This window comes from Sylvia atricapilla, chromosome 6 (assembly GCF_009819655.1).
Source record: "Sylvia atricapilla isolate bSylAtr1 chromosome 6, bSylAtr1.pri, whole genome shotgun sequence".
Taxonomy (NCBI): Eukaryota; Metazoa; Chordata; class Aves; order Passeriformes; family Sylviidae; genus Sylvia; species Sylvia atricapilla.
In genome coordinates this window covers 38,711,484-38,783,572 of record NC_089145.1, presented here as the reverse complement: position 1 = coordinate 38,783,572, position 72,089 = coordinate 38,711,484, and positions in this window count along the sequence as shown.

The following is a 72,089-nucleotide window of genomic DNA, read 5'->3' as shown; positions in this document are numbered from 1 at the left end:
AGAAGAACTTCTCATTTAGGGGTGTTGTGCCTTCCCTCAGAAAGGGTTTTCTCACCAAATAGGAGGTGGCATACAAAATTGGGTAATGGTGCACTTTTCTTTTTCTGGCACTGGATGTAAGTGAGCAGGAGGCCTGCCCTGAGCCTTCCCTAGCACACAGGCCCACGCTGATTGCAGTCAGGGCAATGAGGGACCCAGGCTGTAATGAGCATCTTCCAGTGAGATAAGGTGAATTAATGCCACAGTCCTCTAGCTGAATAGCTGTCTATACAATCAGGGCTGGATTTCAGCCAAGGCCATGTTCAGCTGACAATTTACAATTAGGTTGGAAGCATGGTTTTGTTTTAAACTGTGAGACTGCCTCCCCAGGGCTGCAGGGGATTTTCCATCAGTGGTATTATTTAAACCATTGGATGTCATACAAGACGAGAGAAGTGACATGGGATTAGTCAATCTCTTTTTTGCTTCAGTACCCCTTTAGTACAAACCACTACCTGAGATACCAAAGGCTCATGCAAAGGACTCTCACGGGATAAGAACAGAACCTTGTTTTCTGAGAGTACCTTTCTCATCCATATAAATAAACACCACAAGAGCCTAGACAGCAAATGGGGTAAGAGACTTAGCAATCCCCTGGCTTGACAAGAGATTTTGGCTGTGGCACAGCCACATCTCAGCACAGTCTTAACACTGCCATAGTGGCTTTGGCCTCACCTGGGTTTTTGACCCCAGCCTGATGGCTTTCTGCAAGCCATAGTGCAGAAGAAGAGGGCTTTGCACACCCAGAGCAACAGATCCAGGCTGCTCCAGTGGCCTTTCCTTGAGGGATTTTATTCTAATGTCAGGAGGAGAAAGGAGCTCCCACTGCTGTGAGTGAGGGATGGGGCAGCACTACCAATAGGTCACAGGGATGGAGTAGACGCTGTGTCCCAGAGCTCCAGATTAGCGTTTATATCAAGGGCAGAAGAGGCAGGAGCAGGGTAACCCACCAAGACCTGCTAGATCCAAAGCTTTTGTGTTTACCTCCACTGTGTTATTCATTTTGGCTTGCAAACACAAGTGAGTCTAATAAAAAAAAATAAATAAAAAGAGCAAAGAAATAATGGCCTGTTTGCTTCTGCAAATCCTACAGCCCCCTCTGGAAACACACACACAAGTGGTTACCCTGGCCACCAACATCTGCTTTAACCACTGATCCCCTCAGCCTTGCAATGTCCCAGCACTGCTTCACTCCAGAGCCTTGTCCCAGCCAGCAGCCCCTCCATCACCACCACTGGCATTTCAAACTGGGACCAAGGTACACCAGGGAAGGTGTCCTGGAGGCTGAGCACATTCTCATCTCTCCTTCCTCAGGGATCAATAAGGACCAAAGCCAGCAGTGCTGGAAGAGGCAGAGGCCCCAGCTTGGCCCTGGTCCCAGCTGAAGACATGAGGTAGTGAGCACATATCTATCTAAAAGAGGTCAGTCAAGTGCCTCCCACTTAATATTTAGAAGCTGTTTCTCTTTTCAACCCAGGGTCTCTGGGGTGCTCATGGCTCACAGCACAGCAGACCACATTCACATTTTTTAGATGTGTATAAATGTTAAAAATAACCTGCCAGGTTTCTCTCAAACAGGGATGAGATAAGGCTTCTGAATAGCCCATTGCAACTACATATCTACTTGCTGTGATCCTCAGGGAAGAAGGGAAGGGTAGGGGAAAGATGGAAAGGTATTTATAATGGAAAAAGTGATGAAATCAGCCATTTCCCTCCTAACCACTTGCTGTATTACTGCAAGATCTCACAAGCTGAAGAGCTAAGCAACAGGAACAAGTCCATAAAAGACTCAAGGAAATTCCCAACACTGCTGAGCAAGGGAGGCTGCTCAGAAGAGGCAGAGCATTACCAGGATTTATATCTCAAGAGGTGGGACCTGACTGATAAAAGGAGGGGGAAAGAAGATGTTCCTGTTGCTTGAAGAGATGCCAGGAAAGGGTGTTACAATTGCCTGTCCACCACTGCTGCCCATGCCAGAACTTTGGAAAGATAAGAAGGTGGATCAGACAGAGACAAAACTGTAATGGCAGTCAGAGAAAGATGCAGTGGCCTTGAGAAGGTGGTGCCCAGGCTCCCCACTCTGGGTCTGGGTGGCTGCTGGGGCCCTTGGCTTTGCACACACCTGGGGGGCAGAGCTACATGCCAGCCACTCTGCCAGACCCACCTGCAAGGTTACTGAACCCGCATTTTTAGGAGTCACATTCTGATGTATTCTCTGGGTAACTGAGGAAGGGAATAGCTGTTGCCCCTCTTGTTACAGAGGGATTTCTGGAAGTTGAAGGGGGCCCAGGAAATAGGTTTTCTGGTTAGACTGGAAATTGCTTTTTAGAGGAGTTCAGCTTCCACCATTTCCATACCATTTGTCCAACCAATCTCATTGCCAGCTGCATCAGGCTTTACAGTACCAGGCAAAATCCTGGTGCATTTCTGCGTTGGAAGCCTGACTCTAGAGTGATGTGATAACAGGGAGAAAGTTCAGGGCAATGCCAGAAAGACTCATAGAAGAAACAGGAAGAGTGAAGAGGGTGCATTTCTGGGTATTGCCTCACACTTCTATCAGCACAGCCTGCTCCAGCCCCTCTTCCTGACCTCACACTCTTCGCTCCCTCGTGTAAGTCCCATCAGCACATGGCTGGTGGCCCAGGAGCACATCCAGGGGCAGGGTGCTCCCAGCAGCAGCAGCAGCAGCTGCCTGTCAGCATGATGGATCCAGCAAGGCAGCAGCTTCAACCGCAGCCAAGTTCAGGCATGTGACAGAAATTCTCAGAGCAGGGGCCAGTGTGAGACTGTCCAAGCATTTCAGGAGGTGGCCTTGGAGAAATAACCCCACGGACCCGGGCTGCAGAGCCATCCAGTGCTTGTTTGTTTAATTGGGATGTATCCCTCTGCTCGCCAAGAGAAAGTTTAGAGAGTGTTTTCTTTGTATTGGCTGGGAAGATGAGAATTTGTGGAGGATTTAAAAAAGAGAAAGGAAGTTTTGTGGTTTGGTTTTCTTAGGGCTTTTTTCCTCCCCTTAGAATTTATTTTTCTTGGATTTTGGTGAGATAAATCTCCCCTCATCCCCCCCCCACCCCACCCCAGACAGATGGAGAGGGAGCAAAGGACAACAGACATGGGGGAAAAGAAACTCATCTAGTGACAGGGGCAGGTCAGGCCCAGGCTTCTCAGGAAAATAAAAATGCTCACTGGTCCTCTAGACTAGATAGAAACAATCCTCTTCTTCCCACTGCTATCTCCCTGCTCAGCAAACCCTGCCCCAAAATGTGACAGCTTGGAGAGAGGCCAGTCATTGCCTGCTCAGAATTCAGCAGCATCACCACGGCATGTGGGGCATGCAGGCAGTGAACAGGGAGGAGGAACCACACAGCTCTGCCTTACACCTCCCCTCTGCAGCCCCTGCCCATCCCCTCCGTGGCCTGGTCAAGCTACTGGCACAAGACACAGACCACAGATAGCCCAAAGGGGCACTGGGGACATGGGTGAGACGTAGTGCTGAGTTCGCACGCCAGCTTCTGCCAGCTGCAGCATTTGGGGCTTGGAAAAGGAAGAGGATGGATGCAGAGGAGATCTGAACTGTATGATTCCTCCCCATGGCTCTGAGTCCAACAGCTAAAACCCCAGAGCTGGGGGTTTCCCAGAGCTTCCCTTCCCAGAGCTGACTCAGTGTCTGCTCCTCTTCCTCACTTCTGCACTGGGTGGGAAACCAGAGCAAGCAGGAGAGAGAAGAGGAAAGATTGCTTTCTGCCAAAAATATTTGCACACTGACAAGCAAAACTGTAACAGGGACACACACAGACACACAGCTGCAGGATATGGGCAGTTTTAGGCCAGGGGACTCCTCGTGGTAGGTCCTGCTGATGGAGCCAAGCACTTTTTGCTCTGCTGTCCCTTGAGCAGTGGAGGGAATGCCCAGGACTTTTCTGTCCCCTCTTCGTTGGCACAGGTGTGAAAGTGGGAATAGAGCTGTAGCTGATTTCCATGTGGCAGAAACAGGGACAGCTAGAGCCAGTCACAGCATCATCTCTCACTGACATCTCCAAAGGTGTGCCATCCTCTTTGTCCTCTGGTCTATCAGTGGCAAAAGGGACAGAGGGGACCTTGCAACTCAACACGTTTCTATGGGCTGGTGGTGACCCACAGGGCCCTGCACACCTGCAGCACCCAGTTTTCCAAGCATCCTCCTCCCTGTGCTAGGGACTGTGACTTCAGCGTCAGAGAAGGTCAAATGCATCAAGGCCTATGTAACTGGTCAAAATTTCTCCCCATCTTGGTCTCTCCCACGCCTGATGCCTGGATTTCTGACACTGCCTCTGTACTCACTTCTGTCTCAGGATGGACCAGACTCTATGGGTGTCAGGTTCTTCATCTCCTTCCCTTTGTCCTGCATCTCTTCTTGCCTCTTCAGCTATCATCTCTATCTCATCTCTCATGTTATTCAGTCACAGTTACTGCCAGAGTCCCTGTTCTCCAGCTTCCACTCTAGATTTGTTCCAGTCCAGCTCCCAGAGAAGTTTCCCAGCAGCATCCTCCCCACCACTTTGGAACAGCTGGTTGTGCTCTTCATTTTCAAGCTTTTCCTCCTTTGGCCTTATGACTTGTATATCTCTTTATTTTTTTTTTCTCCCCTCCACTTCTCAGTCCTTCCCTGGGCTCCCCAGGACTGTGCTGTGAGCAGTGCTAGCTCCCTTCTGAGACTGCCCCTCACCAAGATGCCCACAAAAAAGGCATGAATAAGGCTAGTCATGTGCTAAGGCCTCATTATTTCACTGCACTCCTCACTCTGTCACCATCTGAGGGCTCTTGTCTTGAGCTGTGATGGGGCTGCTTTCTGGCACACAAACATCCTTTCATTTGGAGCAGCCCGTGACGGGGCCTCTTCAGCATGAGGAGAATTGTGTATAAATAGTTCACAATGCACCTCACCCTGTGATCACTGCAGGGACACAATTAATGAACAAGCCCGTGGTACATAAAGGTGCATTCAGACTGTGAATATCACAAGCATGAAAAAAAAAAAAAAAAAAAAAAAAAAGTTATTCTGTGTTATCTCAGCACCAGAGATTGGTGGGATTTGCTTTCCCAGGCTCTTTCCAACAGTGCTGTTCATGGCCTTCCAAATATCCATTGGCCTGGTATGAAGCCCTAGGTTGCTGTTACAAAGGAAAATTTGGATTCAGTAATTTTTATGGGTGTAGGGCAATGAAAGTTGGTTGAAAAACTCAGATATAGAGAAAAAGATCAAGATACATTAACTGTTCCTCTTCCATAGCCCATTTGATTTCCCTGCCCTGTGGCCTTCCACAAGAGGAGGCAGAATAGACCCTCTTGGCTAAAACAGCTGTCTGAACCACTATGCACAAGGCTTATCAGAGTCATGATCAGTGCAAGCCCAAATTATTGCACACTGAAGAATATTTAACATTTTATTGTAGGGAGAGGGGTCGCCCTCCCATTGCTTGATGAATCCTCAAGTACATCCTGCCAGCAGCTGCAGAACTAATTACGGCCCCACGCCTACCCCACGGGACCTCATTCCTTTTCCCAGAAACGGGGAGAGGTCCCTGCTCATACCAGTCTAGGAATTGGGCTTGGTTTGTTTTTATGTTCTACATATAAAGAAAGAGCTAAGACCTGAGATTCCATCTGAAAGAAATAAATTTGAAATAGTTAATGTGCATCAACTCCAGTAAAATTTCAGTAAAAATTTTCTCTGCCTCTTTGTTAGCCTCTTTCCAGCTCTGTTTTTAATGGATTTTCTCCCAGTTTTAAAATCACATTCTCTAGGACAAAATGAAGGAGAAGGGAGCCCCAGTTACACAAGTTTAAGTGCTGTCTCACAAGCATGTTACTTATCAGGTGCTGGAGACATGTGCAAGTGGAAGAAACGCTGGATAAAAAAGTTTTGAGGCTTGGGGAGGAATCTGTGAACCCCTTCTGTGGCATCTGAAACAGATAGCTTTGGAAACCAGCAAGTGATGTGGGTAAGGTTCCTTCAGAGGTCCTCACCGTGACAGAGATGTGGCAGGTTTCCACAGAATGATAATTGCTGCCCTTTCCAGCCTCCAGGGAGCTCCCAAAGTGCTGTCTCCTGGCTCTATGCCATGCCATAAGCACACATATCTCAGTTCACGTGCTCTCCATTGCAAAGTTTCCACGACTCTGCCATGCAAACACCTAAAGAGCAGGCTACATGTGCAGGGACCTGCTGGGTCAACATGACAGATGAAAGAAAATGCAGTGCCCAGATGTGCAAGTACCCCAATTCCTGTGCTAGGTCTCCCTGACTCTGCTCCAGGGCCTCAGCTCAAGGGGCTGATCCTGCTGCCCTAAAGGGCAAGGAGGGGCACTAATGGGGACTGCAGGATGACAGACAAATATAGCCTCAGTCAAAAATTAAGAACTGTCCTTTCTGAGAATGAGCCAAGGACTGCTCCCCTTCTTAGGAACCTCGTTTGTGGATGGCAATCAGAGACCATGTTTCCTCCCTCTGGGACCAAGTCCCAGGCAAGGTGGTGCTCCAGGGAGGATTCTCCCCTGCACACCAGTGAGTTCAACACCGTCATTGCTTCCTCATCAGCACTGCCAAAGAGCTCACCATGCAACATGAAGGGCAAAAGAAGTCCTTCAGAGCAGAGGGGATCTTCTCTGAGCCCTACAGTGCATCCATGTCTGATGGAGAGCAGGAACCAGTGATCTCAGCACCCAGTAGGGCCCCAGCACAAAGATTAGAGCTCCTAATGGGATTCCAGGTAGGGATTGATGTCTTAAGCTTTAGCTTTCATGTTTTCAGACTCTGTGCTGCCCAGGGGTGCAGTTCTGAGCCTCATATTAAGTGTTAGTAACCTCTCTTCACAGAGTAGGGAGACAAAACAAATCCTTTTCCTGCTGAAAACCAAGGACAACTTTCAGACATAAAGCACAAACAAGGGTGGGCTGAAGGGAGGAACAAGAAGGATGAGACCTCACAACCCCAAACTGTAATTGGACAATTAAACCCCAATATGCAAATGGACCAAAACTTAGAAGAGTGTGAGACCTTGTGACTGGCCAGCCATTTTGTGACCATTTTGGGTCCACCTTGGGTGTAGCCCTGGGTCAGGCCCTGTCCTGCCCAAGGTGTATCCTGGAGGCCTTTCAATAAATACCTACTTTATTCTTCAGCTCTGTCCAGTCTCTGTTCCAGGTCAGCCTTCCCAAGGCAACAGGATCAGCTAGGTGCTGTTGGATATAACCACTCTTCAATACCATCTCCCTGAAAAACACGGGCACACTGCCTCAGCACACAGGATTTCATTTGTATGAGGTATCTGACTCTGAGCCCACCACACAGCAGGAGTTTTTAATGTTATTGTTCTGCCTCAGAAGCGTGAGATTAAATTTCTGCACCTCTGTTTCTCTAAATGTCCCTCATGCTCAGAGAGCCTTTTCCCTTATGCATTTTGCAGCCTGCAGGGGCTGTGAGCAGAGCTTTGCCAAGACTGTGCTCTAGGAACTGGAAATTGTTTACCACTAGCCATAATGGTTATTTCACACCCACACCAGCAGCTCAGATAGAAGCTATTGATAAAATATTCTTTATGCACTACAGAGAGCTTTCTTTGATGGCTCAGCTGTGAGAACACTTGCAGATGTCATATATCATATGCCTATTAGAAATGAGTGCATTTACTGAATTTTCAAAGAGGTGGCTTAACTAAGTGAATGTCACAAGGAGAAATGCCACAATTACTGCACTGTTTTTTTAGGATTTTGAGCACATCAAGTTTAAAGCACAGACACTCTTCATCCAAGCATATTAAGGTGATGAAATCTTGTTCACATCACCCAATCCAAGAGCCTGAGGCCAGGACGCCTTTGGATCACCTGGCAGCCTCTGACCCTTGCATTTTCTCCTCCTCTCACTGTGAGCCCAGTCCCGTGTGCTTGCCAGGCTTCAAGGCAAAAATAATCAACCATTTCCTTCTTTAGTTGTTCCAGTGGCTGATCACACTAACTGTGATAAATGTGCAGCTTAATTCCAGCATGTGTCTGTCTGCTGTCAGCTACAGGTCCTTGTCCTGTCCTTCCTGTGAGGTACTCAGAGATTTCTCTCCAGGGAGATGCTGTAGGGATAATAAGGTCACCTCACCATTTTCTTTCTGTGAAGGAAACAGAGCTCTCTGAGTTTCATGATTCAAAGCATCTTCTCTTAAGAAATTTTTAAACCACTCCCGTGACTTCTTTCTCCGGGGACCAACGGCCCAAGCTTACTCTGCAGGGCAGTGAAAAAGGAACTGTGGTTTTTACCCTACAGCCAAGTCCAGCCCTTCTGTGCTGCAGGGAGGTGTCTGTCATCATCCCCATGTCCCCAAGCAAGACCACAGCATCTCCAGGAGGTGATGACCCATTTGGCAGGAGTGACCTCTGCTTCTCTCTGCATCTGGGATGAGGTGCTCCAGTGTTCCCTGTGTGAGCAGGCCTGATTTGACAAGCAACCCAGGGCGCTGTTATTATCTTAACTACTTCTTGTCTAGTCCTGCATTCCTTTCTCAAGCTAAAAACGTTGCTTTGAATGTCACAAACCAGATGGATTGAGGCACTGGGGTTACAGCTTTAAAATCATGTCCAGAAGAGATTCCCATGCCATTCGGTCCCCCCCTTGCCACTGCCATTCACCAGCTCTCTTTTCCTCACAGACTCAAATGTTTCCTGCAAGAAGAGAATAAAAGAGAAAATAGGGAGGGCTGGATGAGAAGTCAGTGGGGTACGCATCATCCACCCACGTGGTAGATCTCCTGATCCCCAGCTATTGCTGCTACTGTCGGACATAAAGTTTTAAAATAAAAGTTGTCTCAGAGCCCCTAATTCCTTTGGATCCCTGTAGCAAGACAGGAGGTAGGTGATGGCTGGTGTCTTGGTTTGGAAAGACAGGTATCTGCCAGGGAAAGACAGAGCTCCCCTTGGAATAGAGAATGCAACCCCCTACCCCCCTCCAAATAATTGTAATTTTGCAATTAGGAGCTTTCAAGCAAAGATATGGGAATTGTAATAACAGGTTTTTTACTAGGGATATTAAAAAAATACAAATGTAGTAGTACAAAAAAAAAAAAAAAAAAAAAAAAAGCCAAAACAAAACAAAACAAAAAAAAACAAAAAACAAAAACAAACAAACAAACAAACAAAACTAAGCAAGCAAGCAAACAAAAATCCTAGAAAACCCTGAGAAAGTTAGAGATAAGACCTGACATCTTCTTGGTCAGGGTGCTGAAAGCAGTCCAAATAAACCCTCCTGGAGTAACAGATATGGTTCTGTTGGAGTACAGATGATCCTGTAGAAAGGGTCCAGTGGGAGTAAGATGGTTCCAGTCCTCCTCTGGGAAATCCAGTGGAAAACAGGTTGCCCTGGTGTTTCTGAGTCTCAGATTTTATTCAGGTGGGAATAGTTGGCTCCTCCCCCTGGGTGGAGCATCTCCCAGTGGGATGATGTAATTTATCAGCCATGCAGTGAGCCTGGATGGCCCATGAACAGCAGATATCCCCTGGAGGGAGGACGGGTCCTGGAAAAGATAAGAACACTGCCCTCCTGGTTTGAACAGCTGCCCATTAACAGAAGACACCCTCCCCCCTGGAATTATGAGGAATGGGTTATACAAGAGATAAAGAAAACATCTCCCCAACCCGTTTCAACAGATGGAAAAATAGAATAAACTTTTTTTTTGCTTACATAACTGAAGGCAGCTGGTCAATCAAGCCTTTGGAATCAGCTCTTGTGGGTGCCCATCCCTCCATGATGGGTGTCCTCCTCTCATCCATCCACCTGAGATGCCCATTCCTCCATCCATGACAAGTGCCCATGATGGAGGAGGACATGTAGACACAGCAGTAGCACAGAAAGACCTGGGACACCAGGTGGCCACACTCAGTTCCAGGGGCTGGTGGGCTGATGTGACCACGGCCACCTCTTCCTGCACCTCCTCTCATGCCATACTCCTCCGTGCTCACAGGCACGCTCTGTTGGGGATGGAGAGAGAGTGTCCTTTCAGCCCTTGGGCTTCAAAGTAGAGGGATGTTTTTCTGCAAGTCTGCCACAGGGATTTTTAAACAGGCTTCCCATTCATAGAGAGGTCAATTAACTCAGGCACCTTTGGTGGTATTTCAGAAACCCCCAGGTACTGGAGGGCTTTGAAACGCTGCCTGCAATCACAGAGCTGGGCTCTGTGATCACCTGGACCCACACAGCAGCTCTGAACACCAACCAGCCCCAGGTTTTGACAAACACTCATTTACCTCTACTCTGCATACACCACCACCCTGCAAGAAAGAAGGGTTGGTACAATGAAGGTCACCTAATCTGGTAATTTCTGTGTTATCTATGCCCAGAAGCTCCAGGCTGTTTTCTTCTCACAGTCATGGTGAAGAAAGAGCAACTCTGTGCATGAGGGCATTGAAGTCTGCAGGATACAAGGAGACACTGTGATGTTAAACCTATTTTTTTCCTCGTGGCCCAGCCCTATTCCTCTGTCCTTGGAAACATCCTTGCTCTGAGTGCCAAAGAGATAGCATCAAAAAAACAACTGTCGCTGGAATCTCACAAAAAAGGCCAAACCTCCCATGCCCTCTGTACAGTTTACATAGGGGTGAGGGGAGAAGAAACCCAAAACATCACTTAACTTGGCAGGTCTGTTCCTGGGAACCCTGAAGGATGTTTGACCTTCTCCAGACAATGTACTTCCAGAGAAAGCTTCCACACTTCTGGGAAATTCAGGGAGGGATTCAGAGCAGGCACTGAGCTCTCTCAACCAGGAAGCAGGAGGACTGTCTGCAAACCAGTTCACTCCAGAGAAGCCTGGAAGAGGAGAGAAAGAAACAAAGCACTTTTTCCACACTAAGATTAAACCTAGCTATGAGTGTGCTGCACAGTAACTTATTTTGGCTTTGCCCTTGCTTGGGTTTTGTCAAGAAAAGAAGGAAGAGGACCAGAAACATTAACACTTCTTTCTCTAAGAAACTGAACAGAGAGTCCTCAGCACAAACAAGAGCTGCATTTCCTCTTGCAGTGGTCCCCATGTGGATTTGGTACCAGGCATCAGGATGCTGAATGAAAGGGAAATTCAGAGAGCGCTCAGATGGGACAAATGATGCTGATGATAAATCTATCCCCTGACTCTGGACAGACAGGGGTGTCCACAGCTAAAATAAACAAATGGTCCAGGCAAGCTGACAGGCTTGTTTAGATTCTGCATGGGATAAATGGCAGTGCCCTTTGATCCTGTGATGGTTTTGGCGCCTGTGTTGCTGTCTAGCAGCAGGGTATATTTTTCTACCCTGAGGAGCAAGTGGATGCAGCTGCCTATAGCTGATTTATAGTAGGAAGTGATTAACAGGAAATCAAAGCTTCTCACACAGTAAAAATTGCTTGTCTTTTCACCTCCACCATCAGTGCAATGATTAGAGCTCTGGGGACTTTGGTTGGGAAGATCAGCAAAGTGTTTTGTGCTTAGCATAAATGACTTTTTGCTGTGACTCACAAAGGATGCTCACAGCAGGGCACACCTGCCTGTACATCCTGGGCACGGGCAGCATTTGCATTCAGTCCCATCCCAGGGATTTGAAAATCACATTCCTGCGCTCTCTGAAGCAATGTAGGCTGAGTTCTGGATTTGGATTTGCACTATTTAATCTTGTCATTGTTTGGGATTTGGGTGTCCTGCGCAACTTGTAGCTCAGAATAGGTGTGAGTGCTGTGGGGGGATTGCCCCTGGCCAAAACCCCCATGAGTTATGTCAGGCAAGTGTCATCTTTTATCAAATGCCTGAAGCATGTAGCAAAATGAGGGCTACATTCAAGAATTCTAGACCCTACCAAAGTATGCTTATCACCAATAATGGTTCTGGATTACCAGACATGATTTAGGAGCTGGTTACTGCTTGCAGTTCCTGATAACTGCTCCCATCAGTCTCAGAAGCCAACAAAGCACTTGTTTATTACTGCAAAAAACTTGAGATCTTGTGGGACACCCAGCAAATATCTCTGTGCTTCTAAGAGAAGAATTGGCTCTGGCTGCATCCACTGTGATGTGCAAGGCTGAGTCAAAGGAGGAGGATTTGCCATCAGCATAATCAGAAACGTGGTGAAAGGGAAGGATGGGATTAAGACTCAGCTGCTGGCAAGCATATGTCACTTCAATTAACTGTGCAGAAATTTCTATGCTCAAGACAGTGATAAAAATCAAATGAAGTGTGAAAACTCAGCTCTGGAGCTCTGGCTAGTTAAGCATAGAGGTGTGTGTACACAAACACACAAATGCATGCTGATTTTTTTTTTTTTTTTAGTGTTTAATAATGCAAATAAAAGTCTTAGTCTTACCAAGTGGATGTCAGGGCCTGAACTCAAAATACACAAAAAAAAAAAAAAAAAAAAAAAAAAAAGCCAGCTACAGCTCCCCAGCTCCCCCTCACCTCCCCAAATCAAGCTCCCAGGGTGAGTTTTCAGCCAGGATGACATCTCCACAGGCAGAACTTCTCCCTGTTAACCTGTGACCTCACAGAGCTGACATCTGCACAGCATCCCCTCTGCACAGCAGCAGGGCAGCAGAGCTACTTCTCTCAAACCTTCCTGGGTTTTCCCTTCTGTTTTTGTTCCCAAGGCACACCTTAAGATGCTGCCTACACCTGAGGAGGTGTTTTTGGGTGATAAAGTGTCATCTAGGTACAGTACTGAAGCCTGGCCTGGTTTGTGTCCACAGAAGACATGGAACAAGGTTTTGAAGGAGCTGGCAGGAGGCAATACTGTCTTACTAAGAAGAGAATGGCAAGGTAGAGGACAACTTGTGTCACACCAGCAAAGCACCCCTGCAGGGATGGGACCCTACACAGGATCCTCAGGGTAAGGGATGTTTATAACAACACTCCTGGCAAGGCCTTGACACACTGAGATGTAGGAACTTCTCCAATATGTGAGGCTGGACCACTGATTACATTTTGCAGACCAAGCTTCAGGCAAACTGGAGACAACAGGAGCTGGAGCAACACCACAGGAGGGACAGTGACACCAGTTGCATGGGCAGACAGGGACAGGAATTGGATATAGAGTCATGGAATGGTTTGGGTTGGAAGAAAGCTTAAAGACCAGCTGGTTCCTACCCCCTGCCATGGGCAGGGACTTTTCACTAGGCCAGGTTACCCCAGTGCCCATCTGGAACATTTCCAGGGATAAGGCATCCACAACTACTCTGAGCTACAAATGATCCACTGCTGTAGACCCCAAAGGGTATTCTGTAGGTTTGGGGGGACCCCTACAGTAAAAGCATGGGGAAACAGAGGTGTTTTGTTTGGATAGAAGGCAGGATCTGTCCCAACCTGAAGGAAACAGGAGCTGTGGGAAGCACAAAGTACAATGAGATCCATCTTTAAGCATCTCATGGTTTGCTGTAAGCAAGGTCACTCTCTCCTTTATATTTTACGAACCACTTTCTTTGTAGTGGATATCTGGTCTGGGAAAGTTTTTTGTAATCACGGCAATAAGTAACTTTTATTGGCAGCAGTAGGAAAGATTCAAAACTCAGCAAAACAGGATAATTTCTCCAACACAATAATGACAGGGATTTGAAGAATCTTGCCCTTGTGCTTTATCTTTCATCAACATGAGACCAGAGGTCTTTCAGCCTGGGATAATTCCAGAAGTGAAAATTGCAGCAGAAATCCTTTTTCATGTCTTGCAAGAATTGCCCAGGAAGAGGTTTTTCCTCTAGAAAGACTGTTTGGTCTTTCTTCCCTGATCTGTCCCCCTCCCACTGACAACATTGTTTTTCAAAACATACAAGTGTTTATTTGATCTTCCTTTATTTTAACTGGGGGTTTGATTTCTTTCCTGATTGGGTGGGATGCATTTAATTAGAAAAAAAAAAAAAAGGAAAGAAAGAAAACACAGCTTCACCAACATCATTCAATCTCATGATTTTGTAAACAATGCTGTAGTGGTAGGTAGATGCAGGCATCTGGTTTTTTCCCTCTCTGTGTCTGTTCTTTGAGGCCAAAGAAGCAGGAGGATAATCATGTCTTTAGGGCAGGAAAAATATATGGATTTGTTTTATAGACCAACACATATTTCTCCTCTGAAATATATGGCAACGTTGCCAGCATGAGGCTGGGATGGGGATAGGAAATGAACAAACAGCTGCTCTTCCAAGAGTCTTCTGTCCTTCTGGGGAAGGGAAGGGAAGGGAAGGGAAGGGAAGGGAAGGGAAGGGAAGGGAAGGGAAGGGAAGGGAAGGGAAGGGAAGGGAAGGGAAGGGAAGGGAAGGGAACTGCAAATCATAGCCCTGAGACTCTGTCCAGTTCTCACAGACACAAGCAAGTGTGTGTATTTACTGAGCTGCAATTCATTTTAATTGTATTTTATAACTCTTTCCCATGCCAGTCCTGAAGCAGACAGGCACACAGTGCTTATTAACTTAGCCTAGGAAGCCCTCTCTAAAACCTTCTGAAGACATGACAGGTAGGATGTCATCTGAGATTAAGCGAATCTGAATTTTGGTGTCTAAAATCTTGTTATAGTATCTTAAATATTAAAATTAATGGGTTTTTTTAATAGGATGAAATGTATTAAAAGGTAACATAACTAAATTGAGGCAAAGATGAGGACAGCAAATCAGCAATCAGGGTCTCCAAATGGTGGAAGAGCATTGAGACAGACACCAAGAACTGTGTCGCTGCCACGGCAAGGGGGTTGAAACTGGAGGGTCTTAGAGGTCTCCTCCAACCCAAACCATTTTATGATTGCATAATCAAAACCAACTGAAGAGAGGACAGCTAAGAGCAAGTGAAGACTGTTAAGCCAAAAAGATTTTGTCCATTCCTTTGAGAGCTTTTAATTCACATTGAAAAACAAAACCTCCAACATTTGGAAGATTGTGAGACCTTGTATTCCAGCCATAAATTCTTCTGCTGTACCTAAGAGACACGACTCTTGAAGAGGTTAAGTTCTTGGTAAGTAAAGTTCTTAGCAAGCAATCTTTTCCCACTGAGTTGGCCTCTTCAAGTTTCTATTTGTGCTGCTAATGAGGTTCCCACAATCTCCAGGAAGCTGGTCTGAGTTCTAATTAAACAAGACTTGAGGAACTCTTCTGCCAAAGTAAGCTCTGGATCTGCCCACCCCATTGACAGAGGAGTCCTGCAGGCTGGATACATGGAGCCTGGAAATGTAAATCACATATTGACACGGGGAGTTAAACTCTCCGGTGAGGGTGCTCTCTACAGCTGCAGCATTTATTAAACATTTGCCATCATCCAAAAACAACACTCACAACTTCAACAGTCCCCAAGGCCAGAGAGCCTTCCAGGATCCTTCTGGCCATGTCCTGATCAGGAGATCTGGGCTCTTCTGACCTCTGGAACATGGTCCCAGGCTGTAAGAAACAGGATCTTGGACAATACGGCTCTGGGATTCCATCCAGTCCTTTACATAAATTATGCAGGAATATACATTTACTGGTATTGGAGTATGCTCATGGAGCTGCAGTGTTCCAGAAACAACCATGGCATAGACATCAGGACTAAAAATGCCAGCTTAAGTGGAGCAACACGTCTCCATGGGCTCCTCAATACTTTTTCTTTCTTTTTTTTAACTTTTTTTTTTTTTTTTAATTTACTATATGTATTTTCTTATTGTCTGAACCATTTTAATTGGTGAGTTCCAAAATGTTTTCATTCACTCCAAATGGAAATGCCAAGCCATCAATTCAATGGAAATCACAACTGTGTCCTCTTCATGAGTATTGCTATAAGAAAAGGGGCTGATTGAAAAACACTAAACTGGCTTCAGTTCCACTCCCATAAGAAAGGGTTTTCATGGTGTTTTATGCCAGGTCCTGTGATGAGGGCCAGCAAAGACAGAGTGGGATAACTCTCCAAGGAGACATGTAGCAGAGACAAGATTAGTGTCTGTTCATCCCAGGCCAATACAAACCATCCAGTCTGGGAACACTCAGGCATGTGACAGTGTCTGCAGGCTCTGAGCAGACAATGAAGGTTTTCCAGCCAGTGCTGTCATAAAATCCCATAGTCCCCAACCTCTCCATGCAGACTGAGGGGATGCAATCCTCACACAGCCTGTGTGTCACAAAGAAAACAGCCTGTGCATCTGTATTAAAGGGACAGGTTATTTATTACTCAGGCCATTAAGACCTGTGATGGAGGAAAATGTGTCCAATTTCCCTTTGTGGAGGCAACCACTTGGCCGTGCCCATATTATGTGGCTGGAAGCTCCTTCACCCCAGCTAGGGCTGACACGGGTGAACAAAGGAGAAAAGTTCATGGTACCTCTTCTTTCCTACACTAAACTCAGGAAATCTGTGCCAGGACCAGGCCTCTAGTGAAGGTAAATCCTCTGAGCTGGTGACCTCCACCATGCTTGTGGTTCCAAATACCACACTGTAGAGATCTGGTCGGAGGGAAGAGGTCATGCAGCTTCTCTGGTTTGCAAACCTGGGCATCAGGACACGGGAGGAAGAAGTGTCTGGTGCACACACTGACGTCCATTTCCAACACAGAAGGAAAGTTTTATAAACATCTAAGATCAAAGACTCCCTGCCAGGCATGAACAGGGAGGTTGAGCTTCACAGTCAGTACTGACTTCACCTTCAAACTGAGTTTTTTATGGATGTAAATCTGGCTTAGTTTTCCTAGGCCAGTGTGTGCAATAATGTGGAACAATACTTCTCAAAGAAGGGGGTCCCAGATGGCCTGTGCTTGTGTAGGGCTGTGAGAGCTGATTGCAGAGCAGGTCCTACAGGATCAAACCATTAAGGGCCATATATGCCGCAATAAAACTGTGGAAAGGTTCCTGTTGCCAGGAAAATGTTTAAGGGCTTTTTGTGGATAAAGCAGTGTTATCATGGGAGCTGAATGCCTTAGAGGAAATATTAACAGTATGTGTGGTCAGATAAGCAGGAATGAGTGAGTAGGAGCTGCTGCACTGTTTGCCCCAGCTGCACATCAAAGAACCTACATGGAGAGGGACCAGGCAGAGAAATCTAAGGACTTGGTGGCAAATGTTAAAAGGCTCAGCTCTGGAAAACTCCTGCCTGATAACTGGGGAGCCAAGAGACAGAGCAATGGGTGTGGAGAAAGGCAGACTGTTCAACCCTGTTGCTCCACAGGCTCCATCATCCCAATCCAGGACCCTCTGGCATCAGTGAATGGACTCCCATCGATTTGGCCAGGGCTTGAATTGGGCCCTTTGGGAACCAGGACAAAAGACAAAGTGTCCGACTTTAATTGATGGCTCATCCATCACCCCTGCCCAAACTCCTCTTGACAAGTGGAGGGAAAAACCCACAAATTAAGTGACCATCGCCTGCCTTCTCTTTTCTTGCCGATTGTAAAGGAGAACTTTTGACCTTTCTGCCTCACACATCACAGCTTGGCAGGAGCTGGTCGCTCACCCCGGCTGAACTGTGCCATGCATGTAGCCCCACACAAGAGGTGCCTTTCACGTGCTAAATGATCCTTCCCCTGCTCCTCCTTTGCTCTACTACAACAATATAGAGAGGGACAATGGCACAGCTCCATGGCAGGAGGAGGAGGCTCTCATTAGGAGCCTCTCGTTAGGGATGAAAGACTGGCTGGATGGTCCCGCTGTCTTTTTCTGCTTCGGAATGATTTCCGGAAGAGTTTGGTGGGAAGCAGAAGTCTTATCCTGAAGGGGTTTTACCCTCCTTACAAGCTCAGCAGCAGCAAACTCACTTGCACAGAGCAGAGTCAGGATGCTGTCAGTGGAACTGGGGGACAATAAAAGGCTGCTCAGGTCTGGACATTGCACAGAGAGCCAGCGGTGTCCTGAGGACAGGATGGGAATATGGAGAGCTCTCCAAGGACTTGAGGCAGGCTTTGAAACCCTTAAGCTTGCCCTGCACTAGTGGGGTCAATCCCACCCCAGGCAGAGTGGCTGGGATAAGCCCCCTGCAAAGCCCCACAGAGGCACAAAAGATGGTAATGCCTGTGAAACATTGTCTGGGCTGTGGAGACCCTGAGGGCCTTTGGGATGTGTACATGGAAGCACAGCTCCCTCAGAGAGAGAGAGGAAAAAAAAAAACAAAAACTCACCACCACGCACTCTTCCTCCAGAACTTTTCATGTCTAAGAGAAAACTGCTCTAAAACTTCTCTGCCATTAACTGAAGAAGGCAGCCTGGTGGCTTTCAAAGCCATTGAAACAGATACGATGACACAGGGAGCTCGTAATTACCAGGGAAAGTGAAAACATGCAGCCAGTTTACTGCAAAATCGGAGTTTTGCCGTACATTTTTTCCTAAAGCTCTACACCAATGTACTGGCCAAAGGCAGGACTTCTTGTACCAAGCACATGCTCTGTTGCCCCACCAAGAGCAGGTGTTGTGCAGAGGCTGCCAGTCACGTGCAGTTATCGTGCAGAGAAAGCCTTGCCTGGTTTGAATTCAGGGATGTGCTGCTGGAGGAAAAAACACCATTTCAAAACCCACAGATTTGACACAATCCTGTGTTTGACACTCTACATCACCACCGTGCCTTGGTGTGGTCCAGAGACTGTCTCACACACCAGGGCACAAACCTGACAGAAGAAAAAGCTGCAGATGATGCTGAAAAGGTGTTTTTAAGCTTTGCCACAGAGTGACTGTTGCAGTCCACATTCCCACCTTGGAATCTGGAGCTTCTGACAACTCCTTGCTCTCATAAAGGTCACAGTCAATCATCTCTCAGAGCAGAAAAAATGATCCACCACCAAAATCTGGATGTAAGGAGAAATTTTGGGCCATTTTTTCTTGACAGACTGTTTTCCCGACTGGGTGGCACTGGATTATGTTGCAAACGTGGGGTTTCTGCTCCCCAAGTGAAAATCTCTGGCAGATTTGTTCATGCATTTATTTAGTGTTCTGGGGCAAGTCCCCATGTCAGTGCTTAATTTCTCACCTTTTCCTGGGGACAGCAGCCATGCCATGCCCTGGGGACTCCTTGGGAGGAATTTCATCCCTGCTACAAGGGTGGTGATGATAGTGCATAAGATGTGAAGATCTCAGGTCATCTCCCAACTGGTCTCCACCCTCTGAGCCAGGTTTTTATTGTGGCAACTGTCTTTGCTTAAAAGACAGTGTTCATCATATTACAGACCAATGAAACAGTGCCAAAAATTAATCCACTTGATAGTTCTTTTCCTTAAAATCATTCTACACTGTGCTTCAGCTTGCTCTGTACCTATGAATTTGGTAGAGAAAATCTGAAAACCCAAGGAAGGCAAAATAACAGAACCTAAAATGCATAGGTCAGTGTTTTTAAAACCCTACACTTTTACAGCACTTTATGAGCTAATTGGGGCTCCATTCATGACCTTTCACACACAGAGAATGATCAGATCAGTACTCATGACCTTCCCTACAGGTGCAGAGAGTTGTTTCTGTGCTATATGAAATTGTTTAGGTTGGAAAAGTACTTTAGGCTCATCAAGTCCAACCTTTCACCTAGCACTGCCAAGCCCACACTAAAATATGCCAAATGCCATATCCACACATCTTTTAAATCCCCTCAAGGATGGTGACTCCACCACTGCCCTAGACAGCCTGTTCCAGTGCTTGACAACCCTTTTCATGAAGAAATTTTTCCTAATATCCAGTCAAAACCTTCATGCTCTGTGCTTTTCCAAAACAAGTACTCCAAGCATCAGTTTGGGCTAAAGGAAGAGAGGAAAGGGAAGGTACCACCAAGCACAGGTGAGGAAATTCAAGATTGTGAGGAAGATTTCAATCCTTATTCTGGCAGGGACTCACACAGCAAAACCTGGTGTCTGTGCAATGCTTTTTGCAGGCACATCCACTGGAGCTAACAGAGAAGGAACACAATAAACAAAGCAAAGAAATGCCAAATCCAGCTCCTGGCAAACAGATATTAAAGCCATTTTGGTCTCAGTCATACAAGAAACTTATGAAATACTTGTACCAGGCACCTCGACTGCTCAGTGTCAAATTCTTAGTTAATGGCTGTAGTAGGGATCACTATCAGAAATTATTTTTTGAAAGTGGTCAGAAAGCAAACTGCCCGTAATGAGACTTTGGCTAAATAGGAGAAAGAGAACCTGGGAACAAATTTCCTTCATTGAAAAAGCAGGCCAGAACATGCTGACAAACCCCCTCATTTCCAAGATGTTCCAAACCCACAGGCAGCCCTTGTTCTTAGTTTGATTTTGACAGCTCAGGTGATGGTGGGTTTGAGGGTGTGACCCTGTGGGATCACACCTTCCAGACTGCAGATGGAAGAGCTGAGCTTACAGCTGGACAGCAAAGTTTGTGTAAACATTCAATGCCCTCTTCAGAGGGGCCACATCATCCTTCTGTTTGATAAATGTGGGATGTTACTCTCCAAATGAAACCTTTTCTCAAATCCAGGGCTGCTGGGCTGAGCTCGTATCAATCACTCTCCAGCAGTGGTGAGAGCAGGCTACATGGATCCAGAAAGGGCAAATTCCTGGTCTGCAGCAGATGTGTGTCCTGAAAGCTGATACAGTCCTGAATAAAGGAAAGGAAAAGGTGAAAAAAGATTTGGTGAAGGATGAAGGAATCTGAAAAAGCTGAGGACTTGAGGTAAACAAAAGAGAAATATTTGTCACAGTATGTAGAAAAATCGTAGAATCATAGAATTATTTGGGTTGGTCCTTAAAAATCATCTTGTTCTACCTTCTGCCATGGGCAGGGACACCTTCCACTACCCCAGGCTGCTCCAAGCCCTGTCCAACCTGGCCTGGAACACTGCCAGGAATGGGGCATCCACAGCTTCTCTGGGCACCCTGTGCCAGGGCGTCACCACCCTCAGAAGGAAGAATTTCTCCTTAACAGACAGCATTGAGAAAAGAAATGGCTGATGGTATCCCTAAAGCTTCATGTAAGCAACTGCTTTTCTCACCTTCTAGTGAAAGACCTGGGGCTGAAGAAGAAAATCAGAGAGCAATGATACCAGTGCTGGAGTGCAGGGCCAGCAGAGCTATTTCCTCTGCGGGGAGTTTGGCCCTTGGTTCTTACGAGAGGGAAAGAACCATTGTTTTTATGGGCTCAGAAAGGTGCTTGAAAAATTTCACAAGCCTAAATTAAAAAAATTGTTCAAGAAGCTTTGTGCATGTCATTTCTGCAAGAAAAAAATGAAACATTAAAAAAAAAAAATCCATTGCTGCATTCAGGTGCCTGTTTTGGAGCAGCACCAGGGGTTGGATGTTACCAGCAGCTCTCAGCACTGATTTTTGAAAACCTGGAAGGTATTTGATACCTTGCCCAGTGCTCTCCCCCTGACCTCCACACTTCTTGAAAGAGAAACATCTGCTCCCCTGGGACTTTCACCCCGTGTCATATGGCCAGCACTAAGTGCCCGTCCCCAGGCACAGCGAGGGTCCTGCCGCTGATAAAGAGGAGGAGGGGGCTGGAAGCCCAGCTGGGGGCAGAGAGCCCTCCTGGCCACAGGGAACGGAGGCGAGATGAAAGGACTGTGTATTTTCCCAGGTGATTCCAATAGCATCTCAAAGCCCCGGCTTTCTCACTCTGGCTTTAGCCCCAAAACAAACAAACTGGTGCCAATTTGAATACGCCGAGACCTGACTGATTTGAGCCTCTTGTTGTGTTTTCACAGTCAGCAGCTGAGTGGAATTCAAAGGGGAAAGGAAAAGAAAATAATAATAGCAGATTGATAAGATTCCCCAACTCTTTTCTGGTTAAAATCCCAGCCAGGCTTTGCAAAAAAAAAAACGAGCCCAGAGAAGCCAGGGTTGTTCCAGCACAAGAATATCAAAGCTAAAAATGAGGGGAGCCGTCCCAGCAGGGATCAGTGAGATAGCAGCTTGCTTTCTCTTAACTCCTGCTGCACCAGATAAGGGCACATTTTGGGGACATTGAAACCCCTGGGGCTGGAGCATCATCCATCAGCACACCAAAGCCAGCAGCACTGCTTCCAGGGCTCCAGGACAAGCCTCAAATGAGTCAGGAGAGTCTTCCCACCAGAGCACATCGGTCCTGGTGGATCTGTGTTGGTAATTCTTCTGGTCACTCAGCAGGTGCTGGGTGTTTGCAGGCTTGCAGACACTGCTAGATAAAAAAAGGATGTGGGGAAGCACGTTCTGCCATTCCCAGCTGAAGGCAGAGATATGTTTGGTGCCTCCAGGAATCACAGAACCACAGAGTCACTGAAGCTGGAAAAGACCCTTAAGATCATTGTGTCCAACGTTGTTCAGCATCACCACTAAACCATGCCCATAGGCATCACATCCACACATTTTTTAAAATATTTCCAGGTATGATAGTTACACCACTTCCCTGGGCAACCCCTTGCAATGCCTGATCACCCTTTCAGTGAAGAAAGGAGCTGCTCCCCACACATGAAGTGAAATCCAGCAGCCTCCCCATCTTGCTGGCACACCTTGGATGTGAAGTGGTTTTGTTTGACCTAGGAAAAGGATCACATGCTTGGAAATTTCCCTCATCACTTTGCTGCATTATTTGAACAAAAACAAAACAACAAACAAAACACCAACCAACAACAACAACAACATAAAACAAACCCCAAGACACACACAAAAAAGCTTCTCAGGCAAATCTTTCTTCCGTCACAAGCTTCAAGAACAGGAGCGAAGTGGCATTAAGCAGGGGAGAGAGGCCAGACGCTGCCCACCGCGTGATGCACTCCGGGCAGGGTCACCGGGTTTGGGAGGGCAGCAGTGCCCTGACACCCCCCGGGTGTCCCCAGAGACAGACAGACAGACAGACAGACAGGGAAGGGACAAGGAGCTGCAGAGCAAAGAGACAAGCTGTCCGGCAGTTAACAAGGAGGTGAAGACTTGATGAACAATAAGCAAAAGGGTGGGCAAGGCCTGGCAGGCGGCAGAGGAAGGGTGATGGAGCCGGGACAGGCTGGCACGGCCAGGCTCTAATTAACAGGGTATCAGTTCCGCTAATAAGAGCGTGCTGGGAGAGCGGCACGCCGGCTCCGTGCTGACCTGCAAAAGCTCCGTGGGCTCCTTGAAGCCGGCTCCCGCCGGGGCTGGGACACGCACAGAGGCACCCACCGTGCCCGCTGCGGGCCCGGGGCATCCCGAGGGCTGCGATCAATCCCCGGAAAGCCCTGCGTGTGTCTCGGCACTCGGCAGCCGCTCTGATAGAGGGTAAGTGAGATCTGACCGTCCCCTGCTCTGGCTGCGAAGGGAATTACCCTCGGCGCTGACGCTCAGAATGGGAATTTTGCTCATCCTCGCCAGGCGCTGGCGTCCCTCATCAGACCCAATTTTGAGAGGGACGGGGATTCAGCGTTTATATTAAATCTCTGAATCCTGGAGTTACAGGAATTGTTAAGAGAAGCACATTTTGTCGGAAAGAAAACTTTGACTAAGTCGAAAACCAAAGGGGAGTTAAAAGGCTCCCATATTAACCGAGCCTTACGCGACTCTTAAGCTCACCTTTGCTTTTCTGGGATGCTGCAGGGCTGCGATCCCACCTCAGGTCTGGCACTGCAGGTGTCCACACGGCCATGCAACTTCTCATCATTCCCACCGTGACTGCGTCCAGCTCCACTGACTGCAAATTCAAACCTCGCAGGCGCATAAAATCTTTACAAGGATGTCTGAGAATCCTCCGGTTCTGCTATAGGTAGGAAAGAGAAAAGGGCATTAAAGCTGTGGTCTCACATGCTTCATCCCCTGCCCGCTGCAGGGTGCCTGGGAATGGATGCGGTTTAGGCGGACGGCCTCATTTAATACGAAAAAAGAAAAAAAGAAAAAAAAAAAAAAAAAGAAGAAGACGGTTTTATCACCTGGATGATCTCCACAATCCACTAGAATGACCAAAAAAAGAGACAGAAGTGAGCAGTTGGGAAGACGAAAGACGGTCTTTAAGGGAGTGTTGATATAGTTGATATAGTTGTGAAACCACAGCCTAAGGGGACGCATCCCTGCGTTGCCCATCAGGGACAGGGACATCTCCCCTGCTCAGCGCTAGTCTAGGGTGGAGATTTGGAGATTTCTGACGTGTCCTTGCAAGGCAGCCTGTCCCCAGACACTGCCCCCGTGCAAACAGTGGGGGACCAGGGACACATGCCACCCACAGCAGAGCAGGATGGTTTGAATCACACCCTATTAAAAGATCAGCAGTAACCCTCAGAAAACAATTAAAAAATGGCAGTGACAGATGAGTTCATTCTACTGCGTCTGGAGACGCTGCTTGCCCTTTCCAAGGCCAACCTCTGCCCTGGGGAGCAGGATTCCAGTTTGAAACTTCCAGGGGGGAGCCCCCCCTTCTGCCAGTGGGATCCTGTTGTGCTCCCTTGTACGTTCTGCAAACCCTGCTTGGGGTAGTGAGCCAGTGTTCGGGAAAAAGGCCCAGACTTTCAGCACAGGGCAGACATACTTGCTTTGACTTTATAAAAAGGGAACACAAATATGTCTGTAAATGTAGCCATCTAGGAAAGGATCCACTTTTGTTTCCTAAAAATTACCATCCTCCCGTCTAATAGCAAGCATTACTCTGAGTCTCGAGCCAGCCCAGATCTAATCATTCACAACAAAATAATTCATCTCCCTTGCTCTGCCCAGTAAATACTTCCAATATGTCATTTCAGTGTCAAACTTCCCAGAGCCATTACCCTCCCCAGCATCAGACTCCACGGCGACGTGCAGGGCAGCCTGAGCCAGAGCCGCCTGCCACAGTCAGCAAACAAGCATGTTTCACATTAGGCACATTAAGGGGAACAGCCTATTGCAAGGAATATTAAATTAAAGGAAAGCAGCAAGGAGAAGGATTTGACCCTGGTTATACACGGAGGAACACAGGACCAGCCCTAGGTTTACACCATGTGGAGCACATTGTCATTTCCTCAGTCTGTTTGTGCTCTCTGCATTTACAGACACATTTGTGTTAAATAACTCCAGGGACAGATGGCAAACTCACTCTTGTGTTACCTCCTCTGCATCTCAGGACAGTTGCATTATGCCATAAAGTCCTTTACCCCACGACTCTGAAAGGGGAAAACCTCTGTGGTCGTACACCAGAGCTTGAAGGAGGAGCACCGCCTTGCTGAGGAAGTGTTTGTGTGTGTAGGTGTTACCTGACACACCTGCCACTGCAGCAGCCCAGGGCTGGCAGGTTTCTTGCCTATGGCACAGCACCAGTGTTGCTTCATGCTCAGACCCAAATAAATCAGCAAACCTGTCCCATCTCCTCACCTGGGCAGACTCCAGCTGCACTACAGCCATTCTCCTTCCCCAGGTATTCCCCCTCAGTCCTTAAAGACCTTTCACAAGGAGGGACACATATTTTTTCCTTTGCTCCAGGCTTTTCCCACCTCCTGTCAGCCTGTAGCTGTTGGGAAAAATATGAGATTCTCAGCAAGGATTTACTAATACCAAAATGCAAACCCATGTGTACTTCTGCATCAGTGCTTTGCCACATGGGATGGCTCGGTCACCAGCAGTGCAATCTCTCATGGTTTGTGGGGCCAGACCCCTCAAAAAGCAAGCCTGAAAAACCTGAAAGCGCTTGAAACGCCAAAAAAATGGGGAACTATTTTCAGGGTGATGCAGAACTGAGACCATGGAAAGAGTGGAGACACCTACAAGAACAGCCTGGGTGAGAGGTACTGCTTGCCATGTCTGGTGTGTGGGGCTACAGGGGAAAAGTTCCATGTGCTGTCCCTGGGATCCATGGTGTGTACAAACAGTTGGGAATAAAGTGGGAAGCACCTGGATCCTCCAAGGGCACGGTTAGAAAATAATACCGTGTCCAAGAACTTGTAGTTATCACACACCCTCAAGTGTCCCCTGTCTGGAAAGTGAAATGAGTTCATGACAGCAGCTGAAATTTATTTATTATTATTATTATTAATTATTAGCAAATGTGATTGACTTGTGAGGAGTGAAACATGCTATTGCTATCTCTCAGAGGAAGGGTGCTGGCTGAGGAAGGCACAGCAATACAGCAACATCTGAGCAGGTGCCCACTCCCTCCATGCAGCATCCCCCCAGCAAATGTTAATGTTGCTGGGGCCATTTTCCCAGATAATATCTTTGTATGGACGTTTTGCACCACACCAGTTTTATAAACACAATCCAGGGTATACTAGAGGCCAGATTGTTCTCTGTTGAATCTTCGGTAGATAAGATGAGGTCTAGGAGAGCCCTGCACAAGCACTGTGAGTTGCATGTTCATAAAGATTAGAATTACTCATCTGGAGGTTGTCTGGAGCCAAAGTGGACCCAGGGTTGAAGCAGCTGGATTGAAATAGTTAGGGAACTATAGGCTCAGCAATGCTGGACAGAGTGGTTTGGCTCCATGTGAAGACAGAGGTCAGAAGGAAACTTCAGATCCTCCTCCAGATCCAGATTTTTCTGCAACTTGAGCATGCTTAGATCTGAAGGTCTGGCTTGGCATTTTCCCTGCTTCTCACAGCATTCCGTGTGAAATGTGCAGCATGCTGGAGAGTGCTAATGCCTTGCAGACCTGGGTTGTGTCATTCCCCAGTGTTATTTATACAGAACTATTTAAAAACACAGGGTAAAACCTGTAGCAGCATCTACGTGGAAGGTTCACTATATCTAATTTTATCCACCTAAATGCTGCTTGCCTCAACCCGACACCTCACTTAGAGACAGCTGAAGTCTTTGAGGCTGCTTCACAAAGGACAGAGAAAAGCCTTTCCAGCAGGTCATGTGTCAATCCTAACCTGGATACACATCCTGGGAAGAGAAAAATCACCTTTGGCCGTATGTCCTTCTGCCTCAGCCCCACCATCAGCTCTGAGCAGTTGCTGCAGCTAAAGGCTTGACTGTACCTACCCAGATGAGGTAGGATGGATTGTGTTGGTGTGACTAAAGGACCTGATCCCCATTTTCAGTAGTGACTTAGGCAGCCCTAGCCAGGTTGTTAGAGCTGTCAGGGACCTAAAAATACCGATAATGATTTGCAAGCTGTTACAGTAAGGGATGCCAGGCTGTTACAGTAAGGGATGCCAGGCAGTTCAGCAGACGTTGGGCTCATTAGTCACATAACTGCCTGCTTGCTTTCAAAGAAGTTTCTTCCCTCATTGTCCAAAAAGCCTTACACACAGCCTGAACACAGCTCCTGTGGTCTGACTTGTCTGAGCAACTCAGGACACATCACCCCCCAGTTCTGGATTCTGAAAACTTCCAGGATATCAAGAACAGGAGAGAAAGAAAAAGTCCAGCAGATGCCAATGAAGACCTCGATTGGCTATTAGGATTTTTTTTTTTTTTTAACTGAAAGGATGTTGGAGCACTGGAACAGCCTGTCCAGAGAATGGTGGAATTACTATTCTTGTGGGTGCTCAAAAAGCTTGTAGATGTGGTTCTTTGGGACATGGTTTAGTGGTGGCCCTGGAAGTGTTAGGTTAGTGTTTTCACTTAATGATCTTAGAGGTTTTTCCAATCTTGATGATTCCATTATTCTCTTTTAAATCTCATCTTCTCTTCTCTGTACACATCTGAGGAACCTCACGCTTGGCTGGACTCTGTCTCTTGGTCTGTCTTCTCTTCTTCATGTCTGCTCCAGCAAGTGTGCAGGAGATACACTTCTCTCCACTTTGTGTCATTCTAAGAAGAAGAAAATGGGCTAAATCCAAGCAAATCATGGGGAAAGTTGACAAGAAGCTTTTATGAAGTTCCTTATGCTCCACAGGATGAACAGCCACAACCTTGGCAGAAAAGAGCCAAAAATGCAGTGGAGGCAGCAAACAAAGCCTCAGTTCTTAATACCTGTCCTCGTTAGCAGAGACCACATGCTCTGAGGCAGATCTTCTGCCTTCCCTTAGCTCTGGGACTGTGCTGAGAGTGTCTCCTTAGGTCTCCAGAGCTGGCAGACAAACCCAACCCACCTGATGCAGCAGCAGTGTGTCCTCTCTCCATCTGTGTTACTGCTGCACGAGCCAGCCCAGCTGCCTGGAATCCAAGGTGGCCTGACAGCAGTTTCCTCAGTCAGCAAAATGCCAGGGAAAGAAAAAAAAAACCTAAGAGAAAAACTGCAGGGGGAGCAAGCATAGTAACAAGCTGGATAATCAGCTGCAGTTGAAAGCAGGGAGGGTCTCTGTTTATTCCCCTGATTTACCCACTGCATCTCAGAGATTTCCTCTTTGCAACTCCCATCCCAGCACTTGATGAGTAAATAAATACTCCCAGAAATGATCTGCAAAAATAAGTCACTGCCAAATGTTCTTTTTGTCTGTGGGCTCTTCTCAGTAACCCCAGCAAAGCTGAAACTGTCTTTATTAAGATAATTGCTTTGCTGTAGACAATTTAATCTGTTCTCTGTAACATGAGGAATGACTGAAGGAGCTGAATCTGCTCCGTGCCACATCCCTGTGCCAGAGTGGGAGCCCCAGGCACTCACTAAATGCCAAGAGTGAGCCCTCCCTGCTGCTGGGCAGCCCAAAAAAGGCTGAGGACATCCCTTCAGAGGCTGCTTTCAACACTCTCCCGCTGTTCCCTTTCCACAGCCCTCAAGCCATGAAGGAAATATGAAGTGTGAAGTATTACAAAGCAAAGAAAATCTCACTTTAAAGGCAAGGCATTCAGGAAAAGAAACAAAAATGAAAACTGAGGGGCACAGCTAGGAAGAGGACTTTGAAGGGTGCTGGTTAATGCAGAGTGTTTCTACCTCTCCATCAGATCAGGCAGGGATGGAGCAGCCAGAAGGTCAGCGCTGAGCTGAGGAGGAACAGCCAGAGCACTTCAGACATCAAACAAGGCTTGGCAAAACTTGGGGAAATCGAGATTTTTTGGTCAGACTTTGCAAACTATTTTTGTCACTGCCGTTGCTGGGCATTTGGAGACAAAATAGCAGAGGCTGAGGGGGAAGAGGGGTGGCTGTAATTTAACCTAGGGACCTCTGTCCTCTCCAAGGCTCGGAGGAATGGATGACCTGCAGATATTGCTTGTTGGCTTGTACACTGTGTAACATACCATCCACTGCTTCCCATTTCCTCTCTGCCTTTTGTTTGTTTTCTTTAGACAGTCTCCCTAGGCTATGTTTTTGCTCTTTTTCCCCGTTTCAAACATTTTCACTCTGTTGGAGCTTTTCTCTCTGCTCTGAAGAGCTGTATTACTCTGAGACAGAGCCAAATGCAGACAAACCAACTGCGGTGTCTGAATCAGACTGGAAATCCTCCCATCTAGGTGCTGCCATCAGGTTTCTACTCCTTAAACCTGGTGCCAGGCACTGCCTTATTCTGCATCCACCGAGGGCCAGAGCAGCTTATACCATCATTCTCAAACCCACAGTAGCCACAACAAGGCAGGGCGGTTTCAATAGTATGAAGATTTGGTGTTTGCCACTAATGGCCTCAAAAGAGGTGGGTACCACGAGGGTGTGCTCAGCAAGAGCCTGGTGTCTTCTCAAACTGCTTCAGCTAAGGCTGCACAAGGGCTGTGGGTGGTGGCATTGCCCAAAAAGTCACCACGTTTCACACGCCACAGGATCATAGAATGGTTTGGGTTGGAAGAGACTTCAAAGTTCATCCAATTCCAACCCCCTGCCATGGGCAGGGACACCTTCCACAAGACCAGGTTGCTCCAAAACCCATTCACCCTGGCCTGGAACACTGCCAGGGATGGGGAAGCCAGGGCCTCATCACCCTCACAAGGAAGAATTTGTTCCCAACATCCCATCTAACCCTGCCCTCTGTCAGTTTGAAGCCATTCCCTGTGTCCTGCCACTCTATGCCCTTGTCAAAAGTCCCTCTCCAGCTCTCTTGTAGGCCCCCCACTCACAGATCAACAAGCTTTATTCTTCTAGGACTAAGTGGGAATTTCACCCGGTGGCATTTCACCTTCACTTTCCCTTTGTTTGAAGACACTGATTAGGAGCATGCAATGCTTAACAGGGAGGCCCTAAGATCCTGCAGACCTTGCCTTAAAAACAAGGCAAACCAAGAGCCACAATGTGCGTTGACTGCTTCCATACCATCTCCTCTGCTGTGTCATCACTCCCCGCAGGAACTGCTCATCATTAACAGAAATTAATGATTAGTCCTTTTTTATTTTTCTTGGGGTTTTTTTTTTTCATTTCTTTCTTTTTTAATCCATTGCACAAGCACAGTCTGGAGAACATTTTCTGCAGCTGCCTGTGTGTCACCCATCTATTTTCTTGGAGCCTTCAGAACAATGGGTACTGGTGTTTGCTGTCAGAGGCTGGGGCAAAGCTCTGCTGTGCCATTTGTTTGGGGTGGTGGGACAGCCACACTCTCCTCCTCTCACCTGGAACTTGTGTGGTGGCTCCAAAAATGGAGGGACAAGGCAGCCACAAGCTTGGGTGGGCAGGGGGATGAGGGCTCCTTCCAGAACAAGGGAGAAGGTGACCCACAGGATTATCCTGCTTTTTGGGAAGCCACAGTAGCCAACTCGGTTCATCAAGGCTCCCTGACTTGCACCAGAGGCTGGTATATAAGGCTCAGATGGCTGACACAGATGATTCATCAGGGAGCTAATAAAATAATCGATGCTGGGGATAACTCCCTCAAGTAATTGTTAACTGGGGTCCTCCAGGTAACAGCTGCAACTGACAAGTAATAATCACCTGGCCAAGAGAAAATTGCTGCAGTGCAGATAACTGTCAGAGATGTCTGCTGCACGTGATGGATATCTCCAGCACGTCTGTCCCCATCTCCTGCTTTCCCAACAGGGACTGTATCCACCCCATTGGAAAGCCTCTGCCTGCCCCCCAGTTACATCCACAACAACCACATCAGTTTTAGAGATTGGTCCCCAGCCCCTGCCTACCCTGAGCTTTGCAAACAAAAGTAATGATCTCTGCTCCTTGTTTTATTGCAGGTCTGCTAAGCTCAGAGACCTCAAAATGCTGCCTTGCAAGTATTAATTCATGATGCTTCACATTTGCCTTTGGTGTCAAGGAAATGTTTGCAACCATTCTCAGCTAATCATAAAAGTCAGAGGCTGTTCCTCACTATTGTTCTCATAAAAAAGTGCTCAGGAAAAAAGTTGGCTCAGTCATGTGCTCCATTCATTGCTGATGTTGTCTTTAATTTATTTTTGAAAAGCATAACCACTTGCTCATATTTTTGTGCCCACTATAAATCAGCTCTGTTTGAAAACTAGACAAAAAACCATCACATTGGTTTAGCCTCTGGGTTTTTCTGTTGTTTATCCAGAGGTCTAGATAAACCATCGACTGCAGTGAAGGTTAAACACAACAAACCAGAGCAAAGTCATTCACCTGTTTGAATTAATTTACCCATGAAATCTGTTTGTGGCTCCCACAGCTGCAGGGCACTCCTGCACAGTAACCTTCAGTCTGCACGCTGCACCTGCCCCTATATCAAACACCTTGGGCAACCCCAACCCCAAAAGTTTAACCCAAATCCAGAGGGCAAAGGGGAAATATCACCTTCAACTGAAACATCTGGAATGCATCACACTGCCAGTGGTCTCCTTGCACTCTTAGCCCAAAGTGCTGCATATGATCATGTACTTAGGGCTCTGTTCAACAAAAGCACCTTAGGCTGAGCCTAATTTGAAGTTAACTTTGTGCCACGTGCTGTGCCAAGTAGGGGTGGGTGCCCTGCTAATGGAAACCATGTGTGTGCAGGCTGACAGAGGAGCCTGTGACTTGACTTTTTTAGCCCCTTGTCAATCATGTGTTTCCCTCTCTGCAAGTTCCCCAGGGACAAAGCCAGCGCCCAAAACACACATGTCCTCCACTGTGACTTATTTATGGTGCTGAGGCTCTCAGTTGGTGCTTGTTAAATGTCCTTTTCGAGGCAGTTGGGTCAGACCTGTCAATATTATAATACAGCCTAATCAATTATCAGTTCTCCTCTTCACACCATCACTCCTCGTCTAACAGCTCTGGCTTTTTGCACTGAATACTAATGTCAGGGGCTCATCAGTATGCTGGAGGCTGCCTGTGCATCTCAGCCACGCACACTGAGAGCATGAAATCCATAGAGGGCACGGGGAAAATTCTCACACAACTCCATTAATACCACCAAGATGCTTCACAACCTCTTACCTATCACTGGCAAAAAGAGCTGGCCCCAGATGTCCTGTGAATTTGGCCCTGCCACACTCATTGCCACAAACACAAAGTTACCTTTGTGAAATGCCAGTGACACGCCCAGGAAAGAAAAAATGTCTTTCCAGTCTGGCTGTACCTTTCTCATTTTTTATGCAAACCTTTCATTTACACGCAGCTTCTCCCGCTGTCACACTGAAAGCATGACCTTGAGCAAAAATGCTTTGCTTTTCTTAAGGGACCCAGCAAGCTCCTGAAAGCACAGAGAGCCCTGCAGGGAACTGCAGGATCAGCAGCCCTGTGGGGTGTGGGATGGGATACAGAGCAAGGCAGCAACCACCTGTTCTTAACCACTGGGGTCCACCACTCACTTCTCCAAGAATGACATTTGTCTGAATTTTGTATTTTGATTACTGTATTTCCATTCCTTATGGCATCTCCCTGGCCAGAAAAAAGGGGCAAACTGTGTTTGGGGCAAATGTTACCTCCACCCAGGAGCAGTGGGGCTGAGGGGGGTCCTTCCCTCCAGAGCACTTCTGGGTTTGCTCTGTAGCATCCAGCACCAACAGAGCATCTCTGGTGCAAACAGAAAACTGGTTTCTGACACATCCTGTCAGAGGAGTGGGTCCTGACCACATGGAGGAACCATGAAACCCCAACCCAGACTGCCCAGTCTTTAACAACACGCAGTGAGCCTGGCCTGGGGTGGAGAGGCAGCCCCGGGTCTGTAAGGAAGGACGACTTCAAGCCACATCCTATTTCTCCTTAGGCAGAGGCACCAGTCTAAACCCCATCCACTCCCCTGATTCATGTGTTTGAATGAGTCAGGCCCCTCATAAAAATTGTACTAAAGAAATAACAAGAGAGAAGAGCAAATCCCCATGGTATCAGACACTGCGTAACCACAGAGGGACAGATGATCTCTGCCCCAAAGTACTTGTGATATGGTTGGGTGAGGCAGAAATGCTAGGACGGAAACAAAGAGGGAAAAGATGGACCTAAAATCACCCAGCAAGGTAGTGGCAGTACTAAGAATGGATCCAGCTCCCAGCCCTGGGTTCAGCATCCTGCTCCTTTCAGGGACATTCAGAAGAGAAATCAAATGTAACACAGAAATTAAGCACACGAGACCAGTTAGCCATTTCTTTATTATATCTCTCTGCAGCAAGTGTCTGCTCCAGTGTCAGGGCTCGCTCTTTTCATCCATTTATACAATATCCCCACTGTTATCCCCTCTGACTCCAGAGTTGCATGATCCAACCATGAAAAAATGGTTCTGATTCATTTACATTAAAGATGTGGATATTTTAAGGGACATAGAAGAGCTTCTCTTGTGATTGTTAAATGTCCACAGTGAAGCACACAGAGCATAAGCCACTAGGTCATGAAATGCAGCATTTTTTTCATTCTTATCTTCTTTCTCCAGCTTGCCAGAACACTGCAAGCCATCATATTGATATATAAGCAGCAAAATCTCCCTCCCAGAATGGAAAAAAAAAAAAAAAAAGCCTTTAAGCACCATTGGCCATTGCCAGCAAAACACACGGCTACAACTGCAGGAAACACAACACAGGTTGTTGCAAATATTAAATACAGGCAACCAAAGTCTGAAGAGGAAATGCATGAGCATGGTTTTGATAATTTGCAGCAAGATGTGTGGTGCCACAGGAAAATGAATAGAGCTGGCATGTGGACGCACAGATCTGAGTTTTCCAGGCAAGTGGAATTGAAATCAAATAGGATGGAGGAAACAGGTTGTTCTGCATCCAGACTCCAGGCTCAGTTCCTCAATTAGCTTTCTGATGGAGCATTGACTTCACTTTGAACCCACTCCTGGGGGAGCAGCAGATGTATCCCATGTGCAGGCCACTCCCGACTGCTGGAAATGCCTATTTACAAGAGAGGCAGATCAGAAGGAGAAAATTACAGCCTCAGCCTCCCACCCCCATCCCTGCCAGCTCTCCTCTGCCTCCCTCACACCATGCAGAGCCTCTGGCCCCACTTTTCTTGCACTGCACCTGAACAGTTAGCAAAGGCTTTGCTGCCACGAGTGCTCCCCAGGTCAAAGGACCACTCCCCTCAAACCCATACTCACATCCCACAGACTTTGGAGAAAACAGGCATCTGGTCTTGGAGGTCAATGACAGGCACTAAAAGCTTTTCAGGAGGGGTGTGCTGCTGACAGCAGAGCCATTGGCTGTGGGAGGTACAGCAAATCACAGCACTGGAGTGACCTGTCCCCAGGCTGGGACATGAGGGGACTTTGGGGACCTATTATTAAGACCTATAGTGTAATATTCCAGCATGGAGCAATCAGTCATGTGTTCTGCCAGCCATCACACAGCACAGCCTAGCTCTATAAATTAGTCTTTATTTTCCCCTTTTGTAAGGGAAGAGGAGGAGGAGGAGGTGAGTCTGAAGCCCATTACCACATCTTAGAGGAGAAATCCTATATTATTAATATGGCCATCCATCATGCTGCCTGCTCTGTAAGAAACATGCTCCTTTTAACACAGAAATCAATCCTCTCCTATGGAAAAGAAACAAATGTAATCACTAAATATTGCTAGTCTTTCTTGGATTTTATATCTGGTACCCTGAACAACTTGATATTCTTTGTGGATTTTTGGTGCTGACCAGAAGTTGAACTTGTTGCAAGTGCAGTTTCTGGGGGAAGCTGGGAGTGTCCCATCTGAAAGCTATAAAAGAGCTCCATGAAAAACAACAGAAAATGCTCCTATGTCTGCAACAGATTTATTTGTTGGATTAAGGAACTCTTCCCTAAAGTTTCATTTTAGGTCCCACCTCAGGAAAGCATCCCAAGTCGGGATATCACTTAAAGAAATAATTGATTTTAAAGCGGACATGCCAAGCACACAATCTGTTGGCCAGCTTCAACCTGCATGGCACATTCACAATATCTCCTGTTCTCCAGAACTGTATTTTCCTTCCATAAATTTTTTTCTTGCATCCCTGACCAGCAACCTGGTACACCCAGAGCAGCAGGCTCTGGCTGGCTGTGTGAGCAACCAGCAGTGATGCTGAAGGACAACTATTATGAGTCCCTTCCTTCAGATGGAAGTCTGAAGTCAACCCTCCCATCCCACACAGTGAATCTGGGCCAGTAATCCCAATTTCCTGCTTTGTACCCCCGTGGTTCCTCTGAATTTCAAAGTGGAATCTCATTCCTACCAACCTCTCCAGGCTCTCCAGAATGTCCTGTTCATTTTGAACAGCCAAGTCCATGCACTGTGCTCCCAGGGGAATTTGGCTGCAAGTTCTCTGCATAGCTCGAATGTCTTTCCTGAATGAAGACCCAGGGTAAAAAAAAAAAAAAAAAAAGGAATTTAGAAGAATCTAACCAGCCATCTAAGGAGAGAAAGGAGGAATGGAGGAATGCAGAGAATGAACCCACCAACATCAAAACCCAGGAAGCTGCCTTTTAGCCACCAGACAATCTCGCTGATAGACTAGATTTTTCTCACCCCAGCTGGGAGTAATGTTTTCTTTCTTTTTTTTTTTTTCCATTTGCTGAATGTGTTCATTCTACTGAGGGCTTAAAAAAAAAAAAAAAAAAAAAGACAACAGACATTCATGGCTCCCAGCCGTCAAAAGCCACAAAATGCCTGAGGCTGTCTGTCTTCTTGCAAATGCCGAAGCCATTTTCCTGTAGTGTATGTGCTCATTAATCAAATTTCAGACCCATCTCAGTCTATATCATTGTCCATAAGCCAAGAGAGATGCTTTGGGGGTCAGCAAAGTAACACAGCAGCACCAAACCTACCCTGGCATTGTCAAAGGTCTCAGCTGAGCTCTTCTTCCACTGAAGTCAGTAGGTTTTCATTTTAATCTGGCTCAATTCAGAGTCAGGAGTAGAAGTAATAGCTACAGATTGGGCAAGTGAGTGTTTGAACATCACTGCCAAAAAGAAGCAAAGCCCCAGACCCATCAAAATTAAATAGCTGTGGTGGGTTGACTTAATTCCATCCCCTCCAGACTTAACACAATAGGGTTTAATTTTCACTGAACCGCTAGACAAGGACCTGCCTGGCTGGTGACTGGTGGTGTCCCCTGAGCTCCTCTTGCTGAAGTCCTGAGAATAAACAAGGCCCTGGGATGTGGATATGTGGGGGTTGCCAAGAGGGAGAGCAGCACATTCACCATTTGCTGCTGGAAAAACATATCCATGCCTGGGGTTCTCACTTCAAAAAGAAAGTTGAAAAGCTCTAAATGGTTCAGAGAAAAGCTCTAATAAAGGAGGAAAGCTGGTTTTGAGTGAGAGGTTAGAAAGTCAATCTGCTCTGCTAATGCAAGGGGGAGTTCAAAGATGCCGATGTTGAGGCCCATAAATATTGCAAGAGCCAGTTTCCAGTATCAGAGCCTCTCCCAACCAGCAGAGACAGAATGATGTCACATCATTCTGCAGGACTGGGCTTAAAATGTTCAAGCTGTAAATGTGGAGCTACAGAAATGGAAGGGTGGCAATCGCCAAGAGCTGAAATGGTCTCACTGGTGCATGCAGGAAGCTCAGCTGAGGCAGAGGCAGCACAGCTCAGGCACTTACTGTGCCCAAAAAACCCTCTCGTTCTGCTCATGGCCATGGAGATTGAACAAGCCAAAACTGAGGCCAGCAAAGAGCAAGCAGTGGCGTGAGCCACCCCTCACTGCCAGCTCAGCAGCATCGCCTGCGGGCCCAGCCCAACCAACGCACGCTGGAGAAATTGGATATAATTGGCCCTTCTTGACATTCTCACCTGCAGAAAAGCCACAAAAGCACCTCCCACATCTCTGTCAGAGGCAGAGGACCTGGCCCTGTCGTGGGAGCCCAGCAGATAGCTCGCCAGGCTCCTCTCAGCTGAGGATTACCTTCACCCTGGTAATGAGATATTTCATGTGCTGCTCTTCTCTCTTTTAAGGCAGGTGGAGGGTCAAGGCAGGTTGGCTTCACAAGTGGAGCATTTTTTCACTTGTCAATAATTCAATTAATGTCCATCAGGAGTCTGGTGGCAGCCAAGTGATCTGAGGGTCACTGAAGAAAGAAAAGCAGTGGCAGAGGGAAAAAGCAAGAAATATGAGCAGAGTCCTGCATGTACTCCTGGGAGAAGAAGAGGACCTTTCTTAATCTCATTCCATTCACAAAGATGTTTCTGCATAGGTTTGCATCTGGTCTCACCATTCAGGTCATCTTTTAACTGCTGATAATTTTAATTTCAACAGGCACTTAATGTGCTAATCAAACCCGATGATTCTCAGCAGGATGGAAAATCCTAGGCATGGACATGATTATTTGGCTTTTGAAAAAAAACACTGGAGTATCAAGAGAAAAAAAAATAAACAACACATCTTTTATATGGATAATTTATTGTTCTTTTTTGCTTATTATTTATCCACATTGTTCAATTTTATATCCAGGCACAGGTTACCTCATCTGCTACAGCACAGGGCAAATGCTAATGAGAGCTCACTGTTTCTTTTGCCATTAACCACAACTCTTCTTTTTCTCCAAAGGTGACAAAAAACCCCCAAACCTCTCATCTGACACCCCTGCTCCCAAGGACTGAACACCTGTTCCCTTCAAGAGCAGGATTTAAAGCAGGTGGGGGTGCAGATGTGACAGAAATTCAGGACAATGTAGGCATTTCAGGCACAAGTTCGCTTTCCTGGATCCCCATGGCAGCCCTGGATCTGGAGACCCAGCTGATGAGCAGCCTTCATGGGATCCAGGCTCCCTCCCTGCCTTGCTGGGAGCTCCTGTGGCTGGGATCACAACTAGGGAGAAGAGAAATGCCTACTCACCTTCCCCTGACTCAGGCTGGTAAAATACAGCCTCTTGGAGAGACTAGCACCCCAATAAATCCCAAAGTCCATTGCTTCATAGTGAAGGAGAGTTGGCAGAGGGGCAATGAGATGCCATTGCAGGAGTCCCTGGGTGACAGCTCTGCAGTGGGAAGCTGCCAGCCCAAGGCCGATGGTGGGCCCATCCTGCAGCTGCTCAGGGAGGGGAGCTGGCATCTCCAGAGAGAGGAGGAATGAAACAGCCAGGAGAGATGAGAGATAGGGCAGGGCACACCTTGAGATGAAAGACATGTGGTTTGTGTTTGAGGAGTAGTGACATTGAGTGGAGAGGAGTATTTATTTCTTCATTAACTCAGTGCCTGAACAAGTTTATCTCGAAGCACTGAACAAGTGTCATTAATGTTTCCTTTGAGCAAACAAGGCCCTTTGATAATGCTTTCCCTCTTCTGACCTTTATTTTAATTTTGAATGATACTAATTAACACCGATCATTCATTCAAACACTAAACTGGTTGTTCCTGCTAAATGCAAAGCAAATGCTTTGTGGTCAGGAGCAAAATATGGGCAGGCTTCTGTAGGGAAACTCCAGGGTTGTGCGACACTGGCACTGGTGTGTTCAAACAAGGGAATTTCCTCTCTGGTCCTGGGAGAGTAGCTGGGAATAACACATCCCTTAGGAGAGGAGAGGGAGCTCTCAGCACGTGGATTGTGGAGGCAGTGCTGGGAACCAGAACCATGAACACACTTTCCTTTAAGCTTTTTTCTGAAGTTCCTGGTTTTCAGCTCCCTTGGTGAGTGCATTTGGTGATGGTTGAACAGTTTTGCTCTGATACCAATTCCCTCCCTGCCACTGCCTGGAGTGCTGACCAGGGATGCTCTTCCTCTGGTCATGGGGGTGATCCTTCATGCTCAGAAGGACCATGGGATGCACAGGTTCATTCACCCTGTGCGCCCACCTCAACCTGTTCTCCAGAGCAAACCTGCCCACCAACCCCACCACAGTTCCTCACACCTGTGCTTGGAGGTTGTCTTCACCGGGTTTATCCAAAATACAGGCAGAGGGGGTAGTTCAGTTTGTGCCAGAGGGTCTCTGTGGCCAGAAGACCTGGGATGGCTTTGGGGAAGGAGGAAGGAGTTTTACTGCAGGGGTTTTCTTTTTCTGCACAAGCCCTACCTGTGCACTTTACTTGGATAACTCATGGAGAGTAAGACATCCCACACAAGCTTAAGGGACAAAACAGGATTTTGAGCTCCAGTGTGAAGCCCTCCCTGTGTCATATGACTGTGAGTAACCACTGTGGTGAGACAGACTGTGGCCAGGACCTAGAGGCTGGGGATTTGGAGGTCAAATCCAACTGGAAGCAACTCTACCAGAGCTTTAGTTTCCTCTCTGAGGAATGAGGCTAAAAGATTTCCCTGCAGAGAGTCCTGGATCTCCACACCAAAATGCTTTTATAATCTTGTTTATATTAGATATTAATCAAGAGAGCAGTGCTGCTGAAAGACAGGACCCATCTATTTTCATCTAATATTTTGCACTGTCTATCACTGCCATCATTGTGGGCCCATGATATTTCTAGCACAGGCAAGGGAAGATAAAACATCCACTGGCAATGAATGTCAAGCCTGTAACAGCTTCCGGAGCAGGCCAGTAGATATAATTATAACTTTCTATGACCAACAGCTTGGCACAACTAAACAAAACATCTTCTTAGACCCCATGAGAATTTTTATCACCCACAGAATGATCTGTTTTGTACAACTCCACGTCTGTTAAAAACTCAGCCTGCCTTTGGCCATGCTTCCTCAGCCTAGAAGTCCTGTGAGTCTGATTTTAAGCAGAATAGTTTAAACTTCTTATTCAAGAGCCCCACCACATCAGAGGGCAGCAAATGAATCACGTACCCGCTTTATCTGATGATGTGTTTTTGTAAAATGAGCCACATGCAGTGAGGAACTTGCTGTTGCAGGGAATTTGTGTTTACATAAATCTCCAGCCCACAGATTTATTTTCCTCTGCCATTCTCTGTATGTAAAATGCTCATTGGGAGCTATTTAAAAACCATCACCATACAAATAGTTTACAAACTGAAGCTGGGAAGGGGGAGGAAATGCATGATTGCAAAGGGATGTAGTGTTTAGGGAGCTGGTCTTGTGGCTCTGGGGAGAACTTAGGGCACCTTCCAGTTCCCTAAAGGAGCTGAAAAGAGCTGGAGAGGGACTTTGGACAAGGGCATGGAGTGACAGGACAAGGGGAAATAGCTTTAAGCTGAAAGAGGGGAGATTTAGATCAGATATTAAGCAAGAGATTTTCCCTAAGAGTTGGGGTTTTTTTATTTTGTTAATGCAGAAAGGAAGTGTTATGTTAAACGTCCACAAAGACACACATACCTACAGACATCAGTAGCACATTATCTCTACTCCTGGCAAGAATTAATCAATTTATTACATATCAAAAAATGCTTGCAGGCCTTGAATGTTGAAAGGGCTCTGAAGCAGTATCTCAGATCTGCAATGATGCTTAATTATCCTCAAAAGCCTTGAGATCAGGCCCTGAAATCCCACTGATTTATGTGATTTGGCTGACTCCTGATCCTCACTCTGTCTTGATACAAACATCCTCCAGCAAAACAGCTCCTGTACCCTCCCCTTTGGAGGCTCTTGCGCACAGGATCACATGCTTGCCGAGCCATGCACTGCAAACTTGGACAATACCAGAAGTGATTTTCTCAGGCCTGATTCTCTCTCCCTGTCCATACTTTTCCCCTAGGTTTGTTTGGGGCTACCTGCCTCCCACTCACGCCTTCCTTGTCTGGTCCTGTCACTGAATCTTACCCACATGCAGGTTTCCCTGCATATGTTTATGCTTTTCTGAGCAGAGTTTAAAAGTTCTTCCTAATGAACTCAACAGCCTCCAGTCCTGAGGATTGGGTCCTTTGCAGATGAGGCTGAGAGTGTGGCTACAACAGATGGACTGGAAAATCTCCTTTGGTCACAGAATCACAGAATGGTTCAGAATGGAAGGGACCTTTAAAATCATCCAGTTCCCACCCCCTGTCATGGGCAGGAACACCTTCCACTATCCCAGGTTGTTCCAAGCCCTGTCCAGCCTGGCCTGGGACGCTGTCAGAGATGGGGCAGCCACAGCTTCTGTGGGCAGCATAGGCCAGGGCCTCAGGAGCCTCAGAGGGAAGAATTATTTCCCAACATCTAATCTAACCCCTCCCTTTCCCAGTTTAAAGCCATTCTCCCTTGTCCTATCAGTACATGTCCCCCCACCAGAACTTGCTCATGTGTTTTTACAGCAGGGATCCTCTGTCCCTGTGTCACCAAAGGAGGGCAATGCTGGTCCCATGCCCCTTTCCTGGTGTTCCATGCACTCTCTTGGAGGATAGTCCTACCCTAAAGAGCACTTCCCTTCCCAAGCCTTGTGCCAGGCTCAGCCTCTTTCTGGGAAAACCCTTTGGCTCACACGTCACTAAGAATTGGCCTCGAGCATTTTTTTGCAGGATGCAGAGCACATCTGGTGCTGTGTGCGTGGGCTTTGGTTATGGCAGTGAGAGTTTATCATCACCTACTTAACCCTGCCTTAGACAAGCTCCTTGTGCTGCCCCAGGTTACTCTGTTTGCCGGGGTTGCTGCAGGGAAAACCAGCTTGTGCACGCAGACATCATTAAAGGCAGGCTAGTGTGAGAGGCACATGCAATAACTGGGTTGCACTAAAAGGTTGTGCCTGTTATTAACAGCACTGAGGTGCCCAGGGCTCAGGCTGGGATCAGCACTCCTGGTGCCATGCAGGTGTTTGGGAAAGAAATTCTGATGTGATGTGAGCATCACGTAGTTTGCAAGGAGGTTTTGTGAGGATTGCTGCCCTGTGTAGGTTTGGCTCCAGGTTTTTCTGTGCCAGGAAGGACAGTATTCAAAAGCCAGAAAATGCTGGAATTGGCAGAAGGATGGAGTCTCTTCTCCAGTTGCAGGGGCCCAGACTCTCCTTGATGGGTAGGAAAGGAGGGAGAAAGCAGAGATGCAAGGGGGGTTTGCTCTGCTCTGAAGAGATCTTTCTCTTGGGAAGAGGCCTCACTTCTGGAAGTGTTTCAGACCAGGTTGGATAGGGCTTGGAGAAATCTGGTCTAGTGAAAGGTGTCCCTGCCCACTGCAAAGTGGTTGGGACTGGATGGTTTGATGTCCTTTTCCCATAAAACTGTTCCATGATTCCGTGGTTCTATGAACCAGATATAAGGTGACAGCAGGGAGCTCTCCCAGCAGCAATGCCAAGTGGGGACAAGAGCCAGAGCAGACAAGAGAAAAGAAGGATGCAGTGAAAGTGAAAAGCTTAAGTTCAGTTATTCCAGTGGTTACTTTTGGGGCACTTGCCTGCATGAGGATCCAAGCGGGATGTGTGTGTCCCGGCAGATGCTCTGCTCTGCGCTTTCCTGCCTGCAGCCACCTCAGCAGTAACTCCAGCAAGCTGAGAAGAGAGAGGAGAATCTATTTCATCCCAAGCAACAGGTGATTCATCTCCCAAGCAGCCTCCTTCTGTGTGTCCCAGACACCTCACTGGGAGTGTGGATTCAGCAAGAGCAGGGGTCAGCCCAGCCTCCTCCAGTGCCAAGTCCACCCTTTGGTCACCACATCCTGAGGGAAATGTGAAGAGTTGCAACAGCCTGAGGGCAGTTAGGGGTGAGGATGCCAAGGAATGTGCTCAGCACTGGATTAATCTGTGCTAGGAAAAGGAAGATGTTTGTATAAAAAAAGGCACAGCTTGGGCAAGAGGCCTTTGCTTGCAACAGGCTGAGAGAGAAGCCTTGAAATATCCTTGAAGGATATCACACATCTCCTATTTGCCTTGCAGAACAAAAACCATCCCTCTTCACTGTTTCCACAGCTACACAGATAAAACCATACAAAATCCAAGGTTATTTCTGATGGGTTTCTTTAGTGCTCAGAGCAGGCTTTTTCTAGAGTGGAAGGCTTGCTAGGGAAGGATCATTCCAGCAGCAGTGCCCTCAACAATGCTGTTTATCGAAGCAAACTTTTATTTTGTGATGAGAGGTACTGAGCTAGAAAACACGGAGGCTTGTGATCTCAGGGACTAATCTGCTTGTTCAGACTGTGGTGGGGGAAGCAGTTATTCAGGGCAATTTTAATGGCTGGAGCAGCTGGGTTGTAAATAACCCATGTAGGGCTGAGTCTAATTTTTCCTTTAACAGGATGCTCCCACAGATGTGACAATTAATCACAGCCACCAGCGTTTTTGTGCCAGCATTTCCAGATAAACTGAACCAGGGGTTCTGGCTCTTTCAAGGGATCGAACCAAAAATTAAGTCTTGAGGCTTAACACTTAGTCAATACTTCCCCAGAAACAGAGGATATTGAAAGAAGAGAAATTACAATGTGGGAAATGTCTCCCGGACTCGCAGTCTGAAGGCCGCAGCTGGGATTTATTGGAAATATCTTGGCAGTTGCCATGGCATTTATTTTGCCTTAAAAAGGTCTTCCAGGTGATGCTCTTTGACGTTAGGAACACTAAGTGCAAAAGGAAGCAGGTTAATTGGATTTCTCTGGAAGACAAAACACAAGAGGACCCTTGTGATAAGCAGCTGGAGTATTTCCCCACAAGGTTGCCGGCTGAGCCTCTGAAAACCAGCTCACACCATGGATGCCCTCGTGTGCTGCTGCCTGAGCAATGAGCTCCCAGTGCACTCGATGTTGGCAGGTACAGAGTGGAGGAAAATCCTGGAGAAGTGGCTGCTTTTCTCTCCACATCTCCATGAGAACTCTCACAGGAGGCTGGCTGACCCTCACAAGGACAACTACACAGCAGACCTGGGGCTGAACACGAGCATGGAGCCACAGAATCCTAGAAGGTTTTGGGTTGAAAGGGACCCTAAAGACCATCTTGTTTGGACCCCCTGCCACAGGAAGGGACAGCTTCCCCTAGACCAGAGGGGTCTCCACCCCATCCAACCTGGCCTTGAAGAATTCAAGGGCTGGGGCATCCATAGCTTCTCTGAGAAACCCATTCCAGGTTCCAGCCTGAACCACTCACAGTGAGGTATTTATTCCAAACATCTAAATCTCTCATCTTTTAGTTTGAAACCACTCCCTCTTCTCTTATCACCACCTGCCCTACCATGATCAGGCAGGGATGCCACAGGTTGTGTGTGGAGGCTTGGCTGTGGAGACAGATTTGGGATCAATCCTGAAGTCTGCTCCCAAATGGAGAAGAGGCTGCTTTGCTTTGGATGGGTCATTCCACCCTTTTCATCAGCCTCCTGCTCTGTCAAACGCTGGCCTGCTCAGGGAGCACCACTTCCCGTGAAAGGGCTGGAAGAAGGCTTGGACCATTCCTTGGGAGTTTCCTCATCCTGCCCAGCCAGTGTGACCCATCGGTTTATGGTGTCAGGCAGGAATTCCTCCCTCTGGGACTGATTGTATCACAGCCATGTGTCACCCAGAGTCACAGCGGTGTCACAGGGCTTGGGATTATGGGGCAGGTGCTTTCAAGACCTTAGACTGACCAGCTGGTCCAGACAAGTATGAGTTCCTCTGCTTCGACCCTAAGCTGGCCATCCAGAGGGACCTTGACAGGCTGGACCATGTAAACCTCATGAAGTTCAATAAGGTTAAGTACAAGATCCTGCAGCTCAGTGAGGGCAATCCCAAGCACAGGTAAGAGATGGGAAGAGAATGGACTCAGAGCAGTCATTAGGGGAAGGATTTAGGGATATTGGTGGATGAGAGGCTGGACATGACCTGGCAATGAGTGCTGGCAGCCCAGAAAGTCATCTGTGTGCTGGGCTGCATCCCCACAGTGTGGGCAGCAGGGCGAGGGACGGGAATTGTCCCCCTGCATTCTGCTCTGCTGACAGCCCACCTGCACTGCCCTGGGGCTAACACCAGAAAGACATGGAACTGTTGCAGCAAGTCCAGGGGAAGCCATAAAGATGCTCTGAGGGCTGCAGAACCTCTTGTGAAAATGAGCTGAGAGACCTGGACATGTTCAGCCTGGGGAAGAAAATGCTCTGAGGGGACCTTCTAGAACCTTCCAGTACCTGAAGGGTCCACAAGAGAGCTGGAGAGGGACTTCTACGAGGACATGTAGCAATTGGATAAGGGGGAATGGTTTGAAACCTACAAAAGACTGGTTTATATTACATATAGGGAAGAAATTCTTCCCTGTGAGAGTGGTGAGGCCCTGGCACAGATTGCCACAGAAGCTGTGGCTGCCCCATCCCTGGAAGCATTCTAAGCCAGCTTGGATGAGGCTTTGAGAAACTTGGTCTAGTGGAAGATGTCCCTACCCATGGCAGGGTGCTGGAATGAAGCGTCTTGAAGGTCCCTTCCAAACCATTCTGAGATTCTGTGCCTGATGCCCCTGGATTTATACCTCTCTAGGTAGATGTACCACCAGATGACTACCTGCCATGGTCAGGGCCACCTTCCTGCCACGTGTCTGTGCAGCACCTGCTGCAACAGAGCCCGGTTGAGAGTCCCACATACACAGGATGATCTGTGGGTCTAGAACCTTCCCAGCTGCCTGCAGATGCTTTGCTGGTGCGGCTTAAGCCAGAAATAAATGAACTGAACTCTCACCTGACAGCCTGGTCACCTTTCTGCAGGTGCTTCGCTGCATCGACAACAGAGGGAGCCCGAGGATGTCTGTGCTCCAGAGTCAGGCACCTCAGGCAAATTTAGGGTGGGATGAATATTGGGCTAAATAAATATTAATACCTTCAGAAACCAGCAGTAGCAGCATTCACAGATATTTGTGTATACACAGAAAGAGGCAGGGAAAGTACGTGCACACCCTTTGGCTTCTCCATGACCCCCAAAATGCCATAAATCACTTTCAGCAGGAGAGCACAGTGCAGCAAGTTTTGCCTCCTGCCACGTCTTCCCCACTGCCAATAGTTTGGCAAACCCTGTCCTGCCATCAGCGGTGGAGTGAGGGGGCTGCACGGAAGAAATCGGGGTACAGGAGCCGAGGGTTTCCAGGCTGCCCCGTGCTCCATGAGCCAAGAATGCAGCGTTCCAGCTCCTGCTGCTAAAACCACTGAAGGATAAGATGGTATTTCCATCTTTTGGAAACCAAACGCTGGGAACACGCCTACACAGCCGTTGTCATAATCTCCCGAACGCAGCCAGAAGTAAAGAACAGGCAGGGGTCAAACTTTTCCTGGCTTAATAGAAACGCTATCAAAATTTTAACCACTTCCCTGCTGGCAGCTCACGGATCTCCCGTTCCCAACAAAGATTCCCGTGTGTGATGAACACACACACAGGGGGGGTTTTTTCAGCAGTGAAATCTCTCTCCTCCCCCTTCCCTGTGCTCTCAGGCGCCGCAGACAGCGACGTTTCCTACACCGGCGAGGACGGGCAGACCCGGCTGCGTGAGGACCATCTGTGGGGAGATGCAATCCTGCAGTCCTGCAATCCCGCAATCCTGCAATCCTGCAGTCCTGCAGTCCTGCATCCATCCCGCGTCCCACCCCGCTCCGCTGTGCCAGGAGCCCACGCGCCAGCCTGGCGCTGCTGCCCCAGCCCATCTCACACACACACGGGAGGAGAGGAGGCAGCAAAGGATGGGCTTCCAGGGGGACCAGATGGGCACCTGTCAGCAGCCATATGTCAGGAGATCAGTGCTTTGGATTGTGCATTATCCAAAAAAAAAAAAAAAAAAAAAAAAAAAAAAAAAAAAGACAACCACCTTCTGTAGGATTTTTAATCACGTGGTCCTCAGATGCTATGTGGAAAAAAAATTGGCAGGTCTTCCTTTTTTTTTTTCCTGAGTGAACAGGCACGAAGCAGCCTGGTATCCCACATTTATCCCAGCACCCCTCACGCTTTTGGAAAAGTAACAAAGAGGGGTCCACTTCCCTGAGTTATCTCCCTCTGGAAATAACCATTTAATGGGAGACAAGGGCAGCTGCCTACAGATGGCCAACCTGGAGAGCAGGAGCAACAAACTGCTGAAAGGCTTGAACCCTGCAGCTCAGCACCATCACTTCTCAAAAGGTCAGGAGTTAATTCAGATCTATAGGTTGATGGTCATAAGGATCCCAAGCCCTGAAAGTCGATAGCAGACGCACCAAGCGTGACACATTAGACAGTGATGGGGTGAAGATGCTCAGGTAACTTTATCTTGCCCACCGGGCCTCTGTGTGGAGGCTGTTTGCTCCAGCCCAGCTGTCTCCGAGCTCAGGAGCCATACGGCTGGTGAGACCTCAGAGAGGGAGATCAAATTCAGAGGCAGCAAAGCAGGAGGTTGTTTGCTTTCCTCATCCTTACTCAACTTTTGGCCTCCTGCTCTCATAATGAATTTCTGGGAGGTTCTCAGCACTGCCTGCTCTTTAGCAGACTGCACTTCCAGCTACAAAAATAGCACAGACGCTAAAACGATCTTTGGGAATCAGATAAGAGCTCCTCCCAGGAGGAAGAAAAAAAGGTGGGGGGGGGGGGGTTTTGGGTTTTTGGGGGGGAGTTTTTGGGTTTTTTGTGGGGAGTTTTTTTGGTTGTTTGTGGTTTTTGTGGGTTTTTTTGTTTTGTTTTGGTTTTGGTTTTTTGGGGGGTTTTGTGTGTGTGTGTGTGTTTGAGGAAGCTGATGTGTTACAAATATAGATTGTGATTTCCATCCCAAAGTGCTTCGCAAGAGCTCGGCTGGCACCTCTGTGCAGAGCTGGCAGCAGATGCTGCCGGGATGAGCTCTGCAGCTTCACAGAGGAGCACAGCCCACCCCAGCCATTCACAAAACCTGCCCAAATAACCTCACAGCAGAACTGCAAGAGACCTTCTGGTGCAGAAACTACCAAAGATGACAGAAAACACTGTTTTCTGACATGACTTCTACCTAAAATGTAGCTCAGAGAGGAAAATGCATAGATAAAAACTCTGTCACATCAAAGGTTTCTGTGGTCTTGGACAGGTCATCTTTCCCACTGAGTTTTGCCGAGGAAAGCCTTACGGAGCCTCCCACGTCTCCCCGAGTTTCCAGCTGGTCGCTGCACTCCTCCCTTTGCCCGGGTTTGATGATGACCAGACTGTCCCAAGCCACCTCAGCTCATTAACTGGGGACCAGTGATCGTGTTGGGTCAGTGTTCTCCCTCCCCGGTGGCTCATATCAGCTCTTGGAGGGATCCCACCAGCCCTGGAGCCGGGCAGAGATAAGCCCTGGGAACGTGAGGGTGAGAGAGGGGAGGGAAGGGAGAGTGGGACTTCCGCCAGTCCTTCCCCCCACTTGCTGCTTTTCATGGAAATATATTATAAACTTTTCTCTTCTGTAAAATGAGAGCTTCACAACCACCTTATCTGCATGTCGTTACTGATAAGCACTCTGATATATGTGTCCGGTCACGCTGTGAACTCCCTGCCCCTTGCTCAAATCCGTGTGCACAGGAACAGATACCCACAAGCCCCCAAAAGAGAGCCTTTAAATGCTACATAAACACAGATAAATGCAACACAATGCATCAAATGGAGCCATGAGGGACCTCCAGTGGTGTCCTAGTTCATCCCCCAAAGGCAGGGTGAAATTACGCTTTATTGCCCAATCCAGTGCTAAAAATATCCATTGGCCAAAATTCCAGTCTTCCTGAGCAACTGCTTCCCTCGGCTCTCTCCTTTTGACCCTTCAAAACTTTTTCTGGAGTTGGATGTTCCTGACTGCAGTTTAAGCCCAGACACTTTCCTGTCCCTGGCAGAGCCAGGGAATGGTTCATTCCATCCTGCTCACAGCACACATCTGGAGTTGGTTACATCTCCCACTCAGGCTTTGCTGCATTTGCATCTCTTCTCTAGACAAGCAGTGGCATTTTGTCCAGGAAAAAACAAAGAGTCAGTGGTTGGTCACAATGCACAAAGCAAAGCTGGTGACAGTGCTGGAAGGAGAGAGGGATGGGGCTCATTTGTTGGTGAGATGTGGTAGCATAAAAACAGGCCCCAGCAGGGGCACCCGGGCCAGGCACTAGCAGACTCCAGAAACGTCTTGCAGCACAACTTGTGCCAGCATTCCACTCCCACCTCTAGGCTGGTACACATGTGGAAGACTGTGTTTTGCAGTATTTTTCCTTTTTGACTGCTCTTCTAAAGATTTTCCTCGCAAGAGGCAGGAAAGTGAGACATATTCATAAAATAGTTATAAAAGTTATTTATAAAATAGTTATAAAGTAGTTATAAAACCAGAATGAGTTCATACTGGACCAAACCTACATGCTCCAGCATCATCTGACAGAGGGAAAGGCTAGATGGGATATTAGGAAGAAATTCTTGACTGTGAAGGGAGTGAGACCCTGGCACAGGCTGTCCACAGAAGCTGTGAATCAGGTCAGGTTGGACAGGGCTTGGAGCAACCTGGGATAGTGGAAGGTGTCCCTACCATGACAGGGGGGTTGGAATGAGATGGTCGTGAACATCCCATCCAACCCAAACCATCCCATGATTCCATGACTCTATGGATATGGCCCTGTTTCATGATTTGTTGTGGTCCTCACTCAGTGCTCCCCCTCCAGCTTGGAGCGTGGCCTCTGCACACAACAGCACCTTGAGCATGACTCAGCTCCAGCCAGGAAAGCACATTTTCCACCCACACAGCTGCAGCTCCTCCTCTGAAGCTCCCTGGTGGCTGGGGACAGGACACACGTCCACCACGCTGCTGCTGCACCCAGTGACTGAGCGCATTGCTCTGCCAGCACTTTGTACCAACTCCTTCCATGGGAACCCTTGATGGGAGAGTTCCTGCTCCTCTCACATCTCCTCATTGCATCTCCTCTCACAGAGCACCACGGAACAATCTTGCAAGAAGTTGTGTAGCAGGGATAACACGAGACAAAATCTGCTGCATAAATTCCTGGGCACTGCTGCTCTCTCTTCCCTTTAACACCAGCAAAGACCACTGAGCCTTAAAGCTGCAATCACAGACAGGCAAGAATTTTTTGAGTCCCAGCTGAGAGGGAAAACACCACCTCCTGCACAGGTTAGCCAGCCTATCGTTTACAGAAATTCCCCCTGAGCTTCTCCCAGCTTAGTAAAAGACAAGATGAAATCCCATCTGAAAGTGTCAGGGTCTCAGATCAGTCTAAACACTCTTCTGGGAGCATCCTCAATCCTCATTCCTTCCCCAGCCTTGGAGATGCTGATCCAAACTTTTACTTTACTGTTTTTCTTGGCAGCTGTTTTCTTTCAAGTCAAGCTATGGCTGTGTCACTTTTAGGTACTTAAATTCATATTCTTGATTAATTTCTTCCCTAATCACTTGGGATAGTGAGTTTTACAAAGGGGAGTATAATTAATCCTCCAGGTTTGTGCATGTATGATAAAAAAAAGATTTGATCCATGACAATTTAATGCCCTAGCTAGCTGCTGTTAGACAATGGAAATTTCTGAGTTATACCCAAAAAAAGCCACACCCAGCTCACAAAGACTCCAGCAGCTGACAAGCATCTTCTCCAAACTATTCAACGGGAACTTCTTTTTTTTTTTTTTTTTTTTTTTTTTTTTTTTTTTTTTTTTTTTAGCTCTTTTGGTTTTGTTGTTGTTTTAAACTTGGCCCCGAATATCAGCTGCAAAAGAACAAAGCCTCAAACTCGTGCAGTTGGTTCGATGAGTTCCAGAAGCTGTTGAATTTCTCACGGCGTTATCAGCGATCTTGGGAGACCCACGGAGGTGAATTTCATACAGCAATTGCTGTGAAGGTGCTCCTCTCCCCTCTGACATGCATTCCTCCTCCCACTCCCCTCTAACATGCATTCCTCCTCCCATTCCCCTCTGACATGCATTCCTCGCGATCCCGGCGGTGGTTTTTGACAGTCAGCATCGCTCCAGACAGCTCCATCCCATCCCAATCACTCTCTTAGAAGTTAACAACCCCGCGATGGCCAGCGTCGATATTGGCTGCCCATAACAAAGCTGTTAGAGTGGCATTTCGGTAGGAAATGGTGGGAATGCTGCAGCCATCAGACAGAGTTATAAAAGGTTAATGAAGATGAAAGGAAAGAAAATACAGAGGAAAAGCCCAGGCAGCCGGAGAGATTTTTTGGCAAGATTTGCGAAGCTGCTGCCTAGCCACACGCTACTTCCTGCATTTCCCAATCCAGCTGCACATTTCCAGTAGCCTCAGCAAGTCTGTATCGCTGGGAGAAACGCTGAGCTGACTGTGTAGCTGGTCACATACATGTCCATTACTGAGGGAAATGTTCAAGTTCCCTAGAGGAATTCGGGAAGAAAGTTCGTTTCATCTGAACACACTGTCCCTCAGGAGGGTAAATTCAGAAGTGCTCCAGCTGAGGCTGGAAACGCATAACTGAAGTATTGTCCATGTGTTGCTCACCAAAAGAAGAAGTTTTTCCAAGTCAACTCAGTATTTTTTGGAAGGAAAAATTTTCACTTGGAATTATCAGAGACCTGTTAAGAACAAAAAATCCCCTGGTACTACTGGGTAGTACAGGATGTTGCCAAGCACAATTTCTTTCCACCCTCATCATGGGACAATTCCTACAACACAGTTGTACTGTAATATCCCGATTTCACACTATGGAACTCCACCCTTCGCCTTAGAAATCTATTTAACGCCTTAACAGGGGTGGACATCACACCTTTTTTTTTTTTTTTTTTTTTTTTTTTTTTTTTTACCACACCACTATTTTATTCGCTGCGTCTCTCACGACCTAAAACGTCTCTTCCTCCTCCCCGGCACGTCAGGCTTTCAAATGACTGCGGGCTGTTGCCTAATCTTTGCCCTATTCCTCATCCGATGTCGAGACGGGTGCTTAGCTAAGCTATGCACATAGCTCACAGTCAGCATCGCCACGTCAGTCAGCCTCCTCCGGCAGCTGCTGGTGCTGCTTTCTGAATTCCTGACACTCGTCACCCTGTCACAGTGCCAGGAAGGGGACACGGACCTGCCGGGCGGGATCAGATGGGCTCGGCACAGAGGGACTTGCAGCCCAGCCCATCACCCTGCAGCTTTGCTGCTCTGTCCTTGCTGCTTATCCTTCAAATATGATTTTCCAGGCAAATTTCTCCATGCTTTTTCCAGCTTCCCCATCTCATCAATAAGAAGGTTCTTTTTAGCCATATTGTTTCGTTTATGTGTTTCCAAAGCATGCCGTCACCTCCTCTGCCGCTCGCTTCTCCCTGTTCTTCCCAGCTCCACAGTGACTGCAGCTCTGACTGCACAGCATTTAGATATAAGTTATTATAAAATAATTTATAAAGGTGCCACATTTAGCCAGATTTACCATCTATAACCCAAGAGACATCTCCTGCAACCCAGCCACACTTCCATCCCCCTGTAGTTATAGTTGTCCTTGCTGATGTTAACTGTACAAGTAGGCAGGCGGAGTTTGCTCCAAACAAACTCAGTCTCCATACAGCATGGAGACCTTTGGGTCTCCTACATCTCATCCCCTGGGGATTTTTTTGGCTGTGACAAACCTTGAGCTGGTTTCAATTTATGGCAGCTGGTGCACTTGTGCCACTTTGAACCTCGTTTACTCCTTCATGAGTAAACCACTCTGACAAGCCAGAGTGCATGGGGTCCAGATTTAAGTGCAGATTAATAATTCCATAGCAGAAATATTACAGGAGACTCAAGATCCTAACTGTTTCCTACATAAGGCAGGAGCTTAATTTTTATTTTTTAAACTCTCAGGTGCTGACAGCCAATATTTTGGTGTGAAAAAGCTGAAGATGCAACTGCTGCCTCACTTCGAGCAGGTAGCAACTTCAGAGTTTAATCATACACCTTAATTCGTTCTTAATATTCAGATCGTGGCAGCAGCCAGGAGGCATTATGAGGATAAGTGCTCCTTTGTGTCAATACACAGCGGTAGAAAAATTCCCCGCCCAAATGAGCTGTGATTGTTGTATCGTCTGGAAGAAAGCCATCCTCTCTCTAGTGCTGCACTAATGCACTTCTAGCGACAGAACTGATTAGGATTCCTGCTTTGGATTTGCTCAGATCTAGCCTGGTGGGGTTTTTAATCTTTGGGATAAGCTGTGGATAGAGAATTAGCCATTTAGATATAAGTGCATCGCTGGGAATGGTTCGCCAGTCCCCGATGTGAAATGACTTCAGAGCCAGATCTGGCAAGCGCTGCTCGATAATAAAGTGATAACCTGGGGTGTGGGAGCAGAGGGGGATTTTTGGCTTTCAAGAAGCACCAGACATCTTTGCCTGATTCTGTCTCCACTAGCACAGAATCTGGAAGAGTGTGGAGGAATGTGTGCTAAGAGTGAAAATAAGTGCCTGCCACTCATCTCACCTCATTTCATTTGCAATGAAGCCTGAGAGGGGAACTACAGAGTCATCACTGACAAGGGAGGCAAAGGGCGCATTGCCAGGGCTCTTTGAGCCCCATGGCTCTCTGGTGCTTTTGATACAGCTGCCCAGTGAAGTCTGGCAGGATGTGTGTCCTTCCCTTCTTGGTGAGGCTGAGAAGCAGCATCGCATGTGTGAGAGACACCAGGGTCAGGTTTAATCCAATGCTGAGCTTCTGCCCCTCTGAATCTCCTGTGTCTGGCAAGGAGCAGTGCTCCCCATCACAGTCTTCTCTTGCAAACAGCAAGAAAGCCAGGTATTTTTCCAGAAGGCTTCTTTCTCCAAAACCATTATTTTTCCCCTAAAGGTCTTTCCCCTAAAAAAATCTAACTTAGTCACCTCCCTCTGGTTGTCCATTGCATATTGAATGGCAAGGCCTCCTGAAGCTTACAATGACTCAGGAGTGACGCAAAACCACAATGGACTGTGCCACAGCACGCAGGCACCACAAACTCCTGGGACCCCTCTACCATACACTCCTCATCCCCTTTCTCTAGGGCTTGCCTCGAATTTGGCAGCAGTATAGACACAGACAGGCAGACTGCAGCCTAAAGATCTCAGATCCAGAAGCACTGGCCAAACACAGCCTGAAATCGATGTTCTTTTTGATCCTCATGGATGTCAGAAAGTTTTATCCAGAGAGATCTTATTTTACAGCCTGTGTCTTCTGGTGTGTTTGCTCTTTCAGCGCTACGGGTTCAGAAGCTGTTGCCTCCTCCCCAAACCCTTTCTCACCCGTGCTGGAGGGATATAAATTATAGCAGCCTGCAATGCATTCAGCTTTGGTCCTGTCCATCATCTGCGCGTGGCATTAACCCTCTGAAACTTGGTCACCCAGATCTGCATTTCCCAAGGTTGGAATCCTCATCCACTGCTAAAGCCGCTCAGACAGCCCAAGAATGAGGCGCTCAAGGCAGTCGGGATTTCTAAAGAAAACTTGATGGCTCTCTGACATTCAATACATGCAATTCCCAACAGAGTTAATTGAAGCTAATTCCTCAAAGGCTGAGATGAGAATATCCCCATAAATTATGTTCCTGCTTCATTCCAGACAAGGACGGCATGAATGCATTACACGCAATCCCCCAATTTACAGTATTAAAACCAGCAAGTCAATCAGGGAGGTTGAATAAAGTCACTTGAAAGCTGAAACTCATTTTCATCCTCTCTCCATCTGTATTGTAACCTGAAAGGTTGATTTTTGAGAGCGTATTTCCATGCACAGCAGGACCCATTCAGTGAGAGAGGAGCCTTCTCCCATGGATGTGATATGTGGTGGGTACAGCAGCCCCTACTTGGGAGATTTTGCTGTGGTGCAGGTTTTCAAGGCTGTTATTGAAGCAACTTTCAAGGGTGTCTCTAGAGACCTTTGGGTTTCCAAGATGAAGAGAAAACTATCACAGGACTGAGGGCACCATGTTCCTGCTGTTGTCTCAGAAAGCCAGGGCTGGTTAGCATGGAGAGCACACACACAGAGACACATAGGCGTAAATCTAACCTATAACACTGCTACTGCCAATCTGGTCTCATTAAAAGAGAGTTATTTTTAAATTCTGTGGTTTTTTGGACACAGTCCTAATGATGAGTTATTTTTAAAGGGTACTTTAAAAATAAAAGCACATTTTGCGTGCCATTCATGTTACTTTTAGGGTCTGAAATATCACTGAATTGTACTATAGAGATTATGCAAATTAAAGCCAGACTCAGTGAAAAAGTGCCCAGCTTCTGCGCTGCTCAAAATCAGAAGGACTGAAAATACATTTCTGGGAATTTTTACTGCCTTGCAGAAACTCTGGAGATGTAAAAGTTGGAAATAACTTGAGCTGTGGTCTATATGCAGCTGGTTATCTGTTGGAAGAGGCAAGAGTGCTTCATGTTGGATACTGGGAAAATAAATACCCAGGTGAAGCCAAGGTGAAAAGCTAGCCCAGAACAAATGGAAACCCTGTGACAGAACCAGGATCTTCAGTCCCCTGGTGGCTTCACCCCAAAGTCATGCTATACACTGGAACAGACTAAAGAACAAGATTTCAGCATCATATGTCATGTCATAAATGTGCTGTAGGGCAACTCTACTATGTACTTTTTCACTTATAAGGTATTTTAGAAGTGCACTATTTGGCAATTAAAGTTTGCACCAAGTTCAAGCCTATCTGTGGTGAACTCACAGTAATTCTCACTGGAATCTATAGACTTCAAGGGCCCTGGAAGATCTTAACAAGTGCTCTGCCTGACCTTCTGCACCAGATGTATCACAGTTCCTGCCTCAAGTCCGTAACTCCTGGCTGAGCTATGACCCATCCCCAGGGAAATATGCACACTCAACATAAAGGCTTAGAAGATGGAAAATCCACCTTGTCCTTGAATTGCTGTTCCAAGGTGAGCTGCCTTCCTTGCTCCAAGTCCTCCAGCTTTAATTAACTCTAATTTCCATTGTAACCTTTCCTGCTACCATGAAGAATCTCCTCCCATTAGAAATTACTTCCATACACAGGTATTCCAAGACCACAGTGAGTTGTGTTCCAGCCTCCTGGATCAGCTAAACCAAGGAGGTTATTCCATAATAATATATTCACTCCTGGCTGCACGTGCAAGGAGATGTTGCTGCCCTGTCATGAGTAGCAGTTACCACAGGTCAGCTGAGGTTTAGGAAATGTCCACACAAATGCCCTTCGCCCAGAGCTAACACAGGATTATCTCTAAAACACAGCCCAGGAACATGATAAACTCATTTGTATTCTTTTCCTTTAGTCTAATTGCTTTGGAGAGAATAATTCATGAATGAAACTCCCAACCCGAGAAGTGTTAAATGCATTGAGACAGCATCCCTAGTACATTTAAATAAAGTAATATTTACCCATAAGAAAACGCAGTGCTGATTTAAACACAGTTTTAATGATTAAATGGTAAAAATTGTGTTACCAGTTTGAAATTACAGAAAATAACTCACTTTAGGGAAGTACATTTTCATTTCTATAAATGAAAGGTTGGGGATATATTCTTCATCAATGATACATGAGCAATATAACGTTCTGTTCCTCTGTTCTACCCGAGAGATCATGTTAATCCTTTTGATTTATGCACAGCTCCTTAACTAATACTGTAACAAATGGTATTGACAATTAAACTCACTTCTGCAAGAAATTCATTGTATTTGCAGCACCCACAGTAAGAAATGCCTTCACGGTTCTGACAGGAGATCTAAATAAAATTAAAGAGCTAAGAACAAAGGCTGTAGAAAAATCAGAAAGGCATAGCTGATAAGGGAATGTGACTTGCTTATAGGGGGGATTTTTGTATTTATCTAAGCCAGTATATTGCACATAAAAAAAATGAGGGTTGATATTCTTCAGTTTAAACACACAAATCTTCAGTTCTTTGCTTCCCAATGCAGAGCTGCCTGAAATGCTGACCATCATACAGCACTGCCTTTGAAAAGGCTGGCAAAGACCCGAATCAATTTAATCTTATTAAAATACAGAGCATTTTAAAGATATTATCCCCAGTGGCTTACTGATGGCTCAATTGCTGCTACAATCTATGCAAAGGCTCGGAGTGATGAAAGTCTATTAGTTCCTGCCTTGTCTCTCCTTTTCAAAACGGTTTCAGAGGCTACTGCTATCACTGGCTCATCAGTGCTTAAAGGAAATACTTTCAGAAGCAGAACTAGAAATGTCTCCTCTTGCATTCCCAGTATGTAATTAGGGGAAAGCTGCATTCCTTTCAGCCGTACACACAGAGTCACACAAAGCGTTTTCTAGAAATGGACTTAACTAGGGTCAGACAGCAGCAATCAGCAATAACTCACACCAGAGCATTCAAAGGAATTAATACTGATTACAGGTTATTTAGTCATTCTGAACAAAAGAAAAAACAAAACAAAACATGAAAAACCCCCACTCCTGTTAGAAGCAGGCACCTGGCACCGCAGAGAGCTGCCAGCCTGCCACAAAGCGCTGGCGATTACACCCTGTGGAGCCTGTGCAGCAAATCCACGGCATCAGCAATAGCTCAGGATGAGGCACCAGCCCAGAACCAAGCTCATGCCACTTAAAAACCGACCTATGATTATTCTCAGGCAACAGAGCCCAAAGCAGCCTGAGGTTTGATTACTAAAAGAGCATTATGTCACACAACTGCACGACGATGATTGTAATGGTCACGAGTTCCCAGTGGCAACTTCCCGCTGAGCGAGGGAAAATAATGACTATATCATAAAAAATGAACCCCTCTCCTCCTTGGGGAGTGCAGGAAAGGGAGAGGAGCCTGCACAGCGCTCTACAGCTGCCGTTCCCTTGGTCTGGTGACACTGAGCACACACAGGGCAGCAGCCCAGTGAGCACAATCAGCTCTGGAGGTTGTCAGCTCGAAGGACTTTGAAGTGTCCCCCCTGCAAACTACCTCGTAATGAAGCCACACTCGCTCTCAGCTACACTCACAGCCCCACACCATGGGGCCAGCAGCAGCTCCAAGTGAAACCCCTGGCTTTTTAAAGGCATTTCTTCGGTTGTCCTTCAACAAGCACTCAGCAATTTGTGTTCATACCCTATTATTTATTGAAGCTGGCTCAGGAAGGAGGAGGATTCAGTGCCTGCTTCAAATCAGTCCCCCTAGAAATGCTCGTTTTCACTCTTAATGGAAATAGAGGATTCCCACTGCCAGGAGGGCATAGCTCAAGTCGAGTAATCCTTCCTGAAATTAGCATGTGAGGTGATGAAAGAGCAGAAGTTTTTCTGAGAAAAGGTGGGAATTCCTAGCACAGTTATCATCTCTCTGCTCCATGGAAGACTTTTTAGTCTGCAAGGAGAAGAACAGTTCAGCACAAACAGCACAACAATGAGCAGCGGAGCTGGAACTAGATAATCTTTAAGGTCCTCTCTGACCCATTCTGTGATTTTGTGATTCCATACTTGCTCTCAGCACATCATGGCATTGCCTGCAAAACTGGCAAAGGAAGGTTCTCTTACAGAAAATGTTTATATTTTAGTGAAAGCAAACATCAGTGTTCACAAATAAATAATTGCCCAAATTTTTCCAGTCCTTCAGTTTTATTTTGGAAGGGCCGGGACGTTGCAGAAGCAAACATGTTGCTGTTTCTAAGGATTGCTATCTGTCCTGCTGAGATGCGAGTCAAAATTAAAAAGGAAGATGAAGAAATATTTTCAGCCACCCATGGGATTTCTCCCTTTGACTTTCATCATAGTTCAATAGTCAAGAGAGGGAGAAAACATGGACAGAGAAATTGGGGAAATATTTTATCAGGAAAAGTAAGCACAAGCAGCATATGGCTGGGAATTAGATGGTCTGAGGTGTGAAAAATGTGTCTGTGAAGCTAAGAACATCTGTGCTGGGGTCCACTGATTGGCCTGGAGGATGTAACACTTCCAAGTGAGGGGGAATGGCAGGAAATTAAGTCCAGAGAGTTTCCTGGCCACGCCGCTGTCACCTCCACACTCAGAGAATGACCTGACCCAGATGTGAGCAGTCACCTTGGGACTAAGTAATGAGTTACCAGTAATACACAGTGGCAGGTAAAGGCAAAAGCACACCTGTGACTTGTGAGACTTAAAAAAACAAGAGGGTTGGGAGAAAAGAGATATTAGAGTGCTTCAGGTGGAAATATGCTTTGTGGAGCTTCAGAAAAAGGGGCCTTTTTGTATAAGGGCTGCAGTCTGCTTATCTCCCCATATTCCAGAAGGCTTAACCCAACTTCTTTGCTGATTTTCATTCGCATCTCAAGGTCAGAGTCAGAGTCAGCCTGTTCGAGTCCTCTGCTTCCACACTCCCACACAGGGTGATTCTGCAGCCAGAGTTCTGACTGCTTTACAGTCCCTAGAAGGATTTAGATCATTCCCTCCTTTACCTCTGTGGGAATGTGGCAGGTTCTGCTGAGAGAAAATCTTCAAAGGACTTTGCTTAGTGTCACAGGAAAGTTGCAGCAACCAGCCAGACCTGGGGATGGCCCTTAGTGATCTCTGCTGCGTGAGTGGCCCCTGGTTATTCCTCTTCTCTGCTGCTCCATGGGCAAGACCCTGCACTCCTGACACTGCTTTTGCTACAGAAGAGTGCTTGAGAAAATAGACTGTAGGGTGTCCCAGACCTCCCAGGTCCCAGTCCCATGCCTTCCACAAAAATCTGGAATTTCCAGATGCGTCGTGAAGCTGCTGCAACGTCCTTTTGCAAGACAAGCGCACAAACTCAGATCTGAGGCAGATCAAGGAATCACCCTGCACAGATGCCTCTTTCCAAATACCTGCTGCTATCGTCCAAGTCTTTCAACTGAGTCCAGCGTCCTCCCGGTGATTACCCAAGGCTTTGTTAGACATGCAAATGAGACACTCATCTGGAATCTTCTTAGATGAGGACTCCGGGATGCGCCGCTGCCTTGCAGTGACAATGAAAGACTCCTCTTTTTGCTCATGCTGGAAACTTGCTGAGCGTGCATGGGAGAGCAAGTGCTCAGAAACCAGGGGTTTGAGGAGCTGACAGCATTCCCAGCTGACAGCACACCAGCTCGCCAGCTCAGTGAAACCTCCGTGGAGAAGAGTGAGGAGCAGGCAGCCAGCGGGGATCGCCGCCTCCTGTGCTCAACTTCACCTTCCTTTCATCCTGCAGCCTCACTTGCCCTCCTGGACAAAGCCATAGGCTTCAGTCTGAGGCTGCCTGCCTGTTTAATCCCTATTTCTCTGGCCTCCTAAGAGGGCCTTTGGACACAGGCACAGCCCGGAGTAAGAAAGTGCAGTCACCATTTAGAATCAGCATCCCACACACCCTGCAGTATCTCGAACACTGAATTTTCCCAGCACTCCTGCTAGGAACTAGTTTTCCAGATAATTGCTGATAAATGTTGGCATTTTGAAACACGTTCCCTGATGGATTATTGCAATCAAGTTATGGACATGGCACTATTTAGCAGCATTTATCAGGTGCTGCAATTTTAAATAGTTTAAACATTATCAATGAATGAAGCAAGTGGCTATTAGGTAATAGTCTGGACACACTAAGTAATCACTTTCCCTATATTATTCATTCTCCTGCGCCAATATTTTGTGATTCTAAAACATTTTTTTTAGGATAAAGGAACGGGAAAAGCTGGGATCAAGAGATGTAAGTGGGATAGTAAAGGAGGAGTGAGAGCTCAGCATAAGTCAAGAAATTGGCAGATCAGTCAGCCAGTTCCATCCTGAAGTGAACTTTTGCAAAACAGATTCCTGGGATAGAGCCTTTTCAAGGGCAAAGAGCACTGGGGAATCCACTGACCTGCCAGCAGCCAAGGAGATGCAGCTCTGGCCCGAGGTGATGAGAGAGCCTGAAATCCCAGTTCTGCATGAGCCACACACCCAGCAGCTCATTTCAGCCCCCGAAGTGGCACAGCCTGGTCAGCGCGGTGCTATAATTCATTATTAGTGGGGAGTAATGAACCTTTCTTGATGGCAGCCCTATTCTGCTCATTCAAGGGCCATTGTCACCACACCACAGTGCAGCATCTCCTTGAACCAAAAGACAAATATTGAAAAGACAACACTTAGAGAGTCCAGGATGGGCTCTCTCATTTCAGCATTATTTCCACATGCTGCTGTGTTTTGCTAAGCCCTTCTACTCATTTCCAGGAGGATCCCACGGAGTTTAGGAATTAGCCTGGGGCATGGGAAAGTTGAGCTTCATTCCTTGATCTGCCACAGAAACCCCAAGTGCCACTGGGCATATCACTCAGCACCTCCACTTGGGTCTCCTAACTGTAAAATAGGGATAGGAACCCTGTGAGGGTGTTGGCAAGAAGATAAAACATATTAACCATCTGGGAGGTGCTGCGATGCTGTGATAAGAGGGGCCATGCAAGAAACTTAGATAAACAGTTTCAAAACTCTCAGCTTTTTGGTGCTTTCTCTTCCACACTCAGCATGCTCCGTGATTTCACACAGCCAGCTTCAGTCTTGTTTGCTCAACAGCTTCCTGAGCACGAGAGGTTTCCAGCCTCCCCTCAAACTGCAAAAGGTCGTGATCTTCCCAGTTTGCAGCCTGTGTTTTCAAGGAAGTGAGCAGAAATCTCCACAGTGCTTTGACACCCTCTGACATGATGGTTTACACTTTGAGCATGAGGACATCTGTGTTGTTTCGCTGTTGGATCTCATCGACCCCAACACTCACCCTCAGAGCACACCACCAAGTCAAGCTTTCTCCAGAAATACTAGGTCTCTAATTAATGCAAGCTCTGGTTTGCCCATCAGCACTCCAGTGGATGATTTAGGAGCACGAGGGAGCATTAAAGGTAAATCATCCCCCAAAAGCCCGAGAAAAAGAAACCCAGTCCCGTAAATGCTTTCTAGGATCTGTGGCTGAAGCTTTCATAGACACTGAAGAACTACGAGGTGACATGAAGTCACTGCAGGGAGATGTAAACAACCCATGAAAAAAACATTGCATTTCAAAAGATAGGGCACTTCTAAGGCCACAGCATTCTAAACAGAATTATCTGATACCAGCTCTCTTTATTTGCTGTCTGAGGTCTCACATGTAGGGCAGCCGCAGCTTATCAGAGAAGAGTTGTCACCTATTTAGAGAAAAGCTTTAAGCTAACAAATTCTTGCGCTCTGGAGATACCGACCACATGTGAGGATGGGGCTGACCATACTCATTTTCCACTCGGGAGAAGAGTTACCAGCACCACCAACACCTTTCTCAGGGTTAATGGCAGTCAAACTGCACAGGGAAGGAAGAGATGAGCCTGCAGGATCCTGACATCAGTATTCCAGCTGTCTCCAATGCACTTTTATACATACAGCTAAACACTTAAAAGATCGAGCAACTTCAAAGCAACACATTACCTGCTGAATTAACCCCCACTTCCACCCTATTAGAGGATGCTTAACAGAGTAAGAAGCTTTCAGCAATTCGGTTGTCATGCACACTGGGATGCACTGCAGAAAAAAAAAAAATCCAGCAAGAAAAGTGGTGTGAACTATTTTTTCAGTGTCTGAAATGACTTCGCTAGTGGGTCAGTGTCGTTCTGCAGGTTCAGCTGACATGAAATACCCTTCTGGCTCTTTGAGAACCTGTGAATTACAGTTAAACGAGTCCTAATGGCTTGTTGCTTGACATTAACTACGGAATTGCGTTGACACACAAAGAGTGGAAGAGTCAACTCATGTTGTGTTGCTCAGCATTTACCCTGCGCCAGCCGGGAGCATGCTCAGATAATTCTGTCTAAGTAGTTACAAAAACAGCAGAAGTCGGGAGAAAAGGCTCCTGTGAAATTTGGCGGCGTTCCAGCTCACCAGCTAAATGATTCCGTTTGATATTCAAAACAGGCAGGTGGAAAATCATCCAGAGACGCACCATCATGTTCTGCCTGAACAAATGCAAGAGGGACTCAAATACCACTTTGGACAGCAAATCAATTTAAATCTAAGTGTTTTCCTATCGATCCTCCATTTTTCCCTGGAAAAATGCACATGCTGTTTTGCTGTTGGAGAGACCTGTGTGTCTGAGGGCTTGGAAGGGGGTGTTAATTTAGGTTTTCCTCCTCACTCAGTGGGATTCAAAGGGCGTCCAGCTTGTTTTGCCATACCAGCCTGTCGTTTTATTCCACCTGGCCTCCTGTGCAAATAAAATCACCCAGTGGGTTTGCAAGGTCTGCTCACAACAGTGTTATAACTAATTGCCCACAGGAGCCATGGTGATGCTAAGCAGAACATGCTCAGAACCGGGTCTCACCTGACATCCAAAAAACAAGCATGAATTACAAACCCCGATCCTGGAGGTCACCTCCTCCTGAAGCAAGATGGTTTTTACTCAGTACATCCAAGGCAGACCTCGCGTGGTGTTACCTCCAGACTCAACACAACGCCGGCCCCACAGGCTGCACAGAGCCAGGGGTCGTGTCAGTGCTTCTGACACTGCAGTGTCCATTAGAGAGATGCATTAGGCTTTATTGTAAACAAACAGGCTGTGCTACAAGGAGCCGTATTTCAATTACTTAAGCCCTAATGCCAAACTTGCTCTGTTTCAGAAGCAAGATAATGCAGCACTGACAAAGTATATTATCCTTGCTTTTCAGTAGCCACAGATAAGTATCACGATGTCACTGTGAAAAAATGCGCTCAATTATCCTATGTTGTTATTACTTAATCTGTGTTTAAAAAAAAAAAAAAAAGCTTTAGACTGAAAAGATGTTAGATAAAGGCTAAGTATTGCAGATAAAGGCATTGCTTCACTGAATATATGCTGTAAAAGCATGAGCTGTGGTTCCACACATTTAAATGAACCAGGCTCCTCTCAGCACGTTCCAGTACTGGCAGAGTCACAGCCACGACTTGCTGCTTGCACAAGAAGGTGGTTTTGGAGCCCCAAGAGCAAAATGCAGAGGTAGGCTGGGGAAGGAGGCTGGTCCATGTCAGGGAAAACCTTTTCAAAGACTTCCAGAAGGCTTGGCATGAATCTCCTCCGCAGCTCATGGAGACTGTGTCCCTGCTGAGGTCTGTCCTGGCACCACATGTGCGATCAAGCTGTAAATGGCGTAACAGAAGGGGATGGCACAGCCTGAGGCTTCTCAAATGAACAAAGGAGCTTCATTCAGAAGACCCTGGCCACCGGATTCTCATTCTCTACACAGTCACCAGAGAGAGGTAGCAGGACTCTGGCTACCCATGTTTGGATTCCAGCTGCAACCCCGTGTCAGTGCTGTGCACTTTAATGGCCCCAGAAAACAAGTCCAACACACTGAATTGACGACAAATTGATTGAAACCAGATGTGGTGAAAAAGCCTTTTCCAAGTTCAATGGCACTTGAATGGTCTCAGCCTGCCCCGAGATAATCCAACTTCTGTGCCCCAGTCTGCCACAATAAACTAATTGGGAGGTTAATATTTTGTCTCTGCACTGTGAACTCCTTGGGGAAAGGAGCTTTTTAATTGCAGACACAGCTCATGACCTGGTAGGCTCTAAATCTCACTGGGTGATGGGCAAAGTTACAGTGGGACCTCAGCTGAACACCCTGGGCTCATGTTACTGTCTGGATTAGCAAAACTCCAGACTATTACATCGTCTGCAGTCTTCAGGCATTGCTGGGAGTTTGGTTTCCCCACTGAGCTAAGCTCTTTTTGGGCATAGCCAAAAGAAGACAAACAAAACACAGCAGGTACAAAGGCACAGGAGGAAAAGCAGCATCAAGCTGTTGTTTGGCCAAGCCAGCAGATGCACGGTGGCAATATTGGCTTTGGAGAGCAGAGGTGGCCAGAGCCTGCACACCCAGGTCTCACCACTTTGCAGACCTCATCATAACAGATATATTTACACTGGATACGCCTAATTAACACACCCTGCCAGACCCAAGCTTGCACTCTTCAGCCTGCACATGCAGAGCAGGACCGCAGTTTGGTCAGCTTATGCTCGCCAAGGCAGATAAAAATGACCTCAAAACCCAAGCTTGATTCATGGACTGCCATCAGAAGGTCCCTGGGAGGATGAGTGATTGATCCTGTTTACCTTTGGCACAGCAAGGCATTTAACATCAGGTTGGGAGAAGCTTTGTAGTTGTTATTCTAATGGGCTTCAAGACAGCACTATTTGTTTTGGAGCATGATAAGAATTTTCAGACCACTGGCTCCCTGGGCAAAGCTCTGAAAGTCTATCACAGCTCATGTGAAGCCACAGCATTACCAAGAAATCCTGTCCCTGTCATATTTCCTTGCCAAAATCACAGAAAACCCAACAAATCCTACAGTGTTCAGCCCACATCTCTTCCAAAAACTGGGGGAAGATGCCTGCAGCTGAGGTATGGCAGAGAAAAGGTTGAGAGCAGACTCTCCTGGTGACTAATGCAGCAGAGATAATCATCTAGATGCTCACTAAAACACACAGTATCACACGCAGATTAAAGGCTCCTTCCGAGATTTTGCAAGCAGCCAGTAAACTCCTACCCAGCCATCTGCCCAGAGAGGGCCTCAGACTTGTCAACCAATCCATTTCCCCCAGTGCCACAGGCTGGGTGATACTGATCTCTGCTGTATTTTCTTATGAGGGCTTTGATGTACAATCTCCTCGCAGCGGCAGCCCCCTTTAGCGAACAAAGCCCTGCTCCAGCCAGGCTCCTCACCAGTTGTCCAGGTATTAGGTTCTTTTTTCCAGCTTCGGGGCAGCCCTGTCACTAACCTTTTCCACTGACCTTTTGCAGGAAACCTTCTGCTCATGGCCATCTGCATCCTCCCCCTTTCTTTTAAAGCATTCACCTGAGCATTTGCAGCAAGCAGTTGCACACACTCTGGTTTGCATCAGTCACAAAAGCTGTGAGCCTCCAATTAACCACCTCATGCCTTTTAATGATACAATGCTGAACAAGGACAAGAATTAGAGGGAGCATCCTCAGAAGTGGTTTGCAGCAGGACAGAGCCGTCTTTATTATTGTTTGTATGAGGGTAGCACCTAGGAAGCTCAGCTAGAGGCTGTGAAAACAAATGGGGAACTTGGGGAATTAATTTAATGTGGAGAATTTATAGTCTACAGCACAAGACAGAGTAGGTGGATGGGGCATAGTGCAATGAGAGCACAATGATTTTCTAAGGATCAGAATAATCTGTCAGCATCCTTTCCTCATTAGTGCCAAGTTCCTGTGTCCCCCCTCCTCTGCACTACTTTAAGAGTGTGAATGCTGGCAGAGGGCTCAGTAGCAAAGGCAAGTGTGCCTTTGACTCCCAAAGCTCCACGCTGGAAGCACAGGGCAATGCCTTGTCTCTGTTTTCAAAAGATATCTGGAGATACTGCACCTGCTTGGAAGGTTTCAGGCAAAACTGCATTTCAGAGGAATTCACCAATTCAGCAAAATCTCAGCAAGGTGAGTCAATTTTGCCCAGGTTCCCATGAGACTTGCACAGGGCTCCAAACATCAGAAACCTGCTGAGTTTCCTGCCTGGTCACCCATCTGGTTCCTCCACCGTTCAGGTTTCCAGGGCCCTGAGGCAGCCTGCTGCCAAATAGACTGCTTAGCAAGAGGGGATTTCACTGCTCCCACACTTCTCAGCTTGGGGTGTCCCAGACATTGGGCCATCTCAGGCAGGAAACACCAGAGCATCCACAGATGGAGAACCCATGAAACCCAGCAGAGAGGCTGAGAGATCCATGGATCAGCTCTTGAAACAACCCACTGTACAAGCTGCTGCACTGTTCCCTTCTGCAGAATTTCTACCTGGTTGTGTTCTGCTCTACTTTGGCAGGAATTCAGCCTAATTTCATCAAAACTAAACTTTTTCCCAAACCATAATCTCCTGTTTAAGCCCCTTCCTAGCAGACACCCTCTCAGGACAGCTCATTTTCCTCTCAAGAGCAGCCTCTGCACATCAGTCCAGTCCCAGCTGCTCTCAGGTCAGGGGCAGATATTTGTACATCCTGTACAGCCCACCAGGAACATTGCAGGGATATACAAATCAGCCAAATCTAAATTATCTGCTCTGGAAGACAGATGATATGAACAATGTTACAGTCCCACAAGCTCACCATGGGAGGAGAATGAGGTAAAATCTCTGTATTTATCCATCTAGTGGAAATATTTCATCTGCCTGAGGACTGTGCACCTGATATTGTGACGACAGTGTCATGGGGCTCAGAACAGCTCAGCAAACTCAAACAAAGGAAATGGAGGGAAAAAGAAGATATTCACTTGGAAAAATCATTGCCTAAATTACATTTATTCTGTCATTTTCTAGAAAATATGGGGGACAGGGTCTGGAAAGATTGAGATGAAGCAATACCAAAACAAAAGGGACTGAAAGACACTTAAAGTGTCCTGTTCTGCTTCATCTAACACTGAACATCTCTCACTGCTCATGGACCAGGTGACAGCAGCAGCAGCCACTGTGCACAGACACCTTTGCTTACCCTGTTCAGCCCCCAGCAGGCTCCACTGGGAGCCTAAATTTATCTGTACTATGAGAAACACGTTTCTGGAAGCCTGTTGTTCCCAAGACATACTTGCAATGTGTCCAACAAGCACCGAGGCTTCTCCTTGGGATGTGCTGTGAAAGCTGAGAGCGCCCGAGCATGCTGTGGGGAAGTTCTCCTGGGAAACATCTGGGGGAGACACTGACACCAGCTGAAGGGTTTTGTGGGGCTCGAGCAACAAACCATCTGTCAGGACCTGCTCATTAGGATGTTTACTCACAAAACTGGCCTTTTCATCGGTGCAGCAGAAGCAGCTTCTGAAAGAAGCCCTGACCACCAAGGAAATGGCCTCAGAATCAATCAACAGGAACAGGAGTGGATCCAGCAGCCAGAAGAATCAGTTTCTAGCACAGGGACACTTTGTCCATTTTGCCATCTCTCCCAGCTGTAGATCAGTCAATTGTTTGAGTTTTTAGATCAGTGAGAATCTTTTGGCAGGACAAAAGGCCTTTTGTTTCCTTGCCCCATGCAAATCCATTAACTCTGCTATACAGTAGGGAGGGGGATTTGTTATTTTACTTTGCTGGGTTTCCTGTCCATATTATGATGCTAGTGTTGAGTAACTAATAAAGGGTGGGAAAACAACAGAAAGAAAACACAGTTCTCCACTTGCCTTGTTTTTGTTGTTAAATATGAAATTAATTGTTTGTTTCATATTTCTGTGAAGAGTAATTACCATGTTCATGAGCCCAAACAACCTACCCAGAGTGACAGTGGGCATCTGTAATGGGCCCAGGGGAAGACACATGCTCTGAATCAAATGTCAGTGGCTCAGCAATAAAAGCCTCTCTCAGGGCTGAGACCATCCTTCAAAGGCAGCAAGTCTCACCGTGGATCAAAACAGGAAAAAGAAAGCTGCAGGGACCACAGCAGAGATCCCTATCTCCATGGCAGGGAAAGGGGAGGGGAAGGAAAGGGAACTTGTCATTTAACAGCAATAATAAACACTTCTTAGTGTGCTTCCTCCTCTCCCTGCACGAGCATCTTCACCCTAATCCCCGATGGGCTTCCAGTGGGATCAGTCAGACCCAAACCTCTCAATCCCGATATTTCTGTCAGAGAAAAAATAATTTGGGGTAGCTGTGGATTGTGCAGCTATAGGGCTGCTGCAGGGTGTCCCACAGTGTTGAAGACAGTGATATGTTACCTTGATGTGTTTATTGTCCCATACAAACCACTCAGAAACACATCTGTAAAAAAACATGGATATGTTGCAGATGAGATGAGAATCACATCTCTTCCTTCCAAGCAACTGAACATCAAGGAAAACACTCTCACGAGGTGTTTGACAGGAGAAACAAGCCAGAACTTCATTTTCATTCAGCACTCTGGCTTTAATGCCAAGCCACAATTTATTTCACAAGGAAGAAAAAAAAAAAAAGCAGTAAAGGAAACACTTTCCAGGATGAACACGCTGTCTGCTGTGGCCTGGAGGCAGGAAGGTGGCTTAAGCAAAGGCAGAGATCAGGATATCCAGGTCAGTGGCCAACACTGCCCTTGACCTCACTGCCCACCAGGTGGGATGGCTGCTGGCCTGGTGCAGCTCCTGTGGGTCCTGCCATGGCCTCTGCAAGCTGCTCCAAGAGGTTTTACAGACCTCTCTCTTATCAAACCTGATGGATTTCCTCTCCCAGTCTTTTCCCAGCCCTTGCCCTGCACTGAGAGATACAGAGAATAATGCAGTACTGAGGACTGACCTTCTGTCCAGAAGGAGCAGACCATCACCATGATTCTGCTTTCCAAGACTCCGGATTTTTAGCAAACACCTACTCTTTCCTGAGTTCCCCTTCCCGAGAGGAGAGCAACTTGAGGAAATCATGTCAGTCAGGAGTCCAGGAAAGAAAACTGTAATGTGATACAGGTCTAACCTGCAGAAACGCTGGGAACATCTCCTTTTACACAGGACCCTTCCAAAAGGAAGCCAACCCCCTGTAAATAATGTGTCTGAGAAGAGAAGGCAAACCTCTAACCATTCCCTTGCCTCCACTGCTTGCTCAGTTAAGCTGCATCTTTCCTTTGAAGCCAGGCAAAGTTACCGTCTCTGTTTTCTAGTTCTTTTCTCTAGCCCAGAGGTCCTGCTGTTTTGCTAATCTCGCTGCCTGAAACTGGGATTAAAGTTGGATTAGCCAGGCAGATGAATGAGTGGTGCTCCAGACCCTCTACATTTGGTGTTTGTGCCCGCCTCATTTCCCCAGCTCTACCTGGGCATCCAAGGGAAGGGAAGGGAGTGGATACAGAAAGGGTCATTCTGTCACTTCCCAAGTGCCATTCCCAGGGTTTTCACAAAATCCTGCTACTGGTACAAAGCACAAAGCATTTTTATTCATATAACTGAAGTAGTTTTAACTCTCTGTCCTCAAATACAACAATATTAATTTCCTCCTTTAAAAGCCCTCTCTGCTATTACTGCTTAAATCAAGGACTCAAGGTACTGCTTCTCCCAAATTCCAATTAACAGTTTGAATCCAGTTTCACCATAGGGAATCTGGCTTTTAAGGAAGAGCAGGGAGTTCCTTCCAACATGAGGCCAAAGAAGTCATTGGGACAGTTTGTTCAAACAGGCATGGGACTCTTGGAAAGCTTAGTGACCTTGATCCAGCATTCCTGAGCACATGCTTAATTCACCCCAAAGCGTGTGCTGAAATGCTTCACTGAGTAAGAATGGGCTTAATCACATGCTTAAACACTAACTGCATGAGCACTTCTGAGATTAAGATTGATTAGGTCCTTCTCCTACCTGTACCTCATACCTCTCCTCTTTGTGAAAATCTCATTTCTGAGGGCATGAAGCTCATAAGGAGACACAGGGAACACATTTTTCAACAGATTGCAAATTTTCCAGCTTCCTGCCCTTGGCCACAGCAGATTTGACCTTTTTAAGGGGGGATAAAACAATTTACTTCCAAAGCCCAATGACATGAACCCCATCACGAGGTCAGAGTCCAAGTCATATGGGTTTTCCTTTAATATTGTTGAGGAAGTCTTAGTTCCCAGGACTTACAACTCCTTTAAAACAAACAAAATCCAGATTTTCAGAGCTTGGCTCAATGAAATCAAGTTGTTAATGTTAATACACTTTATTGATCTTAAAGGAATACAGCATGGAAACAAAGGCCATTAATTGAGAGAGAGGCTCTGGTTACATCAGCAAGTCACACAGCATGGAAGGAATGAAAAGAGCAGATCCAAACTCAGACCCTGACAAACTGAGGTCCCCAAAAGAACAATATACAGTGTTCAAGTGTTTACTTCACCCAAGACTTAGTCTAGTCCCCAGTGTCATCTGGAGCAAGCTTGTCCATGTTTTTTGACAGGAAGCTATTCCAGGCAGCCGCTGCTGGGTCAGATCCCCAGATCCCTGCTCAGGGGGAAGCACATTTGCCCTGCCCCTGGGTCAGTGTTCGACCAGAGTGCTCCAAAGCTGCTCTGCTGCCCCAACCAACGCTGATAAAGAGGAAATGATTATGGGACTCACTTCCAGATTGCTCTGTTGTTCCAAACCAAGGCACAAGTGGAGACATGGTCAGATGGAGATAAAAACTCCCCAAGGATAGCAGATTCCCAAGGCAAAGAGCAGTGGAGGCACACTGGCTCGAGGATGGTTCATTTGGTTTGTAGGCCACCAGCTTTTCCTGCAGTTTATAAGCAACTGCAGAGTGTAAAACTGCTGCCCAACAGTGACTCCCAAGGTAGAATCATTTATGGACTGAAGTCATGAGGAACACACGGGGATTGTGTCCATGACCGTATTTGTGGTACAAGAGATGATGCTCACCATAACAGAGAATTTAGAGTGCCTGCCTGAAAGTGTGGATGAATTTATTGTGCCAGAGGATAAGAGTGACCAAAACCTTGTGTCTGTAGTCTGGATAAATGCATGTCACCATCAGCCAAGCATGGAAAGTGAACGTCTTGGCAAAGCAATGCAAAACTCGCCTTCAGCAGAAGTTGGGAGGGCAAAAGACAAATAAATATTAGAGTGAGGAAATTTCAGTTGCATAGACAGCTCCCATCAGTTGCTTCAAGATCAGAGGAACACAGGAAATGGTCTGCTGGGTCAGCAGGATGATGCATCTCCCTCAGCTAATAGTGTTTCAGCAGATTCAGAAAAAAATCTTGAGGAGGAGCACACAAGCCTGGTCACTGTTTGCAGTCCAGTCACCTCACATTCTTCCTTGCATCCAAAGTCATTGGTAAAGCACATCCATCCCTACCTTCTCTTTCCCTCTGAACTCGCAGATGTTACATCCATCTCACTATTTCCAGCAGAAACAAATCCCTTGCTGTGTAAAAAAACACTTTCTAGTACCCCTTTTAAATGGATCCCCTGGTTTTCATGTATCTCCTCTCATTCCAGAACTATGAGAATTTTCAAACTCCAAAGAAACTCATAGAATCACAGAACAGTTAAGGCTGGAAAAGACGTCTGAGATCAAGTCCAACTCTTAACCCAAGCACCATCTTTGTTCACCACTAAATCACATCCTCAGGTGCCACATTTTTTGAACACTTCCAGGGATGGTGGCTCCACCACTTCCCTGGGATGCTTGTCTCAATACCTGAACACCCTTTCAGTGAAGAATTTTCTCCTAATATCCAATCTAAACCTCCCCTGGTGCAACTTGAGGCCATCTCCTCATGTCCTATTGCTTGTTAATTGGGAGAAGAGACCACTCCCCTGGCTCCACCCTGCTTTCAGGGAGTTGTACAGAGTGATAAGGTCTCCCCTAAGCCTCCTTTGCTCCAGGCTGAGGCTTCCAGGCCCCTCAGCCATTTCTCTCAAGACTTCTGCTCTAGCCCAATCTTTTCTTCCATTCCATTGCCCTTCTCTGGACATGCTCCAGCATCAATTATTTCTCACCACAGTTCTCCATCTGTAATGTTAAGCTGAGAATGGTTCAGTTTTTTGTATTAGCAGCTGAGTCATGTTTATTTTTGTTGGCTACTCCAAAGGTACATACTCTGAAGTTGGGCATTAAAAATGTATTTAGCTGTT